Here is a 71,696-nt window from a genome sequence, read left to right on the forward strand (position 1 = left end):
AATATTGCTATATATTGCTATAAATGGTAATAAATAAAACATATCGCTAAAATCAGTAATTAATTTTTAAAAAGCACTCAATCAAGTAATTTTTCCATTAATAAAATGGACTTATGCATTTGTGAAGCCCAAATTAATTATTTCAATCCAAATAAACATGAATTTAATCCAAATTTTGTATGAATTAAATCTAATAAAATTTGTTTGTCTAAAGATAGTTCCCCCTTTACATTAAGAAAAAGTTACTTAAATACATAACTTATTTTACCACTCTCTAAAATTTCTTATCATTTAAAAAAATTAAAAAAATTCATATTCTCTGATACATCCCTTTACACGATGTATCGGTTGGATACATCGCTTTACGTGATGTATCCGAAATTAAGACGCGTTGTATATGGACGTTTTGGGGTGTATCCGAATTCCACCAAATTTAATGAATTTTGTAATTTGAAAAGAAATAAAAATAAGATGTAATTAGCTCTTAATATTATAAAATTTGTGTAATCCTACTTTAATTAATGTAGGTAGAAACTAGCTTGGATACTACGGATATAAACAAAAGTGGAATAATTCTTCACCACCTTTGTGCAACCAGTCCACCACATGTCGTCAACATCGTCTAACTCAGGTTTACAAGTCAAAATAAAACCTTTGAATTTATTAAATGAGAGAATAGACAACTTTATAATTAGTCATCAAGATTTCTCTCTTTTACCTTGTGCTCCCTAAAATAATCCTTCCTTCTAATTTCCAAACTTCGCAAAAAATCACTTTTTAGTTTTTGTTTTTAAAAAATAATAGTCAGGGAGGTTAAGGATTAAGGTAGAAAGTTAATAGATAATTTAGTATTTTTTAGTTTTTTTTTTATCATTTTATATTTTTACTATTATTATAATTATTTTTTGTTCATTTGTTTCGGTTATCATTTTACTTGTTGAATTTTAAAAAGCTTTATATGAGAAATGAAGTCTTTTATTGAAAAGACACCAGAGAAAGAATGCAATTTGAATATATGACACCTTTTCATCATATTGAATGAATTGTGATCCTTTTGATAATGCATAGTAACACACGTTTACACTATCCTTCTTTGTTAGCTATAAATTTCAGAGGACTAGCCTCATTTTTAACCCTAGATTTTCTGCATATGTCTTAAACATAAATATCGATTTTTTGTGTGATTTGTTTTGTCTTCAAATATGATAAAGTTGTTGGTGCTTGAGGTTTTTCGGATTATTTCATCTAATATATTTTGGTTTAATTTTTAAACACAAATACCATCAGTAACAATTGGTAATGTTCTTTTATTTTCTCTTGGCTCCTTCACTTTTATATTCCTTTTCTTACCTGCTTTGAAATACTTCACCTAATTAGCCGAAACTTTATTGAAACAATCTTTCTACTTTCACAAATTCGAAAACCGAAACTTATATACGAAAAGTTACTTTTCTTGTTAGTTTGCTAGAGAGAAGAATACCAACTAATTCATATATTCTATTTTCTTGTTATTTTTTTCTTTCTCGAGTAATTGTTGGTTGGAGGGAGCACAATGGCATGTGCATTTATGAAATAAATGAAAAATAAATGCATCTGTCAAAGTTATATTCGTCATTAGATGGTACGTCTAGTTTATTAGGCCCACCGACAATCATTTTTGTATTAATGAAATTCACAAAATGATAATAATGTAGGATAACTTAACCTATTCAATGTTATTTTTATTTTTATTTTAATTTGATGTTGTTGGTGTAGTGCCCATAAAGTATAATATGTATATCAATTTGACCGACGGACCAACATGGAATGTGGTGGAACTGTTTCATCGTTAACTAGAGATTTCGAGTTTGATTAGCGAAAATGATGTTGAAAGCGCCATCCGAGCCCAATACTATCTTGTCCCTACCAAAAAAAAAGGAAAAACTATATAAATGCACAACTTATTTTATCATATTTTCTAAAATTTTCTATCATTTAAAAAAATTACAAAAATTCCTACTCTCTCCTATTATGTGATTAATCGGAATATCGGAGACATCACTTTATATGATATATCGGGACATCAGATGGATCATTTTACGTGATGTATCGATTGAATATATTAATTTACGTGATGTATCAGAACGTTTTGGGATGTATCCGGATTCCACCAAATTTAAGAGATTTTTATAATTTAGAAAAAAGTATGAATTTATATTATTAGCTCTTAACACTATGAAATTTGTGTAATTGCTGCAATAACAAAAAAGCTTAAAGCTAACTACTAATATTATGGCTTGTAGTTGTTGCTTTCAACTTAAGTTGTTTTTATTTATTTATTTATTTATTTTAGTTTTATTTGTTATACCTAACGAGGCATTAATTAAAAGTTAAAACATAAACCTCGTCTAACAGAAAGCAGAGCCATAACTAACCCCAAAGAATCTAATTTCTTCGCAATTTTCCTTTGTTTTTGTTTCCTCTTTTTTCACTATTAATTTCTTCATGATACGATGGGAAAAAACAAAAAACTCTTTCCATAAAGGAGGGGTAATAGAAAAATCAAACATATAATAATCCTGTCGTAAGATTTTTATTTCTTTCGATTTGACCTTTTTTATTTTTCTTAATTTTTATATAAGGTAACATATGTCAAATCAAACCTCAGAGCATTTAGATGGAATTCGTGCATTAAAATGAATTCTATGTGCAAATATTAAGAGCCCGTTTGGATTGATTTATAAGTTACTTATAACTATTTTCAGCTTTTTTTAAGTATTTGAATAACCAACTTAAAGTCATTTTATGCTTAAAATAAGGCCTAATAAATAATTGAGTTTGTTTGGATGAACTTATTTTAAGTAATTTATAAGTTGAAAATAGCTTATAAGTAAAAAAAATAAGTTGGACTGTACCTACTTTTTTTTTCCAACTTACATCCCTAAAGCAATAATCTTGAGTTTTAACCACTTGTACCACTTGACTCATTTTTTTAAAAGTGTCATACTTAATATTTATACATTTCTTTAGAAATATATATACAAATATACATGTGTATATATAATTTTAATCGAAACCACTAGATGGCGTAAAAATCTTGTACAAATAGAAAAGATACTCGAGATAGAAGTTAGATAAATTAATTTTGTGCACTAAAAGGAATTGTGTGAAAATATTGAAGTCCAAATGTGGAGCCTTATGGTTTTTCTAGAAGTTGAAAGGGTGGAGGCAAAAGTTAGATAAATTAATTTTTGTTCGTTAAAAGAAATTGCGTGCAAATGTTAAGTTCATATGTGAAACCTTATAAATCTTCTACAAGTAGAAAAGGTGGAGACAAAAGTTAGAGAAATTTGATTTTTATGCGTTAAAATGAATTCTATGTGCAAATATCAAGTCTACATATTTTTTTTGGAATTTAAAATGAAATATATTCATAGGAAAGAAAATGACATATTTTTGTTGGCGTTTTCTTCAAAAATCAAAAATAAAAATTGAGATTAATTATGGATTGAATTAGTATTTTAATCTATGAGATAGGAGTAAAATTGTGTAAACTACATCCTCGAAATTACTGGCGGATATACATAGAGTCGAGGGAGTTTACCCGAACCCCCACGGCCGAAAAATTATACTGTATATGTAGGTTAAAATTTCAATTTTACCTTATATAATAAATATTGCACTCCCTCAATATAAGTCTAATGGATGGTTCAGCGGTAGAGTAGTTCAGACTCCCATGTTTTACCCAATATTGATTCTTGATGTGCTCATCTTTTTACTAGCGTTTTTGCTTCAGCTCAGGCTTGTTAGTTCATTCAAGAAAGTGACTAAGCGATTGTTTGAATATTATACTTCTATCTGCTGGTTAAAAAGACGTATATAAACTTGTTCATTTATGATCTGATCTGTTCATATCTAATTTGACCTGTTTATTTGTCAATTCTATTAACACATTTACTTTTTTCGAATTTCTTGAACGAAAATTCTGTATCTGTCACTGTTCGAACCAACCCACCATACGTTGTTGTAGTAATAATTTCATAGGTTGAAAGAATTTAAGGCTATGATTGTAAAATACGATGCTAAATCCCTGTTTCAAATTTATCCACATAGACCATCTAAATTCAGAAAGATTAGACAAATATTCAAATGTTTATATTTCAATGATGTTTTCAGTTTTGACCAACTCATTGTTATTTTTTTTTTACTTTTGAAGAAGTCAAATAAATTGTGCACCTTGGAATATTTGTACTGATGCGTGCTTATACACCATCTTGATTCCTTTCTTTTATTTTCAAGTCTCTTCTTTGATTTCTCCTTTTTCCTCAAAAAAGAAAAAGTGAAAACATGATTTATGAAATAGTATCTTTTTCACCACAATGAGAAAAGTGGATAAAAGTAGAGTTCTTTAGTTAATCATAATTAATTAATATATATTTTTTTACTTGAAGAGTATGTAAATTTTATTATAATTTTTTTTTTGAAAAAAATAATCAAGTTTCTACTCATTGAAATCAAGTCCTAACCTACTTTGACATGATGTTCACTTACATTAAGAGGGTGTATGGCCATTAAAATTGTGTGTATTTTAAAAAATAATTAAATTATTTTAAAATAAAAAATGATATTTGAAAATTAAACTTGTGTAATGGAAATTGTTTTTGAAATTTTGGAATAATTTGGAGAGAAAAAAAATGAAAACAACCTTAAGATATTTTTTAAATTTCAATTTTTTTTCACCAAACATGATTTTCGAAGTTCAACTCCAATTTTTTTTTAAAAATGTTGGCCCCTAAAAAGTTTACATGTGATTTCTTGTTAATTATTTTATACCAACACATGTACGTTGTATCATCTTAATATCAAGCAATACTAATTTAATTTACAAAGTTATCATCTTTGAATTTTTTTTTCAAAAAAAGGCCCGTGTGGGGGAGTGGGGACATGTTGCTGGTGGCTAAAAGACTAATTTTTTAAATTTCTATTAATCAATATTCAAAATGAAGTGACAATTGTTCGAACCTAGACATGTTAAATTTTATTTTGTCAAGTCTAACATACATTAATTAAAGTTGAACCTAAGTCATGTTCAAAATTGTTCAATTTTTTGGTCTTTATTCCTACTTATGCAAGAAATGGAATCAGTTCTAATGCAATAGTATTTTATTTTACTTTTTTCATTATAATCTTTTTTAATCTTTGAGGTAGAGATAAAGTCTGCAAATATATTATTTTCTTCAAATTTACTTTATGAAACTATATCGAATATATTATTATTATTGTCTTTAGTCTCAAATCAGTCTTTTATTTCCCTAACAAACAACCAGTAAGGTTTCCTTGTTTTGGTAATTGGTTGGAGCAAAATCACTTTCTCAAAGACACTTTAACATGCGATAGAAACTATTTTTTTAATTTTTATTTTCATTCGGTGATTATTATTAGTATTGGAATCTCATTAAATTTAAATTTACGCAATATAAGAGTCATTTTTTTTAGAATACAATATTTTGTATTTTTAGATACTCAAATCATCTTTAATTAATAGTGGAAGTATATTAGATATCCTTAAAGTGATACATGAGGTGAATCCAGAATAGGCTGAGACAATTTAGTTCATATTTGAATTGATGTTAGAGCATTGAAAAAATCTTTTCCTAATACAAAAGGATCCAAATGACACACTTTTGATGTATCAGTTATTGTATTCACGATAAACACGAAATATCCAAGTGCAGAACGATTTCAGTAACACAGCCAAAATAACAGAATTGGAGCAACATAAGTAATTAAAAATGTATTTTCCTTACGCGTTCATTAATCAATTCCTTGTAGTTTTCCTTAATTAGGCGTAAGACTTGAAGTCCAGTCCAAGCGACAGCGATACAACAACGGGCCCATATATAAGTATCATCTTTCTCTCTCTAATTTAAAATAGACTTTGAAGATTATTATATTTCGCTCCGTTTATCATCTGGATTCTTTTACTCATAATTTTTTCAAGTGAAAACTTGAAGTTATTAAAACGCATTCTTTTAAACCTTTTTTATCAAGAGTATTTTTGAATCGCGCTGATGTGGATAACACATCACTATCCACATCAGAAAAAAATTGCCACATGGATAAAAATTGTGACATCATTTTTATCATTATAAATATTATTTTCTAAAATAAAAAATAATTTCAAATTCATCTCCAAAATTAATCTTTTGAAAATGATTCACCAGAAAAAAAATCTCACCGGCCACTTTATTCAAAGTTAGTCACCGCCGACAAATTGTTTGGTTGAAATTGAATTAGAGTAAAAGTGTATTTTCCTTTTCTTTCTTGATTTTTTTAATTAACTAGAATAAATCTTAATTTTTTCCAATTTTTTATTTTTTTATCTCTTCTAAACCTTTTCATCTATTTGCTATTTAAATTTTGTTTTCTCTCTTCTTTGTTTCTTTTTCCTTTTTTTTTCTCTAATAAATCTTTTGTGTTAGAAGTGAAAAATAGAAAAATAAGTAGATGATAAAAAGAGGATAGAGAATGATAAGAACCGAAGAAGAAGTGAGGGAGGGAGGAGGGTGGGCGGAAATAGTCACGGCAGCTACAAGAAAGAAGAAGAGGAAAAGTAAATGGGAATGAGAAGATTGGAAAGTTTTCTCTTTTTTTTATAAATGTTATATTTTTCTTTTTAATTTTAATATTTTTTAATTAAAATTTTATCTTCACTTATTTTTTAAACACATGTAATCACGTATTTCATTTGATTCAGTAAATAAATGTGACATAAAATTTGTCAATAATCAAAATACTTGACAAAATCACGAATAAAAGGATTTAGGTGATAAAGAGAGACAAGTACTCCGCCATTTATTTTTGTAAGCTTCTTTCTCACGTTTGTTTTTCTTTTTAAGTGTTCACAAAATCTAAGTGTTTCTTCAACAAAACTTCTCCGGCATAATCATTTTCACCACTCTCTAGGTACGTTTTTTTTCTCGTTTTTGAATATAGAAAATGTTTGCGTGACTTTGATTTCAACTGTATGATTGTTCAAATTTTTTGACTGGAATTTTTCTTTGTTACTGTTGATTTTGCTGCTTACTTTTCAATTTTGAGCAGTTTGATCTGTACATTTCGGGAATACACTCGAATTACGCTTCGTTTTTCTCGGTTTCACAGTTTTAATGCTTTGAAGTTTGGATTTAAGTGTGATTTTTCAAGTTTTGTGCTTAATTTCTTCCAACAAAGTTCTCTTCGGTGTAATCATTCTCAGTACACTGTAGGTACGATTTTTGTTTTTCTCAGATTTGATAGTAGAAAATGTTTCCGCGGACTTTGATTTTGGCAGTGTGATTGTTTAAATTTTGAATGGAAACTGTGGATTTTGCTGCGTACTTTTCAGGTCGATCTGTAAATTTCGGGAATATTCTCGAACTTACGCTTCGTTTTTCTCGGTTTTCCTAGTTGAAGTGTTTTTAAGTTGGATTTAAGTGTGGTTTTTCAGAAAACTGTTCGTAATTTTTTCAATTTGTTTGGGTTTGCTGCTTATTTTTTCAGTTTCAAGCTCTTCGATCTGTGCATTTCGGAAATTACTTAACTTCTCCTGCATAATTGTATGCTTTGTTTTTTACATCGCTATTGGAATTAGAAAGTGTCGGTTAGTTTTTTTAAAACAGTTTCGAGTTTTAATCGGATGTTTTTTCTGTTTAGCTTTCAGGTTTAAGCTGTTCGATTTGTGCCTTGTGCTTCATATTGGAGGAACCGCAGCACTTTATGATTAATTGCTCGACTAGTGTGAATTTGCAGACCGCAATGGCATCTCCGGAGGCTGGAGAAGTGAAGTAGGGTTTTCTAGTGGAATATAGAGGAAATGTACTTGTGTGAAAACTCTGAGTATGATTAAGTAAGTTTTCCTTTTGTTTTTTCCCAAGTTTTTCCATTTTTGATTGTCTTTACGTTAGGTATTTGAACTGTTTCTTTTTTCTTTGGTGTTGTGTTTGAAATTGAGATTGAGATCTGCAGTTGAAAACTGGTGGAAACTGGCAGTTGAGTACTGATGGTTCTCGCTCATCGTGCCGATCTAAGTTGGTTTTGTCTATTGTGTTAATTGTTTATTCTGTAACTTCAGGTGCTGGCTTCAGTGGCACATCTTTGTTTAAAATTCTAATATATTGAAGAGTAAACAGAATTTAATATAGCATTTGAGTGGCTAAAATATTGGAAATAGTTTATGATTATTTATTTTCTCAGAAGACAGGGGAAGAATCTAGTATCATATTTTTATTAGCACCTACTTATTATCTATCAAAATTTCCACTCTGTTATCTGTAATTTTTACTTTGGATGTTTATTTTAGAGCATTTTCGGCTCTTCATATGCTCTAGATAAAGTTTGATGCTATTTCTTTTCTTTTCTTGATAGCCTTCAATGTTACTTTCCATTTCTTTCCACTGGTACATGATCCTGTTAATAAAAGTTAACTACGCTCAGAAAGGGAACCAGAAATTCATTAGGATGGTCAAATGGCAGGCTTATATATGTTTAGTCATTTAATGTGAGAGCCTCTTTTTTTCCTTTATCTTCAATCTAAGAATATCAGGCAGAAAAGATAATATTATCACCTTCGTATAACAAAATAGGACAGTTATGATTCATTTGTGTTTATATATATTCTTCAAATCTTTTCTCTTGACTTGGCCGGCCTTAGTGTGTTTGATAGACTTCTTTGTTATTCTTGTCTTTGCTATTAAAGTACTACTGAAACTTCTCTAAGTTGTTAGAATAGGAATAGATATATACAATCCTACTTAGAATAGGAATAGGAATAAGAATAGAAATAGTATCCTAGTTGGTAAAGGATTGTATTGTAATGTCTATAAATAGGGTCTCTGTGTAATAATATAGATACACAATTTATAAATATTTTTCTCCTATATTTCTCACATGGTATCAGAGCCTCTACAATTTTAGTAGAGAATTAAAGAGCTTCCGCTGCTGGCGGGCGGCTATTACTCATATATGCCACCCGTCTGGCCAATGAGTATATTAGCAAAAGTCTGGGTCACCGTATATCTTTTCGGTGATTATTTTCTCATATCTAATTTGCGCAGCACCGTGCATCTTTCTGATGACTATTTTTTCATATTTAATTTGCGTAGTACCGTGCATTTTTTTGGACTACTTTCTCATATCTATTTGTGTAGCACCGTGCATCATTCCGGTGACTACTTTCTCATATCTGATTGTGTACCACTGTACCATCTTTTCGGTGACTACTTTTTCATATTCTACTTGCGTAGCACCGTGCCATTTTTCTGGTGACTACTTTCTTATTTGTGTTGGGTCGTGCCATCATTCTGACTCTAACCAAATAATTTCTATTTTCCAGTAGGGTCGTGCCATTATTCCGACCCTACTCATATCATTCTCTTTCTTAGTAGGGTCATGCCATCTTTCCCACCATACTCATATAATTTTATTTCTCAGATTGTGACTATTTTCAATCATCAAATCTAATAATCCAGCGCATGAGCATGTTCCAGCCAGTTTTACAGTGACTTTCTTGTTTAAGATCTACTCATCTATTGATTCCAAGACGATTCATATATTTTTTTATCAGATTTTGAGCACTTTCCGGCAACTGCTGCATTGTGGAAAAAAAACCTAGATGGAGTAACCACCTAGTTTTGTTGCTCAGGAGGAGTCTGGTAGCCTTGTATGTCGATTGTGTAAGTCACGCTATGGTCTGAAACAATCTTCTCAGTCTCCTCCTTTGGGAATCTGCCCTTGTCATTGGTGATGGTGATCTTGAAGACCTGCTCTTTCTTGGTTGGGATAGTGGTATTTCTGGGGATCAACAGAGTCATGACATCACCAGCAGTTTTAAGTCCAAGGGAAAGAGGTGTAACATCCAACAACAACAGGTCTTGCACCTTCTCATTACCTTCACCACTCAAAATTGCAGCTTGTACAACAACACCATAAGCAACAGCTTCATCAGGGTTGATGCTCTTGCAGAGCTCCTTCCCATTGAAAAAGTCTTGCAGTAGCTGCTGAACCTTGGGAATCCTGGTGGAGCCACCAACAAGTACAACATCATGGATAGAGGTCTTGTCCATCTTAGCATCTCTCAAACACTTCTCAACTGGTTCCATACACTTCCTGAACAAATCCATGTTAAGCTCTTCAAATATAGCATGGTAATGGTGGAATAGAAATCAATACCCTCATAGAGAGAATCAATCTCAACTGTGGCCTGAGCAGTGGATGAAAGGGTCCTCGTATTAATTACATTTGTAACAAGTTAGGTACATATGACTTGTATGCACTAGCTTGAGGGGGAGTGTTAGAATATGAACAGATATATACAATCCTACTTAGAATAGGAATAGGAATAAGAATAGAAATAGTATCCTACTTGGTAAAGGATTGTATTGTAGTGTCTATAAATAGGGTCTCTGTGTAATAATGTAGATACACAATTCAAAAATATTTTTCTCCTATATTTCTCACATGTATAAACTGCAGACACTGCTTCTTGGCTGCTGCCCTTACTATTTCAATATAATGCTTGGAACATACTCTTCTGCATTCAAGTTGTCATCTTTCCCTTTATCAAAAAAGAAAGTTGGCATCCTTTATATACCAATCTCTCTGTTCAATCTATTAGCCACTGACAGGGGACTTGTATTAAATCATAAGTCCTTTAAGTGTTCAATTCATTCTTGGAAAACTATATCTGTTGATGTTCAAGAACATGCCTCCAAATTGATCATCAGCCAAGCAGTCAACTAGGTTTTATGTTTTCTTAGGCAGTGGACATGAATCTCCAATCTCATATTAGGCCTTTTTTCATCTCACCTACCATCGGTATTTGGCCTCCAAAACGGGGAACGATGTAATAGTGTGTGCCTTATTTGGTGTTCTGAGGAAACAAGCAACATTTCTTTTTGGCTTTTGCACTCTACTAATAACCTAAACTGATTTAACACTGGAGTCTGGACTCACATGATTAAGATTTGGCGCTTCAAGTTGGTTGTGCTTCTTTTCTCCACATTAGCATATGTACATAATGAGATAAGTTATTAAATTGTTAGCATCTGTTGCAGGTGCTACTGTTCTGTTGACTCTTGGGGCTCGTCTAGTCTGACATTCGTTGACTTAAGTGCTAAATGATTTTATAGTTCTATTGAGAATAGAAATGAAGAAATGGTACGGTGGTGTTTTAACTACATCCCTGCTGATGTTTTTGGTTCTGGGATACTGTGTGATGAGGAAACCTGTCAAGGAAAGCTATGTTACAAGTTCTCTCTACTTCAATACGACAAATCCTCTTGAATGGATAAATGCTATGGCTCCACCTGCAGCTCACCATCCAGAAAAAATTACTCAAGTAATATCTGCTGAAATTGTAGTCTCTGATCTCTTTATCAAGAGGAACCTGTCAGCTCTGGAGCAACAATCTTTGTCTACGTGGTATCAATTGAAAAGGTTAGCTACTCATGATCTAGTCTTACCTAATGCTATAGAGGCAGTTAAGGAAGCCACTGTTGCATGGAACAGCCTCATGAGTGCAGTAGAGAGGGAAAAACTTGATACAAATGATAGTTCAATTAAGGCAGGGAAACAGAAACAATGTCCTCATTTTCTTCGCAAAACCAATGCTACAGAACTTGATGCTAGTGGCTTGAAGTTGCGGCTTCCTTGTGGTCTGACTCAGGGTTCTTCCATCACAATAATTGGCATTCCAAATGGTCTTCTTGGGAATTTTCGGATAGATTTGACTGGTGAACCACTACCAGGTGAACCAGACCCTCCTGTTATTCTGCACTATAATGTTAGGCTCCATGGTGATAAAATAACTGAGGATCCCGTAATCGTACAAAACACCTGGACTGTTGCACATGACTGGGGTGAAGAGGAGCGCTGTCCGTTACCATCGGATGAAAAGAGTAAGAAAGGTAGTAGTTTTTTTCCCTCTTCACGTAAGGAAGTTCATTCCTTAAAATAGAAGTTCAAACTTTGTAGCTCATTTTCCTGCCTTCTTTCAACTGACTTTTTATGCTCAAGAAGCAATTGCTACATCCTCCTGTGTGCTCAAGTAACTGCAATCAAAATGTTGGACATGCCATTTTGGAAATAAAAATATCATCCTTGAAGACGACGTCACCTGTTGAGGTCTAGATCCTGCAAATGTGTGGAATTTTATTTGTGTGCTGTTGTTATACTAAACACTCTGAAGATGGTCTGTTCTCTTTAAATGCTTATATTTCTTGGAAAATTTGCTATTTTAAATATATAGGATTTCCTATTTTCTTTCCTTATCCAAAAAAAAAGGATACCTAATTCCCTTTTTTTTTTAGTCTGCCTGCCTATTACCATATTATGTTCTTTCATTGTCTCTTTCTTGTTAATATTGATAATAAAATTGTCTCCCTCTTGTTAACCAACTTATTGATTTATTTTTCTGTTGCTGCAAACCTTTTCTCCAATTTGTTAAAAGCTGATTGATCTTTTTCCTTGAATCAAAATAATTTCTAAAATTGCATCGTCTCCTTTGCACCTCTGTTTTCTCCGCTTGATGAGATTTCCCTTTTCTCTATTTGCCTCCTTTTATTATCTTTTTCAGCTTCAGTGATGTCCTCACTTGTTCACCCTGTGCTTGTTGCATTATTTCTAACATTATTTACCTTTTCGTCAGTGGATGAATTGGATCAATGCAATGAGATGGTGGGCAATGTCATGTCCTCTCGGCATGTCATTGCAACACATAAATCTGGTATGGTTCAAGATGGGGCTAAATCAAGAAAATATTTTCCTTTTAAGCAAGGATATCTCTCGGTTGCCACTCTGAGAGTAGGATCTGAAGGAATTCAGATGACAGTTGATGGAAGACACACAACATCTTTTGCTTTCCGTGAAGTAATCTTTTCCCCCATTTTTCTTTTTCTCCTCTCTGTTTCCTCAAAATTTTATCATGGATATTTCTGCATCATCATAATGGTTATCTATTTTACTGGAATCTTCTTTAATTTGGATGTATGTCTTATCAGACTTTGGAACCATGGCTCATAAGTGAAGTGAGGATATCGGGAGACATAAAATTAATTTCTGTTGTCGCAAGTGGTTTACCAACATCAGAGGATTCAGAGCATATAAACGACTTGGAAGCCTTAAAAGCAGCTCCTCTTCCTCCACGAAAAAGACTAGGTCTCTTTATTGGTGTGTTTTCTACTGCAAATAATTTTAAACGTAGAATGGCTGTCCGTAGAACGTGGATGCAGTATGATGCAGTGCGGTCTGGACAAGTTGCAGTGCGGTTTTTTGTTGGTTTGGTGAGTGATTCCCTTCTTTGTACTCCATTATGTGAAACTGCCATTGGTTTAAATGTAGTACAGTGTTCAATGACGATGCTTATTTGATCCTAATTACTGGATCTTGGGGCTTGGGTTTCAAGTGCCATAGTTCCATGTTCTGCCGCTCATTAGAAGTCACGTATTATTTTAATAACTGAAACTTCATTTGACATGTTACTCTTTGTTATGCATCTGCTGTAGCATAAAAACCAAATGGTGAATGAAGAGCTCTGGAATGAGGCTCGGACATATAGAGACATCCAGCTGATGCCTTTTGTTGATTACTACAGTCTTATCGCTTGGAAGACCATTGCCATCTGTGTTTTTGGGGTAAAATCCTGTCTCTTCCCAACTCATGGAGTATCTTATGCACCTCTTGTTGACATCGTCTATTGGACAGACAGAGGTTGTTTCTGCAAAGTTTGTCATGAAGACAGATGATGATGCATTCATTCGAGTGGATGAAATCTTATCTTCTATGGAGAGACTTAATGTGACTCGTGGATTGCTATATGGCCTTATTAACACAGATTCCCATCCTCATAGGAGTCCGGACAGCAAGTGGTTTATCAGTCCAGAGGTGAATATCTTCATCATTTATGCCATATTTCATAACCGATTTCATCCCTTATCTATTTTAGTGGTCAGCATTGGGGAAAGGCCATCTGTAATAGTAACAACACAATTCTCACTAATTTGATCATGAAATGAAGTAAACATACTTCATCTCCAGTTTCATTTGTGTATTCAATCTAATGCTCTGTTGATGTATAGGAATGGCCTGAAGAAACTTACCCTCCTTGGGCACATGGACCGGGTTATGTCGTCTCCAGCGATATAGCAAAAACGATCAGCTCGAAACAGAGAAAAGGCCGCCTAAAGGTAAAGTGAACCATCGTCTCTCTACTTATTCAACTGTCATTTAAGTGAGTGAAGTTTACATGTGAAAATGTATCATTCAGTCACTCAGGTCCTGTATCTCCTATTTAACTCTATGTTACAAGTTCCTTGAAAATGCAGATGTTTAAGCTTGAAGATGTTGCGATGGGCATCTGGATTTCAGAAATGAAGAAAAAAGGGTTGGAAGTGAAGTATGAAAAAGAAGAGAGGATTTTTAATGAAGGTTGCCGGGATGGTTATGTTATTGCACATTACCAAAGCCCTAGAGAGATGCTGTGTCTTTGGCAAAAGATCCAAGAGAAAAAACGGGCTTTATGTTGTGGCGATTAACACAAAATACTTTTCTTCTGAGTTCTGAAGGCTCAGAAGTTCCTAAAACTACGATTTGACAAACTTTAAGCTGACTTGTTCCTAGTAGCTGACCGAGGACATGTACTTCAGGTGGAATCCGTGAAATAGTTCAGAAAGAAAAGGCCGAGGTAATGCTTATACCACGTTGTTGTAGTAGTAGGTTGAATAGTTACTAGCATATTGATATTAGTAGGTGATTAGATTAGCTTGTTACATATATCACTAGAGATTGATTAGTGAAGATGTTGAGGTATCTGTATTATAAAGAGAGTCAAGTGGAGGGGCATTATACGTTGTATAGATCATGGGTACACTACATACGGTGATTATTTTGTATGTAAATCACACGATCTCTCGTACCCATTATCTTTGAATGATGGAGAGCATTCATATATCCTACAGTATATTTTGACGCTGCATTATATCTTATTAGCCATTACAAGAGAATTCCTGCCAATTCCATAACAATGTCTCTTCTGATACTGTATACAGCTATTCGTATTCTCAGTTCTTTGAGTTGATGCTTCATTTGAAAAGAGAATTTCCACCATGTTGGTTTGTGATATACTAAAAGCAAAGATAATGGAATAGTGGTTTGCTTATAATGGATTCATGCAATCCTCTTCTCGGAGCTAACTTTTGGGGTTCATTTAGGTCCAGATATCTTATAAATAACAATTTGATGGCCAGATAAAGGAAGAAAGTGAGACAAACACTCAGTATTATTGACATGTAATCACAAAAAAGCCCAAAATTGCAAAACAGAATGCTTAGCAGTAACATTTATAGTTCACCATCCCAGAATTCATCTATAGATTTGTATGGTCCATCTGGATGAACAAAAACTTCACCTTTAAATCCCCTGCATTGAGGAATCTCTTGAATCTTAGCATTTTCTTCATTGCTCAATTCCCAATCCAAAATTTGAAGATTCTCTTTCATTCTATCCTTGTTAAAACTCTTCACTAACACACTAACTCCTTGCTCATATACCCACCTCAATGCCATCTATAAATATCAAACAATACTATTCTTGTCAGCAATTTCATTTAGACGCTCGAACTAATACTTGTTCCGAACTTATACATATAATAACATATGTGTTTGCCTCAATAAGTCGTAAAACCTCAATTCTATTCCAATTGAGGCTAACATGCATACTTAAAGGAGATGTCATATTTTATGGAGTTAACTACTTATTAGACGTTTGAGAACACACATATTACTTCTTATTTTTTTAAAAAAAAATAAACTAAAAGTGTCTAATGACTAATCGAAACACTTTATTATGAATTCAGATGCTCGATTAAAATAAATCTTAATTCAAGTGTTTAAATGAAAAATTTTAAGAGGGTATCAATATATTAAACTTGAATATTACCAAATTAATAATTTAGTGTAAACACAGAGTGAATGCTTTTTTTTTTTGTACCTGTGCAATGCTCTTTTGTCTATGAAAGGCAATGCCTTTTAGAATAGAGTTTTGCATAACAGCATGATTGCCCCAAAAAGGTATCCCATTAGCTCCAAGGGGAGACCATGCACTAACATGTATTCCTTTCTCTTTGCAAAATGCTAACATCTTCTCTTGTCTCCATGTTACATGCATTTCCACCTGTCATTAAAAATTACTTACTCCGTTTTAAAAAAAATAACCTAATTTGATTTGATAAGAAATTTAAGAAAATAAAGAAGACTTTTAAATTTTGTGGCTCTAAATTAAAGTTATGTTAAATGTACCAAAATATCCTTTAATCTCAGGGCTGTAACGTGGAAAGTTGAAATTAAAGTGTTGCCAAAAAAAGAAAGAGGTCTTTTTTTAAAACAGATTAAAAAGGAAAATAGGTCATTCTTTTTGAAATAGATGAAGTAATTATTTCTCTAATCTTTGTAACTTAGTTACTGATGAGAAATATTATTGAAAATACACCTCAAAAACCATTGAAAAAGTTTCATGAAGAACAAATGAGGGTTTGAGTTTGATGAGATCTGCTTCAATTTATGTAGCAATGTTCCGATTTTAAGTGTTAAATGAGTCTTTCTTTAATCATTACTTTTTTCATATTTTAGATTGTCAATTATTATGTTTTATAATAATTTTTATATAATTTTATAAAAATATATAATTTTTATTTTTAAAAATCTAAAGATTCTACATGTGAATTTACGGTCAAAATTGAAATATGAAAAATGCAATATAAATTGTGACAGAGAGAGTATATAAATTTGTACAATAGACACTAATCTGATCAAAATAGTAACTGACCTGCTAGTAAAGGTTAAAAAACATATCGATAGTAAAGACATTTTTAGTGTTTTACACTCTGTATATAGTTTAATATTAAATCCTTCTATACATTATTTTTATGAGATGTTCTATTTGGTCCCTGATCTTAGGTGTTTGTGCACATCTGTCCCCATTCTTTGAGTTTTAAGAATGTCATACTTTCCTCTTTAGTCTGTTCGAAGAAGAAAGTTATCTTTTTTTAATCACATAATATTTTTAACGAAATAATTTATAATCACATAAATGTCTGTAGCTTAGTTTAAACCATAATTATTATTATTTGGAAAAAAATTCTTAAATTCCATACCCAATATATACCTGATTTACAGCAGGAGGAATTGTAGCATGGCTTAGGAGTTGAGAGAGTTTTGTGCAACTGAAGTTGCATACACCAATGGATTTGGCCAAACCTAATTTGTGACATTCTTCCATGGCTTCCCATGTTCCTTTTATGTCAAATGGAATTACATCCTCATTTACCACCTTTATTTCTTGGTCACTACCATTCTTCATACTCACTGGCCAATGTATATGGTACAAGTCCAAGTAATCCATCCCTAGCCTCCTACAAAACATTTTATGACATTCATGACTACAACAACAACATATTCAGGATAGTTCCATGTGTGAAATTTGAAGAGGATGGGATGTACGCAGATCATACGTACCCGTATCTTTACATTCATGATTGGATATTTGATGCATGTATTGAGTGTGTACCAATAAAAATAACAATTATATATGTTTTGTAAGTGTTTAAGCATTTTAATATCAATATTGAGTGATATTAATTTGCATAAGTGGCATATATTATTATTCTCTTTTTAGTGCATAAAAATGTCTTTCATTATCATCTTTAGTTAGTGCAAGACTGAATCATTTCATTATGTATTTTTAATCTAATTATCACTAATAAGTGGTGCACTAAATCATTTCATTATGTATTTTTTAATCTAATTATCACTAATAAGTGGTGTACTAAATCATAATGGTGCACTAAATGATGATAATGATGGCATTCTATTATTTTTTCATCTTTGTATGATTTTCTCTCCTATAAATAGAGAAGTCTTCTTTGTTTTGAAATGTAAGATAAGAGAAGAAAAAATTGAGAGAATTAAGTTAGTCTAAAAAGAGAGTTCTTATTAGTTGAAGGGAGGTGTTCTTTGTGTGGAGCTTTAAACTCAACTCTTGTCCAAAGTTTGTTGAGTTACATTTTGTGATAAGGCTGTTGTATCCTGGAGGGGACAAGTCAAGAGGACTACTGCTGGACCAGTGAAACGATTTACTGCAGTGGAGTTGAATCTCCTTAAAGAGAGCGAGATATCCGCGCCTCAGCCACGAAGTGAAGTTAATTTCTTCATTTTATTTTTCAATTGTAATTTGTAATCTTGTAATTTCACCAACATGTTTCAATTCCAAACAAGTTAAAGTTCGACTATAATATATGAATCCTCATGTCCACGTCACTTTATTTAATCATGTTTCAATCCAATATTAATAATTAAGAATGAATAACAATAATATCCATATACACTCCCTTTATTTCAATTTATGTAGTTTAATTTGATCGAATACAAAGTTTAAAAAAGAAATGAAAACTTTTGAAATTCATAATTTTAAACATGTCATAACATTTGTATAATTATAAGACTGTTGAAACATGTGATCTTAAACATATAATATAATATTTATATGACTAAAATAATACTCCCTCCGTCCCATTTTAGTTGTCATATTGCATTTTTTGAAAGTCAATTTGACTAATTTTTTAAGTTAAATTATATTACTTTAACTCAATATTATAAAGTAAAAATTAAAATTAGATATTCAACAACTATACGAAAAGAACTATAAGTTATAATTTTTTTCATATCAATATGATAAAAAATATATGTTAGTCAAAATTCATATAGTTTGACTCTCAAAAAGGAAACCATGACAACTAAAATGGGACGGAAAAAATATGTCATTAAGAAAAAAAAAATAAGAAAGTTAAATTAAATTATTTCCAAAATTAGAAAGTATTCATTCTATCTTGAATGGACTAAAAAGTAAATATTACCATATCAATTGAAGTAGGAAATACTACCATATATAGACAGAATAAGATTGCCATGACAATCTCTTTTGTAGATTAGAGAAACATAACATGTTAGATCTATCACAACCTTTTATTTTATCTGAATTTGAAATCGATAGCCGTCCTACCTTGGTAGGAGTAAGGTCTGCGTATAATTTACCTTCCCCAGACCCCACGTTGTGGAATTTCACTGGATTGTTATTGTTGTTGTTGAAATCGACAATATGAGCAAAACTTACGCGAGAGATCTTTTGAGGGCAGGAAGAACAAGGTCATGGTGTGCTTTGGTGCACCATAACTTGGAGGTAATGAAAACATCTTCACGGCTCTTAATGAGTCCGCGTCGTAACGCTTCCGCCACGGCTTTTCCAAGTGCTTCCTCAGAGCCATAGACCGCGGCGGTGTCAAAGTGTCGATAACCGGCTTCGATAGCATCGATAAAAATGGAGACTAATTGGTCAATTGGTGGTAATGTTAGTGTTGTTGGTGCTGTTCCCATGCCTATTAGAGGCATTTCATGACCAGAATTCAACATTACTCTTGGGACTAACATAGTCATATGACTAATTAATTAGTACCTATTTAATTGGAACGATAGAGAGAAGATTACACCTCGATAGTAGCAATTTTGAAATGTGTAGAGATTTTGGATGTACAAGTTAACAAACTCACCTTATCATGTTGAAGTGAGAGATTTATTGATGTGTGTGGCGGAGGTCGTACTCCCTCCGTCCCATATTAGATGGGTATTTTATTAAAAATATTTGTTTCATATTACTTGATCACTTACTAAATCAAAATCAAGATAAAATTAATTAAATTTTTTCTATTTTACCCCTACAATTAATATGACCTTTTGAATGTAACCAATTCTTAATACTAACTATTTTTATACTCTATGTATATTGCATTGATATAAACAAAGGGAGAAAAATGGTAAAGTCTTCCAATGTATTAATGATTTCTTAATCACCGTGTAAAGTTGAAAGTGTCCAACATATATATACACGTCAACTTGATATGTATCGTACAGGATTCTTCGAAATATTATATTCGTATCAAAATATTCAAAAATATACTATCCCTTTAGTTACTTTTTAGTTGTCATAATTTATTTATTTTTGAAAGTTAAACAATATGAACTTTGATCAACATTTTAAGATGAATTTTTTTATCATATTAATATGAGAAAAAAATTGCAATTAATAGTACTTTTCGTATAATATTTGAATATCTAATTTTAATTTTTAAAATATCAAATTAATCTAATTTAATTTAACTTTCAAAATTAGTGAAATAGACTTTCTAAAAGAAAAACGTGAGAAGTATTTTAAAATGAAAAAAAATTATTTATGAAGAATTTGAAATACACCATGTGATATTCTAAAAAAGTCTAACATAAATATCTAGAGAGGCCTTAAACTAGAGCAGCTAGCAAAATAATTGAATGGTGCAGCACTGTCAAATAGCAAAATAATTATTTCTCTGTCAATATATTTAAAATTTAAAACTGACAAAGGGATGTTGCAAATGTGGAAAATTTGAATTTTTAAATTGAAAATAATCATAAATGACTATTTTTGGGAATGACTACTTTCATCCCTAAGTTGGATTTTTCTATATGATAAATAGATGATAATGGACAAAACTTTTTATTTTTGTTCCTATTACCTACCAACTATAATTTCTATATTATATTATCCTCCATAAACACACTTATAATTCTCCAAATTTCACCACTTGAAAAAATCAGAAATATTTTTGCTTTCCTAATTAAGATAAATTTTCTTCGAGGAGAGCCTTAAAGTAAGTAACCGACAAAAATTGTTATTTTGCGATCACAAGGTCACAAGGATGCAACCCTTCTCCGAATCTCGTACATAGCAGATATTTTAGTATACAGGACTATCCTTTAATTCAAAAACTTGTTATATAATTAAACATCAACCATAGTCACTTATTGATCTGATAATAATAAATGTAACAAACTTAAATTACAACATATCAAACAATACCATAGAGAACTTAATTATTATTATTTTTTCTTTAAAAAAAAAAACTAGAAAATAAATGTAGTCTAGTTTAGAATATTAATATTGCTAATTAAGCAGACATACATCCAACACCATATCTAGTATTAGGAAAAACAAGAAAAAGTCCACTGCAAATAACTCCCACCATTAATGGAAAACTCCTCATAATTTCATCAAGTTCTTTTGCATGTCCAGGAAATAGACAAAGTGTCACTCTATGATCAGAAAATGCAATTGCCACAAACACCAAAACAGACATCATTGCATGTACAAAATCTGTCAATCCCACAAAGTACCTAGTACACCAAAAAAAAATTAACAAAATCAACTCACTATATTATATAATTAAAAAAAAAACAATACGAATTTCGTTCACAATATTGAAGATTTTGTCATAAAACTGTCACAAATTATGGTCAAACAAAGGCTTTGAGGCGTGAAATCGACTAACTATAAATTAAAAAAAAAAAATCTATGTGTGATGGCAGAAGAAACCATCACAAATTAAAACGTCGCAAAAAGTTGTGAAAGATTACAAAAAAAAAAATCACAAATTTCATCCACAATATTTAAGATTCTGAAATTTTATAGTGAAATAATGACTTTGAGGGCGTAAAATCGACTAACTATATGGAAAAAAAAAAAACAATATTTGTGACGGATTCTTCTCCCGTCATAAATTAGAACGTCGCAAAAATTTGTCATGGAAGAAAAAAAAAACTCACAACTTGATGGTGAAAAATCTTTTATTAGAAATATTTAGTCACAATTTGTGACAGAAAATCTTTTGTCACATCACAATCACAAAATTTTGTGAATGAAAATCTTTATTGAAAAATATCCCTTCACAAATCTGTATTTTTCTCTTTTTTCATAGAAATAGTGCTTGTGACCACATACATAAATATTGGAAAACAAACAGTTACCTTTCATCTTTTGGTACATCGACACCTAGTCCAGTCTTGAAAACTTTCAATCCTCTTGGTGTAACAAAACCATAGTAAACTTTTCCATCGGGACCGCGAAAACTATCGGTAAAATGGAAGAAGAAGCATGACAAAGTACAAAGTCCAAGAAGTGTCAAAATCATAAGTGTAGTAATTGGTGAACAATCTCCTTTCCCAAATACTGATGGAAGTAACATTTCAAATGTTAAAAGTGTGCCTGTTGGTAGAAAATTAACAAGTAATGAAGTTTTTGAAAGTGTTTTTTGAACACCATTTGCCATTGCTCTTCTTTTTTTACCACCAATTGATGGTTGAACCAATTCTGGGATTGCAACATCATCTTGTGATGGTAAATTAGTAGGGTACATAGAAGAAGATGATGAATTATCGACGCGTTTCGATGCACTGTAGATTTTTATTCCAATTCCATCAGTACTTTGCTCCATTTTTATGTTTTTTTTTGCTTGAGAAAATGGTGAAAGATTTGAAGAAATGGAGAGAAATAGGAATGAAGTTTTGTTGGTTTATTTATAGTTTTGGTTACGTAAATGCACTTTTTTTTTTTGAACGGTTAGTGACACAATTTGAATGATCACAAAAACTGTCACTGAAAAAAAAAATTATTCAAATTAAAAAAATAATTTAAAATCTTACCTACAATCAACATAACCCTTATTTTTAAAAGAAAACATGTTCATTTATTTTTTTTACAGTTTTTCAAAATTCAAACTTTTAGGTAGTTATCCATATTATACTCTTCCTAAAAATTGCTCCTAAATCATAGGCACACACTAATAAATAAAACTCTTTTTTTTTAATCTTAAATAATTTTTAAAAAAATAAAGATGGATATCTCTATAGATAGGAAAAATTAGTTCTTGTTTTTGAATTATAATTATAATTTTCATTATATTTGTAAATCTATATTTAATTTAACTTATCATTTAGAGGTTTCTTCCTAATGACAACTATCTTTTCAGTTTCAACAATTATCCTACTTCTTATCTTATATCTCTCTTTGATCCAAATATAATTATTTATGTTATCACATATATGTCTTTGGACTGTGATCGATACGTGATCAACTTTCTCTTCTTCGACGTTATAGTCGATCTTATTATAATATCAAAGTAAAACACATTAACTACTAATTGTTAATTGCACTTAATACTAAAAAATAATAGTTATTTTGTAATTATTATCAAAAATACTTTATTCATTATTAGAATAATAAAGTACTAGAAAAATTACTAAGTTTATGCTTCAGAATTTCTACATTGATAAGAAATAACAATTCTATTTTCTTTTATTAAAAACAGAATTATTGAAAATTGTGAAAAAAATAATACAAAAGTTAACATAAAATAGAAAATTTTTAGGTCAAAATTCTAATTGCACATGTTAAAATAATAAAAGCATTGTCAAACTCATTTAACGTGTGTTTATGTTGTGCAATAACATCCCCTTATCTACACACCGAGCAAAGACCTCTAAATACGCCACATATCGAAGGATAACAAAGGGTAAAACTAGCTATTAAATGATGTTGAGGCGTATTTTCCCTTTTGTAAAAGGTAAGAGCTTCAAACTCATTAAGGCTATACAAAATTCACATAGAAATAAGGAAGAACTATTTGAACAGGAAACCATGTCGAGAAATGGCAATCTCAAAGGCTTCCATTCTTTCTCCTCGAGCAAAACCATTGCGATCATAAGATGAAATTTCATCGATGTTAAGATCAACACAAGTCTGCACTAGTTTCTTACCAACACGTTCCGCTGCTTCCTGTAATCGAGAGGGACAAAGTTAGGGAATAATGCCATGACATCATAAAGTTATGGTCTCGATGTGCTGTAGATACTCACTATGGTGCTGCAAGGTGGATCACCGCGGATTGTTTTTTGCAAAGTGCTTCCGTAAAACAAGCACTTCTTGTTCTGGTCATCTACCAGTGTAGCATACAACTGTTTTTCTGAGCAGAAGACTGAAAGTCTTGGTTTTTCAAGAGTGCCATTATACTGCCAAGACCAAATAGATTTTTAACAATTACAGTGAATCAACAAACTTATGCATACATGCTGTAGAGTGAGTTCATGAAATGATTTTAGAGAACACATAAGATTAAACATTGCATTCGGTAACTCAAGTGGTAAAAAAAACCTCATCAACATGGAACAAGCCAAAAGACGTTTGCACAAGTTTACAAAGGCAAGGATAAGATAGATGACAAGGGCAAAGCTATGAGTGGTCTATCTTTTCGTACTAGGCATAGAAATATGCAAAGATTTAAATCAAAGCCCGATGGTTCTTATGCAACGGAAGAAACACATGAAATGACAATCCGTTAGGTTAAAAGTCGAAGTCATTGTTGGCTACTCCGATACAAATAGGCCAAGAAACCAATAAACTCGCCTTATTCAAATATGTACACTTGTTCTGTTTCTAAGTAGAAACGATCAATCTGTGCTCAATATCGTATGATCTTAAAAACCAGTTACATTGATCCCTTGCAAATTAAAGCACTAAATGCATCATTCCCAAATCTATTCCCCTAAATTAGTTTCTTCTTTCTATCCGAACACCAAAATGTTGCAATCAACACCAAATCTTGTGCACTACCATTACTTCTTAGGGTGGACAAATAACAACAACAACACACCTAGTGTAATTCCACAAGTAGAGTCTGGGGAAGATAAGATGTACGCAGACTATAGCCCTATCTTTATGGGTGTAGAGAAGTTGTTTCCAATACTCTCGGCTCAAAGGAGAAGTTATTCAGAGAAGCATTGCAAAAAGAAAAATATGACAGGATACATAGCAAAATGAAGCAATAGATAGTTGAAACACATTGAAGAAAAGAAACTACGCAATCACTAAACACTACAACTAATAAGGAGAAGAGTATATGGGGCTAGCCTCCTGCCTCTCATACCTAACCGGCGGCCACACTAAACTACCTATTGACCATCCTACCTTCTATCTAGGGTCATGTTCTTTAATAAGCTATAGTTGTAGCACATAAATGGGGCTACATGAAATAGCTTATCATGTCTCCAATTTGACATTAAACATTATTTTGGTGGAAAAAATAATAATCATCAAGAGCCATAATTTTAACAAAGTTAACATACCTTTTTTCTAATTCGCCTATTTCGAAGTTTAGCACTCTCAGTCCGAGAATTAGCTTTAGCTGTAGCTTGAATTACCAATGGGTTCATGTTTAAGCCTACAAAGGATAATATAAAAAGCTAAGTACAAAGTAGAATAGAATTTCCAATACCAAAAGACATTATCTAGAAAAGCTAGAAACTTTAGAGCAATTGACAATAAAACTTACTTTTAATTTGGACAGGAAGAGTGGTATATGAATGATGTATACAAATTCCAAAGAGCTCACAAGTCTTGATTTTTGGCAAACAAACATTACCCAGAGCCATTGTTGACATTCTTACTGCTAAGTTCCCAAAAGTTTTAGTGATTAAAAACTGCCACGCTCTTTGGGGAATTTAATCAAACAGGTTATCTGCAAAGTGCCTTCTTCCCATATAAGCCCAAAATAAGCAAATAAAAAGTTGGAGAAAATTGACCGAATGACAAATTGTAGATTACTTATAACAAATAATTAAAAAAATATTATAATAACTAGGGGTGTTCATGGTTCGGTTTGGGTCGGTTATTGATTAAAACCATAACCAAACCAATTTAATCGGTTATTAAATGTCTAAAACCATAACCAAACCGAGTAAAATAATAACCACGGGTTTGGTTATTGTCGATTTGGTTCGGTTTGGTTCGGTTATTCGGTTTATGACTAGCCGAGACAATTCAAATATTTTCTCTCTACATTCTTCAAATTCTTACGAAGCTTTTTTTTCCTCACGGCCCACATAGATTCGAAACAAAAAAGGAAACAACTTAAACATTCTAAACAAAAAAGAAAAAAACTTAAAATCAATTTAAAATTTGAAAAACTTCTTATAAACCTTCTCAAAATTTGACAATCTTGTACTTGGGGTTGAGAAGTTGAGGTTGCTTTTGAGCATTCACTGTTAGTCTATGACTGTGGGTCTGTGACTTTGTGAGAAACCAACGTGAGAGGAACAGAAATGTAAAAGAAAAATAGATACTAGGGTTTTAAAGTTTTAACTTTTACCTTATGTTGCTGCCTGCTGCTTAAGTGCTTAGTGCTTATTAGGAATTTAGGATTTAGAATTGGGCTTGAGAGTTGGGCTTGAATTGTTGGGCCTTAAAAATAAGTAGATTAATATTAAATTAATAATTAAAAGGTATAAAATATCTTTAATTATTTATGAAAAACTAATATTGTACATATAAATAATTATAAATTTTATGTATATAATTATCGGTTTGGTTCGGTTATTTATTCGGTTATTTTTTCCTATAACCATAACCAAACCAAATATTATCGGTTATTCAAATTTAAAACCAAACCAAACCAAACAAAACCAAATGTCTGTTTTTTTATTCGGTTTGATTAAATTTTCGGTTTGGTTTTGATTTTAACCAAAACTGTGAACAGACCTAATAATAACTTACCCATAATAATGACAGATATTAATTTCTTAATTAAAGGAACTGGAACTGAATGTACATTATAATCTCATAATTATCTCCAAATTAGTTGAAGTGATATATCTTTAATCCGATTATCTCCAAATTACATTCTAATCCGATTTTGTATGCATGATATATTTCTTTTTTTCTTCTTCCGTTTCTCAAAATTCAACATGGAAACTAACTCTGTTCAATTCTAATTCAACATGGAGGAAGATGGGAATTCTTCATGTTAGTGTTTTCTCTTGTTTTGATGTCGTTATTTAGTTCTTTTAAAATTATATTTAGGTTTTATACAAAATTTGTTTTTTTTCTTTTAATCTATAGTATTTTTGTTGTTTATTTGTATTTTTTTAAAAAATAATAATTAATAGTATGAATGAGTGATTTCATTATTTTGTGTCGATGCGTTTCAAATATAATATATTTTTATTATTTGGTATCAGATTTGGGTGATTTTGTTGAATAAAATTAAATTTCAAGCCCGTTTTACCGTCCAAACAGGCCAGCCATTCTAAGTTTCAGCCCAGCAAACTTGATTTTCCGAAAAAAAGAGAGGGCGCTCTTTTGTCCAAGAGTTTTTGTGTTCATGAAAACATGTTTATTTTTAGATTATAATGAGAATACAACTTTGTGTTATTTTTGTGTCAGTGAAAAATTAGTATGCTATTTATATTTTTTTTGATATTTTAGTGGTTTATTTAGTGTATCGTTTTAGACTTTTTTGTGAGTTAATGTAAAAAGTCAAGATTTTTTTATGTTTATTTATTGATTTACTTAGTGTGTCGTTATATACAAATGATAACAATTTAATTTATGTAATTGAATTTTAATTTTTAAGATTTGAATGGTTGCATAGGTGATTTTAATTTTAAATTTAATTATCTAATTGCGTTAAACACACGTTTTGATGTTACAATTGGTATGAAATTGATATTCTTTTGGTATGAATCTGGTATGAATCAATGTATAATTATGGCATGAAATTAATATAGAATTTTGCACAATAATAATATGAAATTGGTGTAGATAATGCCAAAAAACTTGTATCTAATTGGTATACTATTTATGTCACAAAAATTTTAAAGATGTATATGCAATTCCTGTTGAACCTCTTCTATGCGAGAGTACGTGGGATATACTAAGTTATGTGCTGGAACCTAAATTGTTGCTGCCTGGTTTTAAGAAAAAGGTAGGGAGACCACAATTTGAGCGTTGGAAAGGATTTGCTGATGTGAAATTCAAGAGGTCTAAAGTTCCATGCAATACATGTCGTTGGGAGGAGATAACAAGAAGATATGTTCAAATTACCCCTGCTGAAAATTAGTCATAATTTATTTTTATTTTAATTTAGTTGTTTAATTTTGACAAACACATGTTTTGATTTTTTCGATCGTTTAACTTAATGAATTCCGATTTAAGAACATTTATTATGTGTACTACTTATTCCTTTGTGTATGTAGTGTTTTTTAAGATATAGAGTCAAAAAATAAAATTGGCTAATGCTGGTAACCATTTGGTATCCACATGGTATCCAATTGGTATCCACTGAGAAAATTAAGTCCATCTGTGTATGAAATTTGTATCCAACTGGTATACCATTGAAATTATCAAGTCTAATCATGTCTGCAATTGGTATCTAATTGGTATGTAGTTGAAAAATATAACGTATAATTAAGATTTCAACTAAGTAAGACAAGCTAAAATTAGTTAGTGTTATATCCTATTTTGTATCCATTTGAAAAGCTTAAGTGTAACAATGTATGCAATTGGTAATACAGTGCCTTAATTACCTATCATTATTTTTGGCATGACTTCTCCCCTTTTGTTTTTGGCCTACTTACTTGATTTTTTTCATGATTTAGTACTGTAGTCGATGGTCTATTAAAAACAGTCTCTTTATCTTCACAAGACAGGAATAAAGATGCATATACACCACTCTCCTCAAACCTCACTTATAAAACTACACTGAATATGCCATTATTATTTTATGATTAAATAAAGACAAAATATTAAGGCAACAACTCAATCACACCAAATTGATTTTTACAGAAAATAAGACTTTTTATTATTATCTTACGATAATGTATTTAAAACAAATACTATACAGTAAAATTTTAAAAATAATCAAAACAAATATTGTATTTAAATCAGCCATGTTATTAAAAAAAACTTAACAAGTTGATGACAAGTTTTATAGTGCTGGACCATAGAATGAAAGTAGGACTCAGTAGTAGTAAATCAAATCCCTCCAAAACATTTTCCATCTACCTGAAAGGATAAACACTAATTAATTAAATCATAAAAAATTTACTACAACACTTAACTGTTAACATAATTCCAGAATCTTCCACAACTTTCTGTGGGCTTCTTCACCATGTTCTTTGTCTCCTTTATAATCTTCACTTTTCTACAACTAATGAGTATCTATTATGATTCTTTTTCACCAAAAATTACTCTCTAAATACTTGAAAAATCTTCAATCTAATGGCTTCAGAATCGGAGTCAGCTTCGTTGATGGAGAATTTGATGAATTCCAGAAACAGAGATCCTTCTTTGTTTTTACCTTTCATTTTATCCTTCACGAACAATTCAAATTCACCAAACCCAGTTCAAGATTCATCTAACCCAGATCAGGAAACAAGGGAATCAACAACCCGATCTGAATTTTCCGATCGGATCATACTCGTAAACCCGTTAACCCAAAGTATGGTTATAATGGAAACCCGTACATCTTCTACCTTGGAAACTTTTATGAACGAATTGATGAGTAAAGAAGGCCAACCACCAGCTTCCAAAGCATCAATTGATGCATTACCAAGTGTTGTGATTTGTGAAGAAAGTGAAAAAGGGGAGTGTGTGGTTTGTTTGGATGAATTGGGAATTGGTGGTTTGGTAGTGAAAGAAATGCCTTGTAAGCATAGATTTCATGGTAATTGTGTTGAAAAGTGGTTGAAGATTCATGGGTCGTGTCCAATTTGTAGGTATAAAATGCCAGAAGAAGATGGTGATTCGAACAATAAGAGTGAAAATCGAGGAAGAAGGAGAGAGATTTGGATGAGTTTTTCTGTTGGAAATGAAAGGAGAAGTGAAGAGAATGGTAATAATCAAACAGTTTCAGCTAATTTCAGTTCAGAAAATGAACATGATCATGCACCAGAGGCTTAGAGACAAAAATTAGTTTCAAATTTTGAAGTTTCTTTCAGAATAATGTCTTTTTGTACAGAGATATATTTTGTTGTTAATTGGATGGTGAAATGGATATTTATTTTTCATGTTCAATTATTCATTGTTTCTTAAGATCAACAATTCTTACTAGTCACAAGTTTAGTACAACTTAAAATCAATTGTATTGAACTAACAGTACAGAAAATACTTATTTATACGATCATCTTACATACAAGTTAACTCTGACACACCAATTTGAATTGTGGTAAAGTATTCTTGATCAGAGATTTAATTTGAACTTGAGTTTGAACTTTGGGTATGTTGGTAAATTGGTGAAATGAGGTCTTTTCTGGTCTTTTTTGGTATTTAGTGCAGTCATAAGTTGTTTTTAAAGTTGAAAGAATTTCATCAAAATTTAATCAGATTGAGTTTGAACTTTGGGTATGTTGGTAAATTGGTGAAATGAGGTCTTTTCTGGTCTTTTCTGGTATTTAGTGCAGTCATAAGTTGTTTTTAAAGTTGAAAGAATTTCATTAAAATTTAATCGAAACATATAAGTAAAAATGAAATAACTTTTCAAATTAATTTAATCAAATTAACGAGTTTTTGTCTCTCGAATGTCCAATTTATTAATTAATTTTTTATAACATGCTTTATTATTATTTTTTGCCAAATAAGCTAGCAACCGTTGACGTTTTTCCAAAAAAAATCAAAATTTGAATTTATTGGTAAAATGGTAAAACTATTTTAGAGGAACTTTTGTTAGAAGTGCCACCCCAAATAATTTATGTAATGCATGATTAAGATTTAATTGAAATTTTAATACGACACTAATAAAAGTTGTATAAGTTGTACTGGAAGATCAAAATTGAACCTCCAAATTTAGTACAAATGCTAAATTTGAAAAACTTCGAGTGTTTATATTTAGTTTTTTCCACTTAAAACTTGATCAGTAGCCCATGATCTCTTCTGACTAACATATTGAATATCTTTTTACAAGTGAGATCAGAAAAAATAAATGTACACAAACTTTACATTTATCTTATGATAGAAAGGTTTTTTTTAGTTTGTACATGTATCTTGTGATAAAAAGGTTTTTTTTTATGATAGATTCAATTCAAAAAAATTGCTTCTCAAAAAATATGGTACGAAAAGAGGGAAATATACGTAGAGCTTATTATTGTCTTTTCTTGACATAGGAAATTATGTTTTTACTATGGAAGAATAATTTGTCAATTAGTTTAAGTTATTTTAAAGTCTCATTCTGACTTAACAAGACAATCTATTGGACAGCTGAAGATCCAATTTAGCTTATTGTCTTATTGGGCTAAGATCATTTGGGTTTCACAAGATTTTGATTCATTTAGGCCCTTTTTGGGCTAATATTTCACTTCAACTTGGGCTAGTTCATGTTTTTCTCTATTTCTTTGTTTTTTGTATACCACTTTTCAATTATTGAATTTCATTTTCTTCCATCCTAGCCTGATTTTGGTTAGGTTTTATAGTTTTTCCATTATTAAAATAAGGAATACTCTATTACGACAATAACATATTCTGTATAATTCTATAAGTGCGATTTGGAGGAGATGGTGCATACGCAACCTTATCTACCCTACGAATATAGAAAGATTGTTTCTAATAGACCCTCTCAACAAAGAAAGAAAGAATATGATGTAGTTACAAAATTGTTTCATGACAATATTTGATGAGAGACAAACAGATTAAACTAATAAGTTCTTTTTACACCGTCAGTGTATATAACTTAAAGTCAAGTTACTTGCTTGCATCTTTAAAAAAGCATAGCCAAAAATGGGATTCCTAGAACATATAGATTCTCCAAGTTTAGCAGCTCATATGCAGCTGAGTTAGAATATGGTATCAGAAGAAGAAAACAAAAACTAAAAAGAGATGCCATTTATCTACACATATTCTCTTGAGTTGTTTTGCACCTATGGTAGAAGAACTTCACTTTGAATAATCTTTCAACATCACATTCATTTTTTTTCATAAATCAAATTGACTATCTAACTCCGCCTGCATGAGCTCGCTCATATTGCCAATCCTAAATTTGCATAAAAGAGGAGGGTTGCCGAGGGAAAATCAAAAACAATTTCTCTAACTCATAGAGGTAGGGTTAATGCTGTGTACATTTTACCCTCTTCAGATCCCACTTGTAAAATTAAACTTTTTTTTTTCTGTCTATTGTGTAATGCTATCTATCCCGCATTATTTCACTGTCATTATTGCTCCCATATTTGTATCTCCTCTTTTTGCAAACTATTTGGAATGCTTTATTTAAGCTAAGGGCCTATCGAAAAACAACTCCTCTATATCAACATGATAAAGTAAAATCTGTGTACACTTTGCCTTCTCCATACTCTATTCATGAGATTACGCTGAATATTATCAACTATCAAGTTGGCCATCTGTTTTTGGACACATACTTTGCACTGGAATAGATTCATATACTTTTAGTAAATGGAAACAGGGAAAACAGAGTCGTGCATTTATGCTCATTATATCCAATACCTATCAATGTGGATATACTTGGAAAAGTTCTTTCAATTTCATTCACAAAACAATATACATATAATTATTTCTTTCTATAAACAACATTACTAGCTATAGCAATCAATGACTTTTATATAGAGAATAACTAAAAAGTATAATCTTAGAAAAAAAATTAAAAATTACTAAATACACTAACAGCTATACTTCATTGAATTGCTCTACTTCCTTGGAGTTCAAGTCTATAACTTTTGGACCATTGTCATCATACTCATTTGGGTATTTACTGTTCAAATCAATTGTCTCCAAAAATCTTTTAGCGGATGATTGTTCATCACAAATATTATGTCTACTTCTTTTTTTCCCTTTAGTTTCTTGATTCAATGGAAGTTCAATAGAAGTACTATTCTTATTATTCTGCGTATCATTTTGATCCTCCTTTCTTGCTGAGCTCTCTGAAGATGTTAATGAACTTTCAATCGAACACAAGATTCCGTCTTTCAATTTTTTCGTGTGTGTGATTTTTGAGATTGAACCAACTTCTGTTATGGCTGACAATGAAGAACTTGGACAACATCCCATGTTAACCATTGAAACTAATTGAGAGAGTTCAGCTTTAGCAAGTTCAACTCCAATAGAAGAAGTACCATATCCTGCTAGTGTTTCTTGTGCTTTCCTTAAAACTGATTGTAAATACTTGCCTTGAGCTTCAATCCTAAGTTGTAAATGTCTTTGTACCTAAAATAAGTACTAATTTGTAAATATTGCAACGACAACAATAACTACGCCTCAATCCCAAGAAAGTTGGAGCCAGTTAAAATTTTGCAAATTTGTATGTATTATAAGGATTCATCATGAATTGACTGGTTTACGCTGATCTTTAGCCTAACACACTCCTTAAAGGGGGGAATGACGATCAGTATAAAACTAGTCAATTTATGAATAACTTGGAAAAATATGCACATGAAACTCAAAGAAGATATTCATATTTTAGATAAATTTACCTCAATCTGTTGATGAAGTTTCCTTTGTACATCCATTTGCATTTGTAAAGCTCTTTCTATTTGGGAACTCCTGAGAAAAAAAATTAACTAGTTAGATGTTGTAAATGCTTGTGAAATGTCTATGTTAGCCGGCTTTTGGCCATAAATTTTGAAAATTTATCTTGAAATATTTGTTTGATCAGACTCAAAATCTGATATTCTCGAAAATTGGCTTGGACCAGGTTTTGGGACTTCTACGGACAAAACTTCGAATTTTTTCAAGTAAAATGCATGTTCAAATATAATTTTAAAATCTATGGCCAGACGGGAGCTTAATTTATTGCATTCAAAGGGTAGCAATCATTACTCATTTATCTGATTCTGAGATCCATCACAAACTCCCAAAGATAACTGATGATCACTCTGAGACAACTCTGTATCAAAATAAGTCCTCTGATTTAAGCCTCTGGAGATTTCATTTCCCTTTGTATCATCATTATCAGGTACTGTTGCACACAAATCCAATTTAACTTCTTGTTTGTTTTCATCAAAAGATTGATCAGTCACCTGACTTTTTCCTAGACGATATTTCTGTACAACAAAGATAACCAATCAATCAGTTCAAAAGTAGTGCATTTTTTGAGGATCTAATAGGGGTTCGCATAATATTTTTGGCGAGTCTGAGCAACCTAGACGACTGTGACAATGAGACAATTACCTGTAAATGGCTTTTGAGGTGATATAAAGTTAGCCCATGAATGTTCATCACTCTCATCAATGATTTTGGTGTAGCCTCTACATTATCAATCAAATAAACAATATTAGAATAAGTTGCACCTGTGTCAGGAAGATCTGACACAGATGCAATAACGATATTTTTGAAGGATCCGAGCAACATAGTCTAGTTAAAAAATACTTACTATCTGGACCTCCTAGTTGAGAGACTGCATCGATGAATCGTTGATGAAGATCAGGAGTCCATTTTAGTCTAGGCTTGGCATCACTTGATAAAATTAAGTTCATATTTTTACTTTGTTGTGCATTTTGATCAAGAGCCATTTTTTTCTTTCTTGCTTTTGTTGTTGTACAAGGTACAAATGTATGTGTATTTTTTTTTATGAATTGAAACATATAGAAAAGAGGTTACTTTGTGTCTGAAAAATGTGGCAACTCTTATAGTTGTATATATAATTGGGAAGTTTGTTAAGGGTGTCCCATGTTGTTTCTCACTCCATATCTGGAAACATATGATGTAAGGGAATATATGCTCTCCTATGAGTTGTGGCCCTTCTTTTCTTCATTTCCCATTTCATATCGAACTTTTTTTTTTTCTTATGTTTCCAAGTAATTTAACTAATTGTATTATTTTATTGTAGTTATTGTTCTTCTTTTCAGAATGCTTCGTCATATATACTTTCTGTAGTATAATTTCGTTATTATTTTACTTCCGTTATTTTATTTTTTCGATCGGCCACTTGTAAAATTGTACTAAATATGTCATTGTGGTTGCTAGTGATTTAATAATTTTCCCTTTTCTTGTTTCCTCAAAATGCTTTGTGATGCTTTCTATAGTATTTTTGCCATGATTTCTGCATTTTCGTTATTTCATTTTCGATCTATTTTTTCTTGAGCCGAGGATCTATCGGAAACAACCTCTTTATTTTTCAATATAGAGATAAAGTTGACGTACCATCTATCCTTCTTACGCTTTATTTGTGAAATTATATCGAATATATTATTATTGCTTGATAGTGATATTTAATAATTTCCTCTTTTATGTTTCTTCTTTGACTTGAAAGGGTGTGTGTGAGAATCTATGATTCAGCAAAAACAAAGAAAGCAAACACATTTCAATTTTGAGTCTCAAAAGGAGAGAAAAGGGAAGGAAAATAAAGTGTATAATTTGTTTTTACCCTCCTGTTTTTCCTTCTTATTTCTCTTTCTTTCTGCTTTGATTCCCCTACTGAAAATAGGCAACCCCACCATTATATATAATGGAAACTAACTTTTTCTTAAATCTTAATAGAGGAGCCTTTGATGCAAGCAACAACCAAAAAAAAAAAAGAGAGAGAAATTATATTTTGGTATTTCTTTATTGGAGATATTGATCAAAAGGGATTCTTTAAAATAATTATTTTCTTCTTTTTCTTTGTTTTTTTTTCCTTTCTTTCTAGTACATAATAATTTTCTTTTGTTGAGGGGTGTGGTGGTATTGGCAGATTCTATTTGTTTTTTTATAAGGATAAAGGAATCAAGGAATCTAGTAATAGATTATTATTTTTCTTTCTTGTGCATAATTATTAATTTTCTTTTATGTTATCAAGAAGTACTTTATAAGTTAAGAGATAATAATGAAGCAAAAACAAACCTTTCAAATAGCACTATTTAATTAATCATCCAAACTATTAACATTATAGTGTCTTTTATTATATATCTTCATCATCTTTGAATTTTCAGATATACTATAAGTATATGCTTGTTATCTACTATGCAAAAAAAATGGAAGACACAAAAGAGATGGAAGAATGAAATCAACAGTTATTATTATTTTAATTTAATGTAAAAGCAATATTAGTGTGAAATAATAATGAAATGAAATGGAATCAAACTTAGATGAATTATTCAATGGGAACCTTCCCTTGCAGAGAATTTGGGAAGACCAAGTCCATATCTCATTTGTTTACCATAGCTACGTAAGAGGTGAATCTAAAATTTATAAAATATTAATTTTTTTATAACATGATATAACATATAATATTATATCAGTTTTAGAAAAAACATATATATAATTTCTAATTTTATAAAAAAATCACGAGTTTATGTACCTTATTTTTAATTTATAGATTCACCTCTTGCTATATTCCTATCGATCTACTAGTTGAGACTCCGTATCTGTCCCCAATGAAAGTTAGGATAAAATCTGCTATCATTCAAAACCAAAAAGTCAGTTATATGAATTAGTCACGGGGAAAAAGTTGAATTTGCTTATGTACTATGCAAAAATGTTCAATTTTGTCATCCGTTAAACTTTTGGTCATTCATTTTTTTTCATAAAAAATCGTTTCGTATTTGCCTTTTTCATTAACAGATCATTCAACATGAAATGTGTGGACTACGCTCAGAGAGTAAGGTTAGAGGAAAAGTTTAACAAGCTAAGGGCAAAACTAGATATAGCCGATGGGTTCATTCGAACATATTTGATAGAGAATTATATTATTTATACATGATTAAATTAATTTTTTTATGTATATACATATATAAAAGATATTAAACTTCCTTTGAATTATTTACATATTTACTTCCTTATATTTTAAATCTTGTAATTGAAATTTCTGAATCAGTCGCTTTTAATATTACGAGACAAATTTGACCCTTTTCCCATCGTTTATATCCATTGGAATCTTTTTTTCTTTTTTTCATTTATCCTAGAATATGGCAATGAAATGGTTAAAATTTCCTAGCATAAGGCTGGCATGAGGAAAATTGCACTAATAAGAATAAATTCTATACTTAATTGAGGTTGGCTGAAGTGCCAAGAAAGGTATAAATATTTTTTATTTTTATCATACTGAGACTTTCTGATCTTCTTGATTTAGGAAAAAAGATAACGGTAGCTTGATCATTATTGTTGATCATCATATTCACTACTTTTAAAAAAAAGTTGAATTTAGCGACGACCAACAAATTTTATAGCTAAACAGTCAAATTCATCGTCAGTACTACTTAACAATAAATTATCGATGAATTTTTATTAACTACGAGCAAAATAACAAAGGACCAGCGGTGAGGTTTATAGCTCATTCCAGTGTTTTGTAGTAGTGATTGTTTTGTTATATATGCTAATAATAACTTAGGAGATAGCAAAAAAAAAATACTCCCTCTGTTTTAAGTTTTTGTCTTATTTTTTTTTTGTATGAATAAAAAAAATGTCTTTTTTTTCCCGGCAATTCTTTAGTCTTAACTTTTCACTTGATATGTTTAAGCTATAAGATTAAAAGTTATTTTCATATATTTGACGTATCTTTAGTTTATGAACACAAGATTCAAATTCTTTTTTAATTTCCTTAAATTTCGTGTCAATTCAAAACAGAACAAATGAATTAAAACAATGAAAATATCTAATTATAAAATTTTAGAATTCGTAATTGAAACTATGTAATTGGCATATGAATAATAACATGAATTAAAGAGGGTAAAGATAGGTGTTGAGTAAAATTAACACAATAATAAGCGGTGTAGAAATCGAAAATCTTATTAAAATTTAAATAATAAAGTAATTCAAGATTAACTTAATTTGAATTCTAATTCAATCCGTAATTCCACGAATAGAAACGAAAAATCTTCCATGATTAGAAAACCAATAAAATTTGCTAATCAAAATTAAACTACCTTAAAAAATGATCAAAATTCAAGCAAAAATAAAAAAGGTTTTTGCTTCGTTTTGGTTGCCTGGTCGAAAATCCATCAGGAATGTTGAATTAAGATCTGTGTATATTTTATTCTTTTTATTTTTTTATTTGTAAAACTACACTGGTTATATTATATTGTTGTTACTTCTTTTATTTTGATTATCTTACTATTTTTACTCTCAATATTTTTCTTTTCTTTGTATTTTCATTAGAATTTCTTTCATTTTTGTATTTCTCAAATCTGTTTAAAAATATTTTTTGTTAAATTAAAATCAATCAAAAAAAAACTTCTTTATTTAATTTAAAATAAAGATAATTAAAATCGATACACATACACTCTATCATTCCTTTTTTGACTTTAAATGAAATCATATAAAATATGTTAGTTATTGTTTTTGCTGTCTTAAAAATATCGTAATTCTCACTTAAAGTCCCTCAAAAAACGTGCCCCAACTTTATTTTTATACTTAAAAAAGAAAGACCCCAATAAAAGAAAGATAAAATTTTCTCGATCCACTTGAGTCCAAGTCAATAATTTGAACCAAAGTCAATGATTTGGATGCTCCAACCAAAAATACTTTTCTCTACTACTCCAAGGCAAATGACTTGGAATTAGGTCATTAATATAGTCTTTCCTCTATCATTTAAATATAAAAGGGCAGCCCGGTGCACTAAAGCTCCCGCTATGCGCGGGGTCCGGGGAAGGGCCTGACCACAAGGGTCTATTGTACGCAGCCTTGCCTTGCATTTCTGCCAGAGGCTGTTTCCAAGGCTTGAACCCGTGACCTCCTGGTCACATGGCAGCAACTTTACCAGTTACTCCAAGGCTCCCCTTCCTATCATTTAAATATCTTTAGCTAAAAATTGAACTTTTCATTTTGATCACTCTATATAGAACATATTTTAATATTTTACAAGCACGTTAAAATGTTCATAATGCATCTCCAAGCCTTTGAGCAAAATACACTTATTGATCATCAATTATTGTCCAATTAACTTCTCTTAAAATTCTTAACAAGCAACCTAGCTCATCATATAACGTTTAGGTGACTTCTTAGAAGTTGTACCACGTGGTAGTGATCTATGGCGTGCGCTCCTTTCGACTCTGCGAGAATATATTCTGACACGCGCACTGCTCATATCTGTACTAGAAGACCCCAGAGCAGGCCTGGAAGACTATTGAATTCCGGAAGCTTGTAGCATTGGTCCGATACAATTCCCAATTTAAGAAGCTGAGAGCGTTCTGCTGGCTTCGAACCTGCCTCTGATTTTTGAATGTGAATTCATTTTCAATTATCCTAAGCCAGATCGATTACAAGTCATCTTGTAGCCTTCTTTCCTTGTTTTGTTGCACTCATTTACTCTTTGTGCTATTAGCTTAGTCGTATCACCATATTAATTCAATTGAATTTATAATTCTAAAAGCGTAATACACTCAATAGTAAAAATCTAAAAATTAACCTACTTATATGAATTGACTTACCACCACCCCCACTTGGTTGGGGTGTGTGGAGGGAGGGGGGAGGGTTGTTCTTTAATTACTTCTTTTTTCTTCTTTTCCCTTTAATCAACACACGAATGTAGAAATTAGAAAAGAGGCATGATTTCTTGTACTGTATTACACAAAAGAAAAAAAACAGAAGATTAGTGTGCTTTTTAAAAAGCCTTAAACCACATCCACTGGATCTAAATAAGTAAACAGACTTATTATCTATGAATAAAGCAAAAGAAAGGAAAAAAAAAGTGGCAAATTAAAGAAGGGCAAAATGGCAAACAACAAATCACAAAAAAGTCAATTCAATTAGATCATATCAATCTTGGGATTTAATTTCTTGGGTTATGGTCAAGAGTTGGATAGACTTGGAATCGAAATCCAATGATTGAATATACAAAGTTTTGCCTTCTTAGTGCACTACATTCACTTGGTCTGCTTCATTTATAAAGATTTCAAAAGACTCAAAAAAATTTAGATTCCAACTTATATATATAAAAAATAAAAAATAATATAATAATACACTAGTAACTATACTAGGCTTTTTAGCTTTTGATCTAGTCTATGTAATAGTTGTTGAATAAAGAATTATCAAAGGTTGATTCTCCATATGTAAACAAAAATTTCAGATTTAAGTTCTGAATAGAAAGTTATTTTTGATGGAGAACATTTTACTTCAAAATTGGCCTATCTTAATTTGGATTAGCTAGTCGGGTCCAAAGCAAATATCGAATATTCGGGGGTTGAAAAAAAATTAGAACAAACACTATAAACTATAAAGTAACAGGGGGAGTTTTAGTAGCTGAGTTGGTTGACAACCTGAACTTTCACCTTGTTGGTCATAAGGATTCGATTCTCCACCTTATAATGTTCTCCTCCGTTTTCCCTTTGAAAAAAAAAACTATTAAAGTAACAATTCCCTATGTTCTTTCTTTAACTTAGGTTACATTATGACATGAAGAATTATTTGGAGCTGTGTGCATATTCATTATTCATATATAGGATCGAATTGATTCTAGTGTAGGGGGAAGCTAGATGGCTTGAAGGGTTAACAATTTAATTATTTTTGTCGGAATATTATACTGTGCAAATAAAATAATTTTTTTTATTTGAATACATATAAATTGTTGAATCCTCTTGACATAAACTTCTAATTTAGCAATAAAGGTGGTTCAAAAATATTTTAATCGCATCGAAGATCATTAGTTCATAATCAACATAGGACATATATTGTTTAAGATAAATACTTTATATTTGTATATATGTAAATTACTAAATCATCATTTAGACATACGTAAAACTTCCAGTGTATCAATAAAGGCCTTTCAAAAACACTTTAATTGTGTTGAAGACTAGTTCAGAATTGACGTAGGAAATGTAAATTGTTTAAGATTTAGTATTTGCTAGCTTTCTTAGAAAATTAATTCTAAATAAGTTTAGTAGTTAAATTCATAAGGAAATATAGGATTTTAGTTTCTATACAAAATATTTTTTGGACTATATATTATAAATAAGGGTCGTTGCTACCTAGTTTTGTGTTTGGAGATCAAAGAGAGATTTGTCAGAGATTTATGAAATTATGGGTGAATTATTGTATGAAAAATTGCAGGTTTGACTCTCATGTTTGATATTTTTTATTTCTGATTCTGCCACTAATTAATAATACAAAATAATGTTGTTGATCATGTTGTGTATAGTTCAAGTTGAAAAAAATGAAAAGAACAAAGGGTATGATTGGATTCTGTAATATTTTAATTATATGACTAAGATGTGTGAAAATCAAGAAAAAAGAGGGGGTAATAGAAGTATCTTTTTCTTTTCTTTTTTTCTTGCTTTAATATATTCCATTACAAAGTAAAAAGGAGATTCTAGGATGATGCATGATGCCTAATATTGAGTAGCAAATATGAGATCAAAGTGTCACTTAAACTAAAGTATTCTTTAAATTGATCATCAATTATTATTGTGCTAGAGGACCCATATATATATATATATATATATATATATAAAAGAAGAGATATCTGTCTCACAAATTCAAAAGCAATGAATAGAAAGGAAGATACCACTCAAGGTTACGGTGGAATGATAAGTATTTTTTATTATTAATTAATAATTTCTTATTTGAATATTTGATATGTTGTTTTTTGAAGGGGCGCTTTACTCTCAAATTAGGACTTTTCAATATGATATTAAATTAGTCAAACTTCAAAACGAATACGGAACAACGGATTTTTGGAAGGAAGTGATTTACTCTCAAATTAGGACTTTCTAACATGATTCTAAATTAGTCAAATCTCAAAACGAATACAAAATAATTGATGAAAAATTAAAAAAAATAAAAGGAAAAGAAGAATATATGGTCTCATGAGGAATCCAAAAAAGTGAAATGAAAGGAACTAGCCACAATCCCAACAAAGAATATAATTCATATCTATCCCCCAAGCTGGTTTTATGTAACCCCTTTGGAACATATATATATATATATATATATATAATTGCCTTACTGAAAATGACACAAGCATTATGTCATTCTTACCTATCTTAATCTAGTAGTATCATTTTCATCTTTTTCAACAAAAAAAAAAGAAGAAAATTGTTGGACTTGAATGATATTCATGACTAGGCAATATAACATGATTGGAATGTAAATATATAATGGAAAATAAAAATCATGAAAGTATAAACATGATGTTGCCTATTAGTAAATGAATATTGCACCTACATGATATGGTATTGATCGTGCATTTTTAAAGGATCTGATACGTATATGATAACATTTTTTGTAGAGTCAACCAACATAGGCCATAGGAAAAAGCGAATTCAAGATTTGAATTTTTTTGAATTTAAATTTGAATTCGAATTTTATCCCATCCTGTCTAATTTATTGAATTCAAAATTTATTATTTATACTTATTTAATATAGGTTCTGATAAGTCCATAACTTCTTCACCACTAGAGGGGTGAAGTGAAGTAACTAGAGGTACTAAGTTGAATTTTGCTCCTAAGTTTCTTTTATTAGCCAAGAAAAATGTTCTAATCATAGGAACAGACTGGTCAAGTTTAGTTAAAATTCCTTCTTTCTTCATTAATCATGATAACTAAGTAACATGATTAAGATTCCTTGATTTCCATTTAATAATTAAACATTTGGTGAGACCAATTCCAATGTGGAGCACCCATGCAGTCAAATTCTCAACAAAAAAAAAATGCTAAATGCAAATATATAAATGTATTTTTTAATTTAACTTCAATTGACATGTTTTTCAATTTTGGGTGTGTACAAATAGGTATTTAAATTTGTATAAAGTTAAACAAATAGATACATGTGTCCAACGTGACAATTCGTCTTCTACATGGCATCTACATGTACTATGTCACGTAGGATGCGTGTATCTACCTGTTTAACTTTATACTAATTTAAGTGTCTTTTTATGCACATACAAAATTAGAGGACATAGATATCAATTAAGGCTAAGTTAAAGGGCACATTTCTGTATTATATCCAAACATTCATTGTCAACTCTTCAAGCCTTGGAAACAGCCTCTGGCAGAAATGCAAGGTAAGGCTGCGTACAACAGACCCTTGTGGTCGGGCCCTTCCCCGGACCCTGCGCATAGCGGAAGCTTAAGTGCACCGGGCTGTCCTTTTTTTTTATTCATTGTCAACTCTATATAATAATGAATTAGCGATGAATTATGAAAAATATATTAGCTATGAGCTATTTATCAACATATTATTAGATACATTTTTTTTGAAGGATAGAATCATAGAGAGATGAAGGAAATTTTTTGTTGTAAAATGTTAGTGTGAATATAAGAAACTTTTTCAAGGAATTTATGAGTTGGATATAGAATATTTTTTTTTCCTTTTCACCAAGGCAATCAACATCCCACTTACTTATGTACTGTCTGTTAATATCAGCACATCTATGCTTACAGACCCCACTCTTTCAGCCATGAAAACAAAACAAAATCATTAGAAAAATATTCCTTACATGTTATTTTCGACAAGGATTACCAGTTTCAGAATTTCCTCAGATGATAGGACATTAACTCAAGTGAAGCACCTTGGGTAAAACAAGCTCCTTATCAAATAAAATTCGTCGGAATTTTTACTAAGTGAATTTAAAATATAAATAAGTAAATAGAAAAAGAATATAAAGTAATTTTGATCGGGTGAAGATTAAGAAGGTTTGAATGAATCTCATGGCATCCCCTAACTTTGCACATGACTAATGAAATTTATGGTATATTCAAAGTCTGTTTTGATATATATATATATATAAATATATATTGACAGTGAAAATATATTTTATGTAATTAGTGTAATTTGACTTCTAATAACATATTAATTAGTTATCATTTTTATCGGATTATCAATCAATTTGTAATAACAACTATGTGCATCACATACCCTTCAAAGGGCATGTATCTATAGAAAAAATTTGGCTTGTTACTTTTGGCACAATTATCTGAATTTGATTTTGGGAAATTGTTCAAAGAAAGGAGAATTAATGAGACTTTGTAAGGAAGTTTGGAGTTTCTTGGTCATAAATTATTTTTTATTTCTAATGTAACTTTTTTCATGTGATTTGCATTCCAATTAGCTCAGCATATAAAAATCAGATATTGTACCCTGTGAAATATTTTCTATTGAATTGTCTGGTAGCTGTCTTAACAGCTCTGCTACAACAGATGATTGACTAAGGTGAAAATAGACAAATTTTGATGTCATTCACCAAGAAATTGGTTGAAATTAATAGACAGAGGACAGAAACTCTCTCAAGCCAAAATGTTTGATGTATGATTTTGGTTTTATTAGCAAAAGGCAATTCGATGCACAAATCATCCGCGTTAGTAGAGTTTGGGGAAGAACCGCACTTCAAGGGGTGTGATGTAGACAGTCTACCCTAATCCTTAATGCTAACATTAGTGACCACTTTCATGACTTGATGTAATGACCCTTAAGGTCATTTTCGAAAATTTTCATAAAAAGACTATTTTACCTCTCCCAGTAGTTTCTCCGAGTCATATTTGATTGATATCTGATGTCGATTCCGTAGTTTTCTTGAGAAGTTGAGATTTTTGGTAAAGTTTGAGTTTTAGAATGACTCAAAAGTGGTATTTGAGATCATTCGGAGTTTCAAATCTCGGAACGGAATTCCGTCGATTCCACTAATTCTGAAATGTTGAAATTGATCTATGAGAGTTGACGGAATCATATTCGGGGTCATATCGTGGATTTGAGGTGTTGAGTTGGAAATAGTTGAATTTTTGGCCATTGGTTTGACTTTGGTCAATATTTGAGGATTGGAGGTTCAAAATTGAATTCCGACGACTCCGTTGGATTCAGAGGGTGATTTTAGGCTTAGTGAAAGTTTCTGTGTATTTTCGAAAGCTCCAAGGGCGTTTTGGTCTTTTGAGTTATAATGTTGGTTTAGTTGCGACTTTTTGGTTTCCAGGTCAAGGAGGCCTCGAAATCAAATTTTGATTGTTTCGTCGAGTTTAGTAGAGTTGCATATATGATTTTTCTATATGAGGTTCCGAACGAATTTTGAGGGTTGATTCCAAGAATTGAAACTTAGAGGAAAAAGCTATGTATCTGCAATCTGGTGTAGGGATAATTGCCCTTCGAGATCGCGTAAGCCTAGTCGCGATCGCAAAGCACCAGGTGGGTAAGTCATCGCGATCGGAAGTCCTACTCCGCGATCACGAAAGTCCATTAATGAGTTGACCATCTGGCTCATCGCGATCGCGAGGAATAAGCCATTGGGATCGCGAAGAGTAAAACATGTCTGGACAGCGTTCTTCCTAAAGAACGAGAATTAGAGCCTTTTCCGCCATTTTTAGACTTTGAGAGCTCGAGGGGAAGAGATTCAAGAGGATTTTTGCGTGGAATAGTGTGGGTAAGTGATTTCAACCCATTTACTTCATTTTCTGTTGATTACATAGCGATTTTCATCTTCAATCTGTGGTTTTGAGTCCAAAAGTTTGGGGGGTTTCAAGAAACCAGAAGATCAATGTTTCGATGATTGTGAGCTCATTTTAAGTTCGAATCCACTTCCATTTTCTCTAGTAAATTCCAAATACTTTGAGGATGTTGTTCATATAAAAAAATCTAAAATTTTCTGCTCGTTTTCAGAATCGAGTTTTTCGGGCATTTCGGGTCAGTTTCAGTCCAATTTTCAAAAATATGATATGGATATCGTTGGTTCCGTATTTTGATTTGGACTTAAATTTACTATAGATTGTGGTGATTTGGAGTGCATTCAGAAGGAAAAGGCTCACGTGGATTGATTGAGCGTGTATTGTCTAAGGTAAGTGGAATCTTAAAACTCTCGAATATCTTAAAACTCTCGAATATCCCATTGTATATGTGTGGGACGTAATGAGGGTGAGGTTATGAGTTTAATTGTGATATGAACTAATCTAAAATGAATCGACGGGATTAATAAAAGATTATGTGTGATATTGTTAAGTATTGAATATTACCTATCATAATCTAGATATCTATGTGTATTTAATGAAATACTTGATAGTCTAATTATGACTGCGGTTTGTCTGAATTGATTATTCCTCATTACTTGTGTGAGCATGTTGTTTGCATTGGTTTTAAAACACTATGATAAGAGGTATGTGATTGTGAGACTAAGGTCATTTTCGTTCAAAGATATTATATTGTCAAGGTCACCTTCGGTGGGATTATATTGCCGAGGTCATTTCCGACGGGATATATTGCCAAGGTCATTTTCGACGGGAATTACATTGCCGAGATCATTTTTGATGAGATTATATGGCCAAGGTCATTTTCGACGAGGTTTTGGGACCGAGGTCATTTTCGATTAGAGATTATGAGATCAAGGTCATTTTCGGTCAGTGTTTATTATGCCGAGGTCTTTGCCGATAATTGCACACATGCATGATCAGTGAATGTGCATACACATATTCTGCATATCTGTGTTAACAATTTGATGCTTATTTGTGACTTGTGAGTATTTGTACGATATATCTTGTGATATTGAGCTGTGATCTAAACCTTATTGAACTGTATAGTTGAACTATTAGGTTGGGATGATTTATGTGCAAGTTGTAGTCTGGAGGTTCTGTTGGGTTAGAAAAGGAGTTCGTGTATTCTATTATATTTACTTAGTTTTTCTGGTTAGTTTTCTTTGTACCGCGTTGTTTGGTACTCACCCTTGCTTCTACACTTGTGTAGGTTTTGAGCCTAGACTTTGATCACCGTCTCCTTCTGATCATTCGAGGCTTTTCAAGATTTTTGAGAGAGGTAGCTATTGACATTTAGCATACTCTCTGATTTTCTATACTTTTATGCTTTATTCTACTTGATTGTTGAAGACATATTGAGACTGTATTTTATTTTAGTTTTATTTTCTTTAGTAGCTTGTACTTGTGACAATCAATTTTTGAGGGTAATTAAATTGAAAAACTTTTGCTTTTGATTATTATTTATTTATTTAGACTATTTCTGCTTTATTTATTAATATATTGGATTGTAGGCTGACTTGTTCGGTGGAAAAGGAAGGATGGTGACACTTGAACTCCTGACCTATAAGCAAGAAAATTCAAAATATTTGTCACTTTAAAAAAACTAAGATGCAATTAATTATTTTTGTTCTACTCTTACTATACCAAGAAGGCATATATATATAGCCATTAATTAGTCTCTTAATGATGTAATTATGGTAATTTTGTCATATACCCCTTATGATTCATAATGAACAGACAAATATTATACCCATTGCTAATCTAATTTAATCCTTTTCTTTTAATTAGGTTTGGGACCAATAATTTGAGCAAGCTATACATCCAGAGTTTTAACTTATTTTTCATTTTTAATTTTATTTGGCATGATGTGATGATATAATTTGAGCTTAAATAAAAATATGGTTAGTGATGATTTTTATAGCCGATCCTATCTTATTTGGAATTGAGCCATATACTTTTGAGAATATATAAATACAAACGAAAAAAGAACTAACAAGCAATTGTGAAGTTCTTTTTACACCTACATTTCCTACATGGTTTCTAATTGGCCTTAAGGTAAGACATTCATTGGATTATCTTCAGACTTTCAAGTTGCTAATGACAATTTTAGAAAGCAGTATAATTAAGAAAAGGAAAAAAGGTTGAGTGTACAAGTATGTAATACGTTGTCGTAATAGTTTGAGTGCGTATTCAATTTTTTGGGACAAGTTCAAAGTGAATTCTATGCCTTTTCTCTTAAGATAACTTTGCAAGTCCATATATCATACAACATTTTAACTATACGGTCATGTTCTTATGCAGAAAAAATGAACGAAATCTCGTTTCACCAAAAATAGTAGAGGTGCTATAGCACAATGGTAATGAATGGAAGCTAACGTTCTATATGGTTGGTAGGAATTGGTTGGAAAATGGACCAGTGGTCTGTTTATATGAACTTGGACAATCCTCACTTAATGAACTAGCTTTCAAAGTTGAGTTAGGTTCAAATGTCATTTCCTTATAAGTATTAATAATTTCACGGAAATAGGAATTGGGTTCACGAATTGTCCCCAACACTTCTCGTCAATGGACTCCGAATGTATACAAAGGAACACAGTTGTTCATTCAAAAAATTCTTAACTCACTATCTTCTATTTCTGGACTCTGAGGACTGAGATATCTGAATTTTTCAAAATTTCACAGACACGCAGAAGATAAGATATACTATTCCCAATTGTGCGAAAATACAACTTTTACTTATTCAAATAATAATTAAGCTAAAACATAATGAATGATGACGAATCTTTGTTATTATATACATATCCATTTCGTAAGTACGTTATTAGGGGTAGTTCTAGGAAGGATAACTTTTTTCCCCAATTCTAAAGCAAAAGTTGACTGTTGTGATTTGAAATTTCTAATGATTCTCTTGTAATATACTCTTGTTATGAAACTATAAAATAAAAAGAAAGAGAAAGTAGGGAGAAAAGCGAAGTCTAGTTATTTCTTTTGAAGGATGAATAAACAATGAAGGGAACTCATTTATTTATAGGGGAAAACTGACTTGATTCCCAAGTAGGATTCCTAACTTTTCTCCCAAGAAATCTATTTAATAGACATTCACTATAATACAAATATGTTTATAACACTCCCCCTTGAATGTCTATAATGTGCCTCCTTAAAACCTCACTAGAGAAAACTCAATAAAGAAAGAAAACTCAAGTGAAGAAAAAAAGAGTATGCATATCTAACCTGCCTCATTAAAAACCTTACAAGGAAAATTCAGTGGGATAAAACCTCGTAAGGGAAAAAGAGTACAACGCGTATTAACTCCCTCTAATTAGAACATCAATCCAGAGACTTGAATCTTCACATTCCAATCTTATGCACCTTCTTCTTGAAAGTTGCAGTTTGTAAAGACTTAGTAAATAAATCAGCCACGTTGTCACTTGAACTAATCTGTTGCGCATTGATATCACCATTCTTTTGGAGCTCATGTGTGTAGAAAAGCTTTGACGAAATGTGCTTCGTTCTATCTCCTTTTATGAATCCCACTTTTAGGTGTGCTATGCATGCAACATTATTTTCATATAAAATTGTGGGTACTTTGTCATATTTTAAACCACATTTTTCTCGAATGAGATGTACCATGGACCTCAACTACACACATTCTCGACTTGAATAGCTATGATCTCAGCCTGATTTGATAAAGTGGCCACGATAGACTGCTTCGTAGATCTCCATGATATGACAGTACCCTCATATATAAACATGTAGCCTGTTTGAGATCGAACTTTGTGTGGGCCAGACAAATACGATGCATCAGCATAACCAACAAGATCGAGACTGCAACTATTAGAATAAAATAAGCCCATATTGATAGTCCCATTTAGATACTGTAATAAGTGTTTGATCCCATTTCAATGTCTCTTAGTAGGAGAAGAACTATACATTGCAAACAAATTAATCGAAAAGTCTATATCAGGTCTTGTAGTGTTAGCAAGTTACATAAGTGCACCAATTTCACTAAGATATGGTATTTCAGGACCAAGAATTTCTTCATTCTTTTCTTGAGGTCGGAATGGATCCTTATTCACATCAAGTGATCGAACAATCATCGGAGTACTTAATGGATGTGCTCCATCCATATAAAATCTTTTCAACACTTTTTCTGTGTAGGTAGATTGATGAACACAAATACCGTTTTTCAAATGTTCAATTTTCAAACCAAGACATAATTTTGTCGTTCTAAGATCTTTTATCTCAAATTCATTCTTTAAATAATCAATTGCCTTTTGAATCTCTATTGGAGTTCTAATAAGATTTATGTCATCAACATAAACAACAAGTACAACAAATTCTGATGTTGTTTTCTTTATAAAAATACATGGTCAAATTGAATCATTTATATAACTTTCCTTAGATAAATACTCACTAAGATGGTTATACCATATGCATCCAGATTGCTTCAAACCATACAATGATCTTTGCATTCTAATTGAATATATTTTTTGAGACTTTGAACTATATATTTTGGGCATTTTAAATCCTTCGGGGATTTTCATGTATATCTCATTATGAAGTAATCCATAAAGATAGGTTGTAACAATATCTATCAAATACATTTTAAGTCTTTCATGGACTGTGAAACTAATGAGATAACGCAATGTTATTGCATCCATAATGGGTGAGTATGTCTCTTCATAATCAACTCCAGGCCTTTGTGAAAATTTTTGTGCAACAAGGTGTGCCTTATACCTTTGTATTTCATTTTTCTCATTTCTTTTTGGCACAAAGACACATTTATAGCCAACGGGTTTGACACTATTAAGTGTTTGAACTATAGGTCCAAAAACTTCATGATTGGCTAGTGAATTCAATTCTGATTGAATTGCTTCTTGCCATTTTGTCCAATCATCTCTTTGTCGACATTCTACAACAAATTAAGGTTCAAGATCATCACTATCTTGCATGATTTTTGTTGAAACATTATATGTAAAGACATAATCCACCACTACTTCTGATCGATTCAGATTAGTTTCAACATCATTTGAATTTATGGATAGTTTCTTATTTTCTTGAGTCTCAAGCTCATTGATTCCTTCAAGGATATCAAAATTCCTCACATCTTGAACTTCCATATAAGACTCTTTCATAGTGTCATCTTTATCTTTTATTTTTATTTTTCTAGAATTTTGATCCTTAGAACCTAATGGTCTACCAGGCTTAAGGCGTGCCTTTGACTCATTTGCTATGACACTAGTAGATGATCCTATAAGGACATCAATTTGAATTGGGACATTCTCTGCAAGAATATGTGATTTAGTAATTCTTATCAAATATGTAAATGCGTCTGACATTTGATTTGCAGTTCTCTGCAGGTGAATAATATTTTGTACTTCTTACTTGCAAATAGAAGCACATAGATCAAGATGAGATAACGATAAATTTTTTCACAAAATTTCTCTTTTGATTTCACTATTTTCTCCCCCTAATTTTGAAAAAAACATCTCATCAAACCGACAATCTGCAAATCAAGCAGTAAACATATCTCCAGTTAATGGTTCAAGGAGCGAATAATGGAGGGTGATTCAAACCCAACCTATATTCCTAACCTTCTTTGGGGGCCCATGTTATTGCAATATGGTGGTGCTACAGGCACGTGTACAGCACATCCAAAAATTCTTAGATGAGATATATTAGGTTCTTGACCCAAAACCAATTGAAATGGAGAAACTTATGATAATTTATCGATCTAAGACGAATAAGTATTGCAGCATGCAAGATTGCTTGACCCCATACAGAAGTGGGGAACCTAGTTTTCATAAGCAATGGACTTGCTATCAACTGCAGACGTTTAATTAATGACTCAGTAACGCCATTTTGAGTATGAACATAAGCAACAGGATGTTCAATTCTTATCCCAATGGATAGGCAATAATCATTAAATGCTTGGGATGAAAACTCTACAATATTATTAAGGCGAATGGACTTAATCTGATTATCAGGGAACTGTGCCCATAATCGTATTATTTGTGTCAATAATTTTGCAAATGCGAAGTTGCGAGATGACAATAGAAACACATGAGACCATCTAGATGAAACATCTATAAGGACCATAAAGTATCTAAACGACCCACTAGGTGGGTGAATAGGTCCACAAATATCTCCATGTGTACGTCCCAAGAATGTAGGGGACTCAATCTCAACTTTCGTTGGTGATGGTCTCATAATTACCTTGCCTTGATTACAAGCAGTACAAGAAAGTTCACCCTTTAAAAGAATATTTAGGTTCTTTAATGGATATTCATTTGAATTTTCTATAATTCGTCTCATCATTATAGACCAGGATGTCTTAGACGATCATGCCAAAGTACAAAAGTATTGGAATTAGTAAACTTCTGATTTATTATAGAATGTGCCTCAATTGCACTAATTCTTGTCCAATACAAGCCCGAAGACAAAGCAGAGAACTTTTCTATAACACATGTCATCCCAGAGATATTCTTGGTGATGCCAAAATATTCAAGATTCATTTCATTCATTGCTTGGATATGATAACAATTTTCACAGATATCTTTAAAACTCAATAAAATTCTCCGAGATTTAGGAGAAAACATAGCATTATTAATGATGAGTTTAGATCCCTTGGGCAAAATCATAATGGCTCTTTCGAAGCCCTCAATCAAATTAGTACTACCAGAAATCATAGAAACATTTATTTTGCCCATATTTAAATGAGAAAAATATTTCTCATTTTTAAATATCGTATATATTGTACCATAATCAATCAAGCAAATGTCTTCATAATTAAATAACATGCTTCGAGAAATATCCATATCTTCACATAAAATGACATACACAAAATAAATATATATTCAATTTACGTGTTGTCAAAAACTACAATATAAATACCAGTATACTAAATTAATAATGAGCATTATATTACATATCATCCCACCAATAACGTAGTTGTTGTGATGTTGTTGATTGTACAATGGAAAATAATAACAACTTAATCCAAGTTAGTAACAAACTTAGAGGTCTTAGATGAGTTCTGACAACTCCTCTTCAGAGCCAATTGTATTGTATATAGATGAGTTATGACAACTCCTGTTATTTAAGATATAAACTAACAATTATATGTATGTCTTTTATACTAGACTAATTTAAAACCTAATTTTAAAACACGTAATAGAATTCACTATTTGGCTAAAAACAAATCCACCAGAATCTGCCAAACTAATATCAACTCAAAAGTTTAGGATTTTAGAGAACAATGGACACTAAGTTCATATAGTAAATATGGTATCAGTAAGATGCACCCTTTAATTTTTTTAATTTGAGTTTATCATTGACGGCAAAGGATAACAGTAAGTCAAAGAATCCGCAGATAAAGAGATCAACCAATTTTTTTTCATCAAATAATAATAATAATAATCTTAAAATGCTATTCAACTAAAAATTTATTTAATCAAGCCAAAATCAAATTAAATTCGATTCTATAATGAACAACTATAATATGACTAAACTAATTAACAACTAGTACTCATGTAAACAATATCATTACACGATTTATTCAATTGATAAAAAAAAAATTAAAAGTTGTTCATTCTTCCATAGCCACAGAACCATCACCAATTAAGTGATCTATCTTTCCTTCAGGGTGTGCAAAGAAATCTGCTACATCCAAATGTGTGATGTCAACATGATTTTCAGAAACAAAATTAGTTTTAGTTTCAGAATTTTTCTCTTTCTTCTTTAGTGATGCATGAAAAAGTTCAACCAAGTGTTTGGGAGTACGACAATCACGTTGATGGTGACCTCTTGCACCACATCGAAAACAGCCTGCTCTAACTGTTTCACGCTTCTCATCTTTTCTCTTTTCCTTTTGATGGTGATTTTTTTTTGATGAATGATTAACACCAGGAACAAAATTTTGTTCTTCACCAGAATTACGACCACGTCCACGTTCACGATCATGACCGTGATCTTTTCCACGTCTAGCATGGTGGGCGCATACCTCATTCACTTCAGAAAGTGGTGTAGATCTAGTAGGCTGATTCTCATTATTTTTCATTATTAAATCATTATTGTGTTCAGCCACAAGAAGATGAGAAATTAGGTCAGAATACTTCTTGAAACCTTTCTCTCGATATTGTTGCTGCAGGAGCACATTCGAGGCATGAAAAGTAGAGAACGTCTTTTCCATCATATCAATATCACTAATCGTTTCTCCACATAGTTTCAATTGAGAAGTAATTCTGAACATAACAGAATTGTACTCATGAATAGACTTATAGTCTTGTAGCCTTAGATGCATCCAATCATATCGTGCGTGCTTTTGGATGTAGGACCATCTTCAAATGGTCATATCTTTCTTTCAGGCTTTTCCACAAAACAAGTGGATCCTTGACTATGAGATATTCAATTTTCAAAATTTCATCAAGATGATGACACAAGAATATTATAACTTTAGCATAGTCTTATTTTGATGTTTTATTTTCATCTTTAATGGTGTCTGCAAGACCCATAGCATCTAAATTGATTTCAGCATCCAACACCCATGAAAGGTAGTTCTTGCCCGAACTATGGAGGGCAACGAACTCAAGTTTTGACAGTTAGCCATATTAAAAAGCATGAAAATTAATAATACCTTAGCCTTCAAACTTACCCTTCACTCTTTAAGACGGTAGAGTCTCGTGCTGATAACGTATTATGAAACTATAAAATTAGAAGAAAGAGAAAGTAGGGAGAAGAGAGAAGACTTGTTATTTCTCTTGAAGGATAAATAAACAATGAGGGGAATCCCTTTATTTATAAGGGAAAACTGACTTGGTTCCCCTAGGATTTCTAACTTTTCTCCCAAAGAATCTAATTAATAGACATTCACTATAATACAAATATGTTTATAACAACTCTCTTTTTCAATATATATGACTTACTTTCTTTTTTAGTCAATATAAAAAAATGAGTTATTTCTATATTTAATAACAATTTAACTTTAAAATGTCCTATTTACCCTTAATGAAATTATTTATAGTTACACAAATATATATATACCTTATTTTAGACCATAAGTTTTAAAAATATCTTTTTCTTTCTTTCTTTGTTAAACTTCGCATCAAATCAAACTGAATCATATAAATTAAGACGGAAGGAGTATTGGTTATCAAGTTACAGGTCATCCTTAAAAATTGCCATGGGACAAAGTTTGATGAGGAAAGAAGAGGTACTAATTTTCCCCATCAAGATAACACACACAAAAAAAATAATGATGATGATGGATGAGAGCTAGCTAGTAGTTTCATTGTAAGTGGCTGACACCTCAGATCCACTTAATGTTATTATTATCTGATGCTTTGTGGAGTGTTCAGGTAGTTTTTACACAAAGGCACTTGCTTTTATTCACCTTTTTTTGGGAATTAATGTCAAAAGATATTCCATCAAATTTATGTCTGTCCCTGCCTCTCTTATTGTAAGAGAAAAACAGGAAAAAAAAGAAGCCTTGAGGTACTATTAAAATGATCATATATAGATTATGTGACACAAGACATGAACTCAAGAGAAAGATTATTCAAAATCATGACATGTTTGGGTATCAGATTAAAGAAATTTTTTGGTACATTTCACATATTTTTAGTTTAAGATCGTAAAGATACAAAATTTTTGTTTGATTTCTTATTGTCAAATCAAAACTAGACAAACAAATTAAGATAGATGGATGTATATATACATATTCAGTAGATTTCGCAACAAATATAAAGAGTGTAATTTGAATTAATATTATTAGGTTCTATCGAATTCGTAACTCTCATTAGTTCCGCCCCCTATATAGATAATAGTAAAAGGAGCTCTTGTTATGGAGGAACACCTACCCTAGTACCCTCCTGCTTTTCAAAACATGACAAAATTGACCTATTTTATAGCTCAAGTTGTTTAGTACACCAAATGATATATGCAATATATATATACTGATAGTGCATATGTTATGTATATTTTGATCATATTAGTAAACTAATTGACCAAACGGTATATATATACCGATAATTATCCCGAACAAATATCCATGCAACAAGGTAGAAAGGCATTGAGACATATATATTGCAACTGTCTTTAGTTTCTACCTTTAACATAGAGTAATTATATTGGTTGATTTATGTTAAAATTCATATGATTTTTCCAAAAGGCCTCAAACTACATTAATATAAGTATCTATATATCTTACAGTATATATGTTTTCTTTTTCTTATCAACTTTTAATGTAAGACTTCGATCACATATCCAACAATATGTCCCTTGAACTAAATACGAGATTTTCCATCACCATAACCTTCATGAAGTTAATTGACTAGAAATTTATTGTAGGTAAAGCTACTCTCCACCATTTTCATGCTCGTCTCATCGAGCCATTGGCTCTAATAAGTAATACCAGTCTTGTGTTGGGATAAGGCAACCAAAGACAATCTTAAAATGTGCAATATATGGTGTTTGTTTACTAAAAATTCTTAGTAGAGGAGACTGGACTGGTACTAAAATTAAGGCCCAGTCCTGACTACCTAGCTAATAATAGGAGAATTTTCGCATATAGCCACTCAAAAATATCTTAATTATGCTTCATAGCTATAGTTTGCTAATTACAATTCGTAGCTATAGTTATAGCAGCGTTTGTATAATTTGGGCAACATTTGTATATGTTTGTATAATTCGCTATACAATTCGCAGTTTTTGTATAACGATTGTATATTTCACTATACAATTCATGCACAACATTTATATAATTCGCTATACAATTTGTAGTGTCTATATATTTCGTTATACAATTTGATTCGCGCACAACATTTGTATAAATCGCGCGAATTATACAAAATTCAATTGTATAATCGCTCGAATTATATAAAACCTTAAACTGTTATTACAGCTAGATATTTATCGCGGGCCATAATTAATTCAAACTATAGCTATGTTAGCTAATTAATAATTATATGTTTGCTTATCCGCGTAATTTTTCCCTAATAATATTAGCTAGTGGCATTTTCCAATACAATGTATGTGAGTTCTGTTTATTAGATATACGTTGAGACATCCGATCTAGACGTCGAATTTGATCCATTTGGGTAGATTAAAATGGGCTAAATTGATAAATAAGAGATACTTGTTCATACGTATTGCCTAAACAAACAGTTAAAAATGAACGGATCCCATAACCAACATACGTTAACATTGAATTTCATGAAGCAAATCTATTTTAACGTTATTTTGTTACCTTCTTTCCTGAGCTACCATATAATCCTCTTCATTTTTCTATAATTAATTTTTAAAATATGTATGACGATGTATAAAAGTGTATATACATTTTTATTCACAATTATACATTACATATACATCCGTATGTATTACATATACATAGTACAAGTAATGTATAAACTATGATATATTACATATACACTGGTATACCTTCATATATGTTGTATATATAATATATAAATCATGTATATGCTTTATATAATCATGTATAAACACAAAGGAAGGAGTTTATAAGGTTGTATACAGTAAATTTTGCATTAAGATATAAAAATATCGTAACAAGTCATATAGTATCTTATCAATACAATGAAATTACAATTTCTATAATCTTTCTAAAAAAAAATAGAAGGCTTTTGAGCTTTATCTCAAATTTGGATAGATATTAATCCAAGAACTTGAAGTTTGATCTAACAAAATTGTCTTGATCTTCGAATGCTTTGAACGCTAGGATATTTGTAACTTGTAGAGAAATTAATGGTGTTCGATTTATAAGCTCTCTCTGTCACTTAACCAAATCATATTAAATTTTGTGTCATTTTATGTGGCACCCTTTGATTTGACACGGTATTTCAAAAAAAAAAGAAAACTTTTAAAACTCGTGATGTAAAATAATCTTTAGATATTTGTGTGGCTGGAAATCATTTCATTAAGAGTAAAAGGGGAATTTTAAAGTTAAATTGTTTATAACTATAGTAAGGTGACAATTTTTTTGAGACGAACTAAAAAAATGAATGCTAAATAAAATAGGTAAGTGATGTATCCGACGTTCCAATACATCACATAAAGTGGTGTATACGACGTATCAATACATCACGTAAAGTGATGTATCCGAGAATAGGAGAGAGTAGAGATTTTTATAATTTTTTCAAATGGTTGAAAATTTTAGAGAATATGGTAAAATAAGTTGTGTATTTAGGTAATTTTTCCTAGAAAAATAGTTTACTACGTTGCTTCCCCAACTTATTTTTTTTAGCTTATAAGTTGTTTTCACCTTATAAGTTGTTTTAAATAAACTAAGCCAAGCAGACCCAATTATTTTTTGAAGGCTTATTTTAAGCACAAAATAGTTTTAAGTTAGCCAACCAAATATTCAAAAAACGGCAACTTATAAGTCAATCCAAACAGACTCTAACTCGAAGGGGTCATTTAGTAGGAAGTTAGAAAAAATAATTTAAATATTAGTGTTATGATATTATTATTCCTTTGTATAATAGGGTTTTCAATTTGCGTATAATTAATGCATCTATTAGTTATACGTTCTATTTAATATTATAGGATGTATATATAACTAATATATAGTAAATTATGATATTAGTGATACAAGAATTATTAAGATATCATTAAGTATGGCTAAAGACAAAATTATCTTTAATATACCAAACTAAATATTAAATAATTTTGACATAACTAAATCCAATAAAATTAATTAATCTTAATAATACTTATTTCAATATTACTAATACATTATTTATTAATATTATTCTTATACATTTTATCAAACAAAAGCCTTCAATTGGAAGCTAGCAAAAGGAACAGAAGAAGTTAAAGAAGAAATTGATGCTTTGTGCCTCTTATCTATTCATTAATTGCTTCAAACATGACAAACTAGTAGTACTATACTTTTAGGCCAAAAAGGTATATATCTTATAATGTGATGTACACAAATCATCAACTAGTTTTTTTAACCTTACTTTAACTTTTAACTTGCAAAGTTCTTTGAGTTCACTCCACTTTCTCAACTTGTGAACCACATTTTAAGGCATCTACATATGCACTATCTTATGTTCCTTATATTTACCTCTTGTTACCTTATTCATGTAGTATTATTATTACAAGTCAAATGTAATTACATATAAGGTCATTGAATTTACGGAAAAGAACCTAAAATATCCTTGAATTATTAAAATTAGTATAAAAATGTCCCCCATTCATCTATCGGGCCTAAAATGCCCTTGACATTCACTTTTAGGTCCAAAAATGACCTTTTCTTTAATGTAAAACGGCATGAGGGGCATTTTTGTACCAATTTCAATAGTTCGAGGACATTTTAGGTCTTTTTCTGTAATTAAAATTCTCTAAATAATTTTTGATCTATAATTAATTTTAAATATTTAAATTATAACCAATAAATGGCCGCCAATTGTTTTAAAAAATTATTCAAATTATTTAATTAAAATTTTGTTAAATAAATTTTGATTTATAATTAAATTGTAACCAACAGATGGGCGTCACGTGTTTAAAAGAATTATTCAAATAATTTAATTAAAATTATATTAAAGAAATTTTGATTTATAATTAATTTTAAATAATTAAATTGTAACCAATAGATGGCCGCCACGTGTTTTAAAAAATTATTTAAATTATTTAATTAAAAATATATTAAAGAAAAGGTCTTTTTTGGAAATAAAGGTAGATAATTATCATATAAAATTCTAAAAATTAATGCCCTTGCCATCTATCTTTAGGTCTAAAAATGACCTTTTCTTTAACATAATTTTAATTAAATAATTTAAATAATTTTTTTAAACACGTGTCGGCCATCTATTGGTTACAATTTAATTATAAATCAAAATTTATTTTAACATAATTTTAATTAAATAATTTAAATAATTTTTTAAACACGTGGCGGCCATTTATTGGTTACAATTTAATTATTTAAATTAATTATAAATAAAAATTTATTTCAAAGAATTTTAATTATGGAAAAGGGCCTAAAATGCCCTCAAATTATTGGAAATGGCACAAAAATGTCCTTCATGCCCTTTTTCCGTTAAAGAAAAGGCATTTTTGGACCTAAAGGTGGATATCAAGGGCATTTTAGGCCCAATACATGGATGAGAGGTATTTTTATAGCATTTACAATAGATCGAAAACATTTTAGGCCCTTTTTCGTTGAATTTATGATATTATCAAAAAAATAAAAAATCGTCATATGTTATTACAAGTTCTAATCCTAATTGACGGTTCTGAGCTAGTAAATTTATCTGGACTCAATATTTTCAACATAAAACATCATTATATATGTTCATGAATTCATCAAATTTAAATTTTATATCTGTATATCAATTATCACACTCTTCTTACTACTTGTGAGTACTTATGTTTTCCTCCTTCCCCATTAACTACTTATTTAGTAACAAAAAGTAGAAATCTGAAATTAACCGAAAAAACATGAACTATAACTAATCAATTACTAATTATGTTAGAATTGGATCAATTATAAGGACATTATCTTATCTATCTCTGTGTGAAAGAATTGGGTGGCTTTATCTCATATGTTTAAGTTTCACTATACAAAGTTATCCAATACTTATATCAGTCAGAGATAGCATATCTCAGATTAAATAGCCAAGATACGCATAGGTGTGGGTCTAAAATGGTGAGAGCAAATTCCCAAAAACTCAGTAACTTTTGTACAAATTTTATATTTATATTAAAAAAATTATTAAATATTATATAAGAAATATATTGTCTCAACTGAATAACAAAGTCGCCTCATGGTCAATAAGGGTTTAATTTATCTAGGACACATATAATAAATTTTAAATTAGGGGTAAAAACACACATAATTAAAGTATTCCCTATTTTCTGATTTTTTTATTTAAATTATCAGGTGTGTGAGTTTTCTACCTGAACTATCATCAAATGATTATCGAAACACACATCAATTATTAGTTATTCATTTTTCCTACCTGAACAATAATGATATTTCAAGTAGAAAAAGTAAACAACTGATAATTGAGATATGTTTCAATATACACAAATAGGTAGTAATACAAGTAGAAAATTCACACACCTGATAATTCAGTTACAAAACTCAAAAATCTAAATTACTTAGGTATATTATTACCTCTTCACTCATAATTCTTTTAAAATTTGAAATCGTATAAACTTCAATCATGAGTAAATTGATTCAAACGCAACCATTTTGAAAAAAGGGGGAAAAAAAGTAACAAGAGTCTCCTTGAGTTCTTTTTTTGATACTCCAAATATATATAAAAAATTCCAAAGGGGAGAAAAAGTAAGCACTGTATATAAAAAAAAAGATACGATAATCCCTTCAAAATTCTTATCTATTAAAACACAAATTTAAAATATTAAAAAAATAAAATAAAATAAAATCTAGACAGCTGTTGGATGAACAAACGACAGCCACGAAAACATTTAGATTCTTTGGAAAATGGGCCAGGGGAGAGAACAAGGTAGTGGTCATCTGTGATACACGTGGAAGTCATCTAGAGCTTGATTTTTCACTTTACTTTTATTATTATTATTAAGATACTGGGGACCACAAAATTCTAGCTGACTGCTGTTGAGCTGGCAGGTGCCTTCCACTCTGATGGCTGGTTTTATTCCATGTCAAATACCATATAATTATCAAACGACCAATCGACATGTCACATGTTTAGTGGCGGAGTCAGAAAAGGTTCAAAAATATGAAGGTATTAGATACGCGAATTAGCTGAAAAAAATTTGATATTTATTAGATATAGTTATATATATAAAAAATTATTTAAATTGTGTATAAATAAACACTATAATTTTTTATCAAAGGGGATACATATGAACCTCCTGACTATAAGGTAGTTGCGTTCCTACACACGTGTTGAAAAGACTCGATATATTTCATCTAATTTAATATTTCCTTCGGCTCTCAATTTATGTAATATTGTTTGAGTTGACACAGAGTTTAAGAAAGAATAATTTTTTTGAATTTTTAGTGTAGAACAAGTCATAGATATTTCTGTTACTATAATTTAGTAAAACTCAATTGGCTTTTGATACAGGTGTGAAGCAAGTCTATTGGGGAAGGATAGAAAAAAGCTCTATGCAATTATTTCATTAAGGATAAAATGGAATTTATAAAATATAAATTATTACCAGATATAAAAATGTTGGCTGACTAAAAAGGAATATATATCATATAAATTGGACTGAGAACGTAATACTTACTCTAATATACTACACCTTTTGTTTTAATTTGCTTGTCCAATTTTTACTTGATACAAAATTCAAGAAACTAGAAGATAACTTTTGAATTTTGATCATAAATTAAAGATAGGTAGAATATATAAAAGTGTCATTTAATCTTGTGTAAAAAAAAATTGAAATAGAGGGAGTAGTATTTTATAAGTACTTAAATTACTATCCCGATATTTTACTTTATCAATTTAATTATTATTTTATGTATTTAGATTTAAATATTTATATTTTAATATTTAAATATATATTTAAATTCAAACATGTTAATTTTAATGAAAATAAATAAGTTCTAAATAGTCTTCTTTGGGCATGAAATATATTTTAGTATTTCCAAAAACTAGCTTGAACTTCAGTCCTTGCAAATACTGAACTTTTATAATTGGATTATCATAAACTATCAAATAATAATATGGGGATTGTTTCAAGTGAAACAATTTACATGCACAAATTTTCCTTTAAAAAAAGTTCTAGCAAAATTCATATCAAAATACAATTTAACTTTATTAATTCTACATTTAAAATACTCTATTGTTTTAATTTTAAAAATTCTCCAACTCATCTTAATTATTTCTGTAACTCAATTTCATCCTACCAAATTTTGGACAAACTAAGGAGATATTGTCAAAAAAAAAAAAAATCTTCTAGACTTAAAACATAAGGATAGTACGTATGACATTTTTAGTCGGACACTATAAAGCAACTTTTCTTATCAATTATCAAATATATTCTATAGTTGCATTGGAGGATTGAGAAAGGTGATCGAAAGTAATGGGAATCAAATTCATATTTAATACGAGTGTTGACGGTTAGTTGAACTTTTATTATTTTTTTAATAAATTGAATATTATTATTTAACGCCTGAATCTGAATACATATTTAAATATTAAAATATTATATTAAAATATAAATATTAAATATATTAAAATATGAATATTAAATAGTTAAGACTGCTAGTTTTCGCAACATATGAATAATAAAATGTAACTTTGATTAAAAACTATAATAATAAAATTTAAATAAAATACTAAATTCTTCTAATATTATATTTAAAAAAAAAAAAAATTTATATGACAATTGGTGATGGTGATGACTAACGATGGTGATTGTGTGTCGATTTGATGTTGTTGCCGTAATTGAGGAGTCTAAAGACTTATCAAATTTTTCGATTGATGAATTAATGGATTATTTACAAGTCCATGAGGAAAGAGATAAACAGGTCAGCAGAAAAACAGAAAGAAAAATACTATAATTGAAGGTGGAGACACCTAATTCAAGAGAACACGGTATCAGAGCAGGTAGAGGTCATGTGATCGAATTTCACTGTCATTCATATCAAAAAGAATTTTCAAGTACTTGACCAATGAAAAAGAATCAGGTCCACATGTAATGAGAGGTCATTTGAGAATACAATTAAAGGGAAAAGCTCACGATATATTCCTCAACTTTACCATTTAGTATTAATATACCACTTGTTATAAAAATGACTCATATATACTCCTATTGTTATACAAATGACCAACATATACCCCCATCGTTATAAAAGTGCGTCACATATACCCTTTTCATCTTATGTAAGTGAAATATTTTTTTTTAAAAAATAAATAAATCATGTAGGAGCATTTTTCTTTTTGAGAAAGTTACAAAATAAAATAAAAAATATACCCATAAATGAATTTTTTTCTAGCAAAGTTTAGCGGTATATTTAATCTTTTTATACATGAATTATTTTTTGACTTTTTTGATTATCATTATTTGGGTTTCTTATTTTTATTTCATTTTTTCCTTCCATAATTTGTTGTAAAAATAAGAGAAATTAAAAAAAAGTGTGAATGAAAAAAGAGAGAAAAGTAAGAAAAAAATTTAAAACTATTTTTTGGCTTCTATATTGTAATTTATTTTTGTAAAAATTGGGGCATGTATCATAAAGTTTTACAAGAAAAGTAGTGAGAAAATCAAATTTAACCATCAAAATAATAAATTTAAATTAGCCGTTAAATCAAAAAGTAAAAAATATATATGTGTGAGAAAGATCAAATATACACCTATATGAATTTTTAAAAAATAAAAAACTTTAAAAAATAAATTTAAAATTAATTTTTTTACTTCCGTTAAAGAAAAAGGGTATGTGCAAGTCATTTGTGTAACAGTGAGAGTATATATGAGCTACTTTTACTTTTATAATAAAAAATATATTAGCTTTAATTGACAAAGTTAAAAAATATAGAACCTTCTTTCATAATTAAATAATAAAAATATGTTTTCTATAATAAATTAAACTCTTAAATAAAATGGTCACATAATTTAATATAACGTTTCTAATATAGGGAATCCGATGAGAGAGAAACATTTTCATAGCTATTTTTCCTAATCCACCTTTCTACAACTTTCTTATCCACGTTCTATTTAGAGGAGTGAGGGGGGGGGGGGGGGTGAAGTTAAATAGAAACAGATATTAGTAGTAGTTATGCGCAAAAATCAAATTGATCAATAAATTGAATTGAAACAAATGCTATTGAGTTATTGTTACTAGATTATTGGACTAACGAATTTTGAATGGTTCTAAAAAAACATTTGGGTTATTAGTTTGATATTAATTTTTTAATATTGAGTTATTGAATAAATCGATAATTATTAAGATAGTAATAAATTACTATTTTACCTCTACATAAATAATAAATATTAATATCAGCACCTTATTGGTTACTACATTTTCTCTTTAGCTTTCAATTCACATTATTGTCCTAGTTCTTTTATTTGTATTGCGTTAGTATAATTCTTTTCATGTTAGTTACTACTGCTTCTATTTTATGAGTATTCTATAAAGTTACATTATTGTCTTATGGTACTAAATTATTAGAGAAATTATATAATTATTTTATGAGCATTTTTTTATTGGTTAAATCGAAAATCAAACCGTTAAGAACCAAAAAAACCTGATAAAAAATTATTTTATTAAGTTGATTATCGATTTAACATATTTAAAAATCAAAAATTAATAAATTTAATTGATAATATATAAAACCGAACCGATCGATATAGATATTAGGAAAAATCTTTACCGGAAATAAGATAAAAGAATAAAAAAAAACCTCTGACCTTAACTATCCCCTCGACATCGGTGGCCCCCTTATTATGATTGAATACTCATTCTGGTTACTAATCATTCTTATGTCGAGCTTCCTTTTCAGTCATCTCACTTGGTCCGAGCGGAATTACATCCACACTCTCACTTTCGATCTTCCCCATGCGAACATGAAAAAAGAGCCCTGCCCTTTCGACAAGAGCAGATACGCCTTTTCCTAAAGTCCTTCCCCGATTGACAGAACGTTCTGCTACTGATACTTGAAAAAACAGCTTTGAGGTCTCGTCGCTTCGGTGGGGGAGGGCAGCGAAAGGCCTAGCCCAAGGCATTGGCGAGCAAGTAAGCAAATGCATATGCCAGGGTGCGGAGGCTGGCTTCCAAAACTGCGCCAATTTGCAATTCAATCTTCTGTGTGTAAGGCGGAAGCCCGACTCCCGCATCGGTACCATCTCCTTTTTTACTAGACGAGCTGCCCTGTTAGCCCTTTGCGATGCTTGCTTCTTGTTAGAACTCACACAACGCAAACATAAATGAGCTTTCCGCTTTTCAGTAGGAAATTCAAATTGTGACCTACCGGTTACCGGCTCGGGGCAATCAAGCTCAGAGAGCACTACTGGGAGGTGGCTGATAGACTAGCTTCCCCTCCATCTTGAGGCGAGTCCACAAATAAGATTTTGTCCATTTCTTCTGCCTCTGTTGATGATGCTGAAGCGACCCCTTTCTTTTGAATGCCAGGGATGGAAAAGTGCCCCTCTCCTCGTTCCGCCCTTTCTATTGAGATAGCAGCCTTCGGACTTTGCCTGCCCCACAGCAGACGGGTTGCTTCCTCTGTAGTCACCGGTACCTTGTTGATAAGAGGTTAAGTGTTTACCAGTGATTATGCCTACTCTACCTTTCTTTCTTTACCCTAGACTCCGTTCTTCAAGGAGACTCATGTGCATCGGGATTTCCAATCCTAACAGGAAAGAAAGGGAAACGGATACTCAATTTAAAGTGAGTAAACACAATTCCATAGATTCACCGGACTTCGTAGGTTGAAACAACCAGAGAAGATGAGGACATCTTTCTTTTCGGCCGCCATACGATTCGCCTTAAAGCCGTCCAATGGCACCTGATATGCCAACAAAGGCTTTTCTCTTTGGTGTTAGGTCAAATCTATTGAGAAGAAATTGGGAAAGTAGCTGATGACATGGACAATAAGAAAGGGGGAAAATAGTACTAAAAGCACTTTCCTTTTTTACTTTTGGTTTTGGGACAGAATCAAAAAAACAGCAAACAAACCATACGCACCTAAAAAGAACAAAACTAACTCTGCCCTCCTAGATTTCTCTATTGCCACATACAAATTTGTGGCTACAAATCTTCTACCTTTAGTGACGTGTCACCCCCACGCCCCCAACACCCCGAACTCTAAAGCCCTTTTTTTCTTCTCTTCTTCCTCTTTAGTCCCCAAGTCCAAAACTTATAAGACACCAAACATCAAAGAAACAAACCAAGAAGATAAAAATTTGTTCCCATCTTACCATCTTTCAAGAAACAGAAAGTACTTTCATTTCTTTCCCACTTTTGGTGTAAAAAAATAATAATCAAGAATTGTGAAGAAGAATTCAAGAAGTCATTTTTGAAAATGTCTGAAGTTAGAGATCCTGCAATTAAGCTGTTTGGTAAAACAATTGGTATGACACAACAAGCAACCAATTGTTTTTATCTTCATGATGATCATACAAGATCTTCCCCTCTTTCAACTGCTTCAATTGATGATGATAAGGTAAATCGTTTTACCAAATTGCTTACAACTCTGTGATGATTTTAATGAAAATGGAATTGGGGTTGCTTATTTTAGCTAGTTTGATTATAAATTTTAAAAAATATTTGTTTGACAGTAAAATTTGATCAAATTTTAAAAATATGATCTTTTTGGGATTTTGTGCTCACAAAACTTTGACATGTCCAAATCTACAATTAGATGGAGTTTTAGTAGGTGGGTGAGTTTTGTTTTATGAAAAGATTGGATCTTTCTTGATACCATAGCTTAAAATGGATATGTAAAAAAAGAACAGTTTTAGGAAAGATCCCTGTTTTGGGAATTGTTTTCTCACCATTTTCTGTATTGGAATTTGGAAATTTACTGTTTAGGGATTTTATTTTTTATTTTTTCAATTTAGATACCATAGAACTCAGTCTTTTCTATCTGATAAAAAGAGCAGTTCTTTAAGCTTTAAGAGGAACTTTTGCTCAGTTAATCAACATTTCAAAAAATAAATATAGATATGATCTTACTTTCCAATTATTTTTTTATATGTTTCTGTAATTAAGTATGTCAAAGTTGTGTAATTTGGAAAGCACAAGGATTATATGCCCTGAAATATTCAAATCCTGAGGTGTAGCGGAAACCGTCTCTCTATCCTAAAAAAGATAAGAGAGTAACATCTACGTACATCCTGTGGGATTACATCGGGAAGCTTTATGGTGATCATATTGTAATGTTCTTTCATTAAGTGGAACTGTAAAACAACTTCTAGTAGTGGAGATTTAGGCGTAAATATTCGTTACCTTGTTCAATTGCTTATGCATGCTAAAACGATAAGATCGTCGCCTTTTCAGTGACAAATAGTTTTGATTTGTTGTGAGAGCTCAAATTAACCTCTTTTTTCTTGTCAATTGATCAGATTACTTTAGAAGGAGAACTTACACAAAGCAAACAAGATGATGAACTTGTCGATCCAACAGCAGACTCATCGGTTGAACCAGAAACATCGTCTGGTATAAGCGATGACCTCAAGATGCAGGATGCAGATAAAGAAACATTATCATCAAAATCTATGGAGGAGGAAGATTTGAGTGAGGAAAAGGAACTCAAGAAGCCTGACAAATTGATTCCTTGTCCGCGATGTAATAGCATGGAAACAAAATTCTGCTATTATAACAATTACAACGTCAACCAGCCTCGTTATTTCTGCAAGAACTGCCAGAGATATTGGACTGCTGGAGGTACAATGAGAAATGTGCCTGTGGGTTCTGGACGCCGCAAGAACAAAAGTTCTTCCATTTCAAATTATCCTCTTCAAGCAAGGCGAGTCGAAGCAGCAGCACACGGAATGCACCTTCCTGCTTTAAGGACAAATGGAACTGTCCTTACATTTGGATCAGATAAACCCCTTTGTGATTCCATGGTTTCTGCATTTAACTTAGCTGAGAATTCACATAATATGAATCGAAATGAATTCCATGGAATCGGGAGTGATCAATCAAATGGAACTTGTAGTACAGCATCAAGTGTTACTGACAAAGAAAGCAATTCTGGTACACATGATTTAGCTAATTGGAATAATTTCCAGGGATTTCCTCCTCAAGTACCTTACTTTCAGGGCGCTCCGTGGTCTTATTCTGGTTTTCCAGTATCATTCTATCCAGCAAAACCGTACTGGGGCTGCACCGTAGCAAATCCTTGGAACGTTCCTTGGCTTTCTTCTGATCAATCGGTCCATAACAACAGTCCTACTTCACCGACATTAGGAAAACATTCTCGGGATGAAAGCAAGCTTGATCAATCACTATCGCGGAGAAGAGATACAAATTTGCAGGATAGAGAAGGGGAGAGATGTGTACTGATTCCTAAGACATTAAGGATTCATGATCCAAATGAAGCAGCTAAAAGCTCTATATGGTCAACACTAGGTATCAGGAATGAGAAGATTGATTCGGCTCGTGGGACAATGCTCTTCAGTGCCTTTAATCCAAAAGCTGATCATATAAATCATGAACATGATGCTTCTTTTGCCCTGCAAGCTAATCCAGCAGCCTTGTCTAGATCACTTAATTTCCGCGAGAGCACACGATGATAAAGACTTACAACATGGTTGCTTAGTACCAATCACTGATGTTAGTGCAGCACCTAATCATGAATATAGCCTCTTGCAGAAATTTTCTGCAAATAGACCTTTGTGGACCGGCTCTTACTCGGACCCTACATATAGTTCTTCAAAATACAAACTTTTATAGTTTTGCAGTATACTATGTACCTTGTACATATACCTATAGAGTTATTAACAGAGAGATAAATAAGATGCAGCTGAAGTTTTTAACAACTTCTGATATTGATAGTTTTATTCTGAATATTTGCACTAATTTTTATGATAATAATCAATCATTATGGACTCCGTGTTACGGTTACTTTAACTACTTAATATCTCTGTCCTCCAAAAACGCTACGAAACCTATGTCGGACTTTTGGAAGATATAACACAAGTTCGGTTTCATTTTTGAAAGATCCGAACAATGTAGAGGATTTTTATTTTTCAATATGTATCTGACAAAAAACCACCTATTTCCGCAAAGAAATACAAATTATTCGCATTCATTGTTTATATCAAATCAATGAAGACAAAATGTGTTTTCATACAAACATTTATCATTTAACTACGTGTTTTCACTCTAATTTACTACTGCTAAGACTAAAATTTTTTAGTTTGATATAAACACCAGATACAAATAGCTAAAAATAAAAACAACCATTCTCAAAATCACAACCACCAAGTATTTTTAGGGTAAACATTTTATTAGGCAGAGTACAAAGGGTCAACAAACAAATAGCTCATGTGGGAAAAGAGAAAATTGACTATAAATTGGACATTTTAGGAAGAAAAAGTAACATAAGGACATGGTAGGTCCCTCAAATTTTGTGTAGATAAACTTGAATTTATTTATTTTATTGGAGAAAAAAAAAGAAGAGGCAATTCACCTTTCACTTTCATGGCAAAAAGGATCTATTCTTAATTCCTTAGATATGCTAAAAAGTTGGAAAATTTGAGGATAAAGTTTTCTTTTTCTTCTTACTTTTTGGTTTCTTTTTCCAAGTATCTTTATTTATATACAATACAAAGAGAGACAGATATATAAATAAATATATATGGTTATCCATTAGTTGACAATAAGGTAGATATATGTCATGATTTGTATAAAACAATAACATTAAAAAAATATTTAAAGTTGGTCCAGTTGTCTGTTGTCCTGACTGTTCTTTCAAGTTAAGACACCAAGATTTTCATTACTTCCATTAGCTTTTTGAACCACATATTTCTTTAGAAAATGTGTTGTTCTATGGGACCCTAGCCAAGTGCATGTGATCTTTAAATTACTCTTCTTGGCTCTAAATTTAGTACTTATCCTGCATTTAGGACATTTGTCTGATTTTAAAGGGAACCTCATTTGATTAGCAGTACATAATTTTTTGTGTAAATGAGAAGAATTTTTTGTTGGCACGTCAGGGAAGGGCGCGAATGCATCAGTAAGGAGGTATGAAAGGTTAATTATAATAAGTTGTAGGAGAAATAGAGGTAGATTAAAGTAGAATGGTATGGAGTTGTTGATTAAGCAATATATAATATATTTTTAATTTATAGAGGATATGATCTTAAATAAAAATATATGAAGGTCAAAGATAAAAACAAAAAGGTAGATGGTAGTCGAATATTATCATACTTTTATGTAGAAGAGACAGAGGCTAATCTCCTCTTCTTCATAGTTAGTAATATTAGTTAGTATACACATCGTGTATTTTTCCTCAATCTTATTATTACATGTTATTTTATTTGCTTTGCTCATCTTTTTATTGACGGCCGTTACTAGTTTGATTATACTTTTTTTGAGTCGAGAATCTATTGAAATAGTCTCTCTACCTCACAAAGTTAGGCGTAAGGTCTGCTTACATCCTATCCTTTTCAAATTTCATTTATGAAATTACACTATATATGTTGTTTTTTGAAAAAAAAACTTTAGCATCATTTCGTTTGACAAAAACTTATAAGCATTCAATGTTTATATCAAATCAAATAATTTAACCTTCAAAATAGCAATTAAAGTGAGAATATATATCATTTAATCATAGTTAAAAAGATAAATGAACTGTATGCAAGACAAATGTGATGAAAAAAGTTCATATTTAAGTCCAAGTCTTTCGAAAGGCTTACTCCGCTTGTGAGACAAAAAAAAAAGGAAAGATACCGTTTGAATCATGTGGTCTTTGCTAAAAATAGGTAAAATATATTAAAATATCTTTTAATTTTGTGATTTTAAATATGATACTCTTTTAAAATAAATTAAGAAAAAATGTTAATTATGCATGCAATATAAATGTATTATTTGGAAAAATTACAGGGAAAAATATTTTTTAATAAATAATTACTGATTTTAACGATATTTTTTATTTATTACCATTTATAGTAATATATAGCAATATTATGATATATATGTCATGTATTAAAAGTTAATTATGCATGCAATATAAATGTATTATAAGTGTTTTAAAATATATTATACTTGTTTGGTAAGAAATTGACACAATGTATTATAAGTGTATTAAAGTATGTGATAAATATATTATCCATGAATAAAACTTGTATTATATGAGCTTTATAAATTATTCTCGCTAATATGTATTAAAATTATATTATAAGTTTTCGTGAAAAAAAATTATTACTATAAATGATAAATATTTTCTTAATGTAGTACATTTATGTAAATTTCCCTATTAATTTCTCACCAAAAAAGGGACAAATTATTCAAAATATCAGCCATAAACTTTATTTAATATTTTAAGCCCAATTTTTATAATTACTTAATATGGCCATTCGACCTTAATAATTTCCAAAAAAAAAAAATGGACAACCGCTTTTGGGTCTTCTTCATTGTGTCTTCTTCTTCTTCCTTCTTCTCCTACTTCTTTTGCTTCGCCATTTTTCTTCGTCTCCTTGTTTTTTTATTTTTTTTAATTCGACGTACCGCAAACGTGAATCGTTTTAAGAAAATTATCTATCAAAAAATTTAAAATATTAAGAGGATTTCATATCTAAAATTTGGGACTGTTTGGAGGTGATTTTGAGTTGATCGAGTTTGAATAGTCAGTTGTATACTTCATGTATAGTCAGTGTATAATTTTTGTATAGTTAAACAATGTTCATTTTTTTGAGTGTATCATAATGTATAATCAGTGTATAGCTCATGTATAGATAAACTATATTGTATAGTCTATGTATACTTTCTATGACTTTTGGCAAGCTCTATTGTATATTTTCTATGATATTGACTATTTTTTATATAAATAAAAACACGTTTATATTTGAAATGATAAAAAAAATTATTATGCTAAATGACAAGTATTTAATGGTTATTATGTACTTAAAGTATAGTTTTGTTTAATTATTAAACGCTAATACAATTTAATTAATTTTGCTATTTAATTCGAGACCCACTAACTGATTTATATCCGGTGGAAAAATCACGGT

At 30.8% G+C, this 71,696-nt stretch overlaps 8 protein-coding genes and 1 pseudogene across 12 annotated transcripts; 3 read left to right on the plus strand and 6 right to left on the minus strand.

The window, feature by feature from the left end:
- The first annotated feature begins 6,685 nt into the window (after positions 1-6,685).
- On the plus strand, positions 6,686-14,987 carry LOC129880156 (beta-1,3-galactosyltransferase GALT1). Of its 4 annotated transcripts, none has more exons than XM_055954068.1 (9): positions 6,686-6,945; positions 7,675-7,867; positions 11,073-11,924; positions 12,665-12,885; positions 13,017-13,298; positions 13,521-13,649; positions 13,720-13,899; positions 14,094-14,201; positions 14,340-14,987. In XM_055954068.1, exons 3-9 carry the CDS (start codon positions 11,165-11,167, stop codon positions 14,547-14,549), a joined length of 1,890 nt encoding a protein of 629 aa, XP_055810043.1. In that variant the 5' UTR covers positions 6,686-6,945; positions 7,675-7,867; positions 11,073-11,164; the 3' UTR covers positions 14,550-14,987. The 4 variants fall into 4 exon arrangements, with proteins under 4 accessions (XP_055810043.1, XP_055810044.1, XP_055810045.1 ...); XM_055954069.1 differs by having other exon boundaries at positions 7,682-7,867; XM_055954070.1 differs by having other exon boundaries at positions 6,686-6,842.
- Positions 9,595-10,598, minus strand: LOC129879825 (heat shock cognate 70 kDa protein 2-like; annotated as a pseudogene).
- A 288-nt stretch (positions 14,988-15,275) lies between the features above and the next one.
- On the minus strand, positions 15,276-19,590 carry LOC129874877 (protein REDOX 2-like). Its single transcript, XM_055950259.1, has 4 exons — positions 19,180-19,590; positions 17,176-17,422; positions 16,003-16,185; positions 15,276-15,578 (listed from the first exon to the last, which is right to left on the minus strand). Exons 1-4 carry the CDS (start codon positions 19,497-19,499, stop codon positions 15,354-15,356), a joined length of 975 nt encoding a protein of 324 aa, XP_055806234.1. The 5' UTR covers positions 19,500-19,590; the 3' UTR covers positions 15,276-15,353.
- A 1,453-nt stretch (positions 19,591-21,043) lies between these two features.
- On the minus strand, positions 21,044-22,366 carry LOC129874888 (protein DMP8-like). The gene is made up of 2 exons (XM_055950268.1): positions 21,900-22,366; positions 21,044-21,269 (listed from the first exon to the last, which is right to left on the minus strand). The coding sequence occupies exons 1-2, from the start codon at positions 22,364-22,366 to the stop codon at positions 21,044-21,046; spliced, it is 693 nt and encodes a 230-aa protein (XP_055806243.1).
- Positions 22,367-23,292: 926 nt separating this feature from the next.
- On the minus strand, positions 23,293-26,719 carry LOC129874892 (uncharacterized). Of its 2 annotated transcripts, none has more exons than XM_055950269.1 (5): positions 26,479-26,719; positions 25,259-25,455; positions 25,053-25,147; positions 23,787-23,939; positions 23,293-23,706 (listed from the first exon to the last, which is right to left on the minus strand). In XM_055950269.1, the coding sequence occupies exons 2-5, from the start codon at positions 25,365-25,367 to the stop codon at positions 23,551-23,553; spliced, it is 513 nt and encodes a 170-aa protein (XP_055806244.1). In that variant the 5' UTR covers positions 25,368-25,455; positions 26,479-26,719; the 3' UTR covers positions 23,293-23,550. The 2 variants fall into 2 exon arrangements, with proteins under 2 accessions (XP_055806244.1, XP_055806247.1); XM_055950272.1 differs by having other exon boundaries at positions 25,259-25,458.
- A 2,143-nt stretch (positions 26,720-28,862) lies between these two features.
- Positions 28,863-29,778, plus strand: LOC129874896 (E3 ubiquitin-protein ligase MPSR1-like). The gene has a single exon (XM_055950282.1). It carries the CDS (start codon positions 28,984-28,986, stop codon positions 29,662-29,664), a length of 681 nt encoding a protein of 226 aa, XP_055806257.1. The 5' UTR covers positions 28,863-28,983; the 3' UTR covers positions 29,665-29,778.
- A 2,424-nt stretch (positions 29,779-32,202) lies between these two features.
- On the minus strand, positions 32,203-34,404 carry LOC129880157 (myb family transcription factor PHL8-like). The gene is made up of 5 exons (XM_055954073.1): positions 34,076-34,404; positions 33,874-33,950; positions 33,523-33,746; positions 33,177-33,246; positions 32,203-32,910 (listed from the first exon to the last, which is right to left on the minus strand). Exons 1-5 carry the CDS (start codon positions 34,284-34,286, stop codon positions 32,374-32,376), a joined length of 1,119 nt encoding a protein of 372 aa, XP_055810048.1. The 5' UTR covers positions 34,287-34,404; the 3' UTR covers positions 32,203-32,373.
- Positions 34,405-52,650: 18,246 nt separating this feature from the next.
- Positions 52,651-53,253, minus strand: LOC129879826 (uncharacterized). Its single transcript, XM_055953551.1, has one exon. The coding sequence runs from the start codon at positions 53,251-53,253 to the stop codon at positions 52,651-52,653; it is 603 nt and encodes a 200-aa protein (XP_055809526.1).
- A 12,598-nt stretch (positions 53,254-65,851) lies between these two features.
- On the plus strand, positions 65,852-68,507 carry LOC129880158 (cyclic dof factor 1-like). Its single transcript, XM_055954074.1, has 2 exons — positions 65,852-66,181; positions 67,083-68,507. The coding sequence occupies exons 1-2, from the start codon at positions 66,041-66,043 to the stop codon at positions 68,253-68,255; spliced, it is 1,314 nt and encodes a 437-aa protein (XP_055810049.1). The 5' UTR covers positions 65,852-66,040; the 3' UTR covers positions 68,256-68,507.
- The last annotated feature ends 3,189 nt before the right edge of the window (positions 68,508-71,696 follow it).

This window comes from Solanum dulcamara, chromosome 2 (assembly GCF_947179165.1).
Source record: "Solanum dulcamara chromosome 2, daSolDulc1.2, whole genome shotgun sequence".
NCBI classification, from domain to species: Eukaryota; Viridiplantae; Streptophyta; class Magnoliopsida; order Solanales; family Solanaceae; genus Solanum; species Solanum dulcamara.

Bases quoted from the DNA above. Each gene is read 5' to 3' on its own strand.
- LOC129880156 (XM_055954068.1), top strand. From the start codon at position 11,165: ATGAAGAAATGGTACGGTGGTGTTTTAACTACATCCCTGCTGATGTTT. The intron at 11,925-12,664 runs GTAGTAGTTTTT...CCTTTTCGTCAG, and splicing joins GGATGAAAAGAGTAAGAAAG to TGGATGAATTGGATCAATGC. The intron at 14,202-14,339 runs GTAAAGTGAACC...TTGAAAATGCAG, and splicing joins AGAGAAAAGGCCGCCTAAAG to ATGTTTAAGCTTGAAGATGT.
- LOC129874877 (XM_055950259.1), bottom strand. From the start codon at position 19,499: ATGACTATGTTAGTCCCAAGAGTAATGTTGAATTCTGGTCATGAAATG. The intron at 17,423-19,179 runs GTAAGTTTTGCT...AATGTTTTGTAG, and splicing joins GCCCTCAAAAGATCTCTCGC to GAGGCTAGGGATGGATTACT. The intron at 16,186-17,175 runs GTATATATTGGG...TTTTAATGACAG, and splicing joins TTCCTCCTGCTGTAAATCAG to GTGGAAATGCATGTAACATG.
- LOC129874888 (XM_055950268.1), bottom strand. From the start codon at position 22,366: ATGGAGCAAAGTACTGATGGAATTGGAATAAAAATCTACAGTGCATCG. The intron at 21,270-21,899 runs GTAACTGTTTGT...TTGGTGTACTAG, and splicing joins GATGTACCAAAAGATGAAAG to GTACTTTGTGGGATTGACAG.
- LOC129874892 (XM_055950269.1), bottom strand. From the start codon at position 25,367: ATGTCAACAATGGCTCTGGGTAATGTTTGTTTGCCAAAAATCAAGACT. The intron at 25,148-25,258 runs GTAAGTTTTATT...TATCCTTTGTAG, and splicing joins TCTTCCTGTCCAAATTAAAA to GCTTAAACATGAACCCATTG. The intron at 23,940-25,052 runs GTATGTTAACTT...TGGTCTTGGCAG, and splicing joins ATAGGCGAATTAGAAAAAAG to TATAATGGCACTCTTGAAAA.
- LOC129874896 (XM_055950282.1), top strand. From the start codon at position 28,984: ATGGCTTCAGAATCGGAGTCAGCTTCGTTGATGGAGAATTTGATGAAT.
- LOC129880157 (XM_055954073.1), bottom strand. From the start codon at position 34,286: ATGTTTCAATTCATAAAAAAAAATACACATACATTTGTACCTTGTACA. The intron at 33,747-33,873 runs GTAATTGTCTCA...TTTGTTGTACAG, and splicing joins ACCTCAAAAGCCATTTACAG to AAATATCGTCTAGGAAAAAG. The intron at 33,247-33,522 runs GTAATGATTGCT...TTTTTTTCTCAG, and splicing joins TCTCAGAATCAGATAAATGA to GAGTTCCCAAATAGAAAGAG.
- LOC129879826 (XM_055953551.1), bottom strand. From the start codon at position 53,253: ATGGAAAAGACGTTCTCTACTTTTCATGCCTCGAATGTGCTCCTGCAG.
- LOC129880158 (XM_055954074.1), top strand. From the start codon at position 66,041: ATGTCTGAAGTTAGAGATCCTGCAATTAAGCTGTTTGGTAAAACAATT. The intron at 66,182-67,082 runs GTAAATCGTTTT...TCAATTGATCAG, and splicing joins CTTCAATTGATGATGATAAG to ATTACTTTAGAAGGAGAACT.